This window comes from Camellia sinensis, chromosome 12, assembly GCF_055761805.1.
Source record: "Camellia sinensis isolate YWXY chromosome 12, ASM5576180v1, whole genome shotgun sequence".
Classification (NCBI taxonomy): Eukaryota; Viridiplantae; Streptophyta; class Magnoliopsida; order Ericales; family Theaceae; genus Camellia; species Camellia sinensis.
In genome coordinates, this window is record NC_138972.1 from 104,110,678 (window position 1) to 104,182,766 (window position 72,089).

General features: G+C 39.1%; 1 protein-coding gene across 1 annotated transcript; it reads left to right on the plus strand.

Annotated features, from left to right (window-relative positions):
- The first annotated feature begins 40,583 nt into the window (after positions 1-40,583).
- Positions 40,584-49,423, plus strand: LOC145803785 (uncharacterized). Its single transcript, XM_082897131.1, has 5 exons — positions 40,584-40,783; positions 40,936-41,172; positions 41,282-41,549; positions 43,424-43,517; positions 49,275-49,423. Exons 1-5 carry the CDS (start codon positions 40,584-40,586, stop codon positions 49,421-49,423), a joined length of 948 nt encoding a protein of 315 aa, XP_082753257.1.
- The last annotated feature ends 22,666 nt before the right edge of the window (positions 49,424-72,089 follow it).

Below are 72,089 nucleotides of genomic sequence, written 5' to 3' on the forward strand. Positions count from 1 at the left end.
AGCCTTTAATGAATGAAATCATGCTTGTCGGCGTGAGTACTGAGAAAGATCCTGGCTTGATCCAGATTGGTTCCACACTATCTTCGGCGCGAGCAATTTGTCGCTTTCTTAAAAAAACTTTCAAAAACAAATGTTTTACGCGGCCCTGTGAAGACCTGTGTGGGATCGCTCTTGAAATTGTGTAGCCTAGGATCGCTCTCGGCCTCAAGATTCGACCTATTTGTCTTGAACCCCGAACTCATTCGGAACATTCAAAGGTCAACTGTGAGAGGAGGCCCGTGTGGCCAGTTTTGAAGCAGCCCTCGAACAAGAGGCACCAAAGCCGAATCAAAAAGATTAGATCTCACCAGAAGAAGCCCGCGGAGCAACCATGATGGATTCTTCTACGAATCATTGCAACAGCCGTTCCCCTAGATACACAGAGGCTTCAACTTCAAAAACCATTTGGCATGGACTTGTTACACTTTTACCCTTTGAGAGGCTTGCTGGGCCGAAAACCCGGAAGGGCGGCCCAGGCAAAGGTTAGAGCAAGAGAAAAATACAAAAAATGCAAAAAAAAAGAGAACAAATAATAATGCAAAAGAAAAGAAAAAAGAAAGAAAAAAAGAAAATGCAAAAAAAAAAGAAGAGAAAAAGAAATAAAAAAAAAAAAGAAAATGAAAAGAAGCTCGCAAGGTCGAAAACCCGCATCGGGCACCTTGGCAAAAGTTAGAGCCTAAAAAGTGAAGGTTAAAATACCCGACTGTACCTTAACCGGAACTACGTAAGGCTTGATTCCCATGTTTGGGATACGTAGGCAACTTCATCTTGAAGTCCAGCCCCCAACGCTTTCATAGCGTTTCGGTCCATACAATGGTTTCGATTTCACCCCAAAGTCCAGTCGCCAATGCTTCCAAAGTGACTGTGTCCATATATTTGTTATGACCGTCTTCGTCATCTCCGTGTCCAAGAGTTCGACCACCACAAATGAAGACTTTTTGCGGACTGCTGCGGCATCATCCAAACAAGGGGCAACTTTCCATTGCCACGAGTCGTCGCGAGTCACCATTTAAACCAGGGGCAACTTTCTGTTGCCATCTACCCTTTCCAAGCCATGGGCAATTTTCCATTGCCTCCGATTCGAGGTTGCGCATCTCAAAGAGTAAGTTCCATGCTCGTTGAGCATTGACTGTTTGCAAAATAGTTTTTGAAAATTTTTACTGAGGTTGACTATTTTCTCGAAAACTATTCCATTTTCCAAAACTGGACCATTTTCTTGGACCCAAAAAGGAAAATTTTCAGTGCTTATAGTCTGACTTGCATGGTTTTCAAATCAAAAATCGAACAAGTACGTTAATCCGACTCTCATCTTGATCAAAACTGTTTTAGTAGAAAACCAAAACAAAAAATGGTCAAAATAATGAACTAGGGGTACAGTTGAGTCAGGCGTTCTGTCTTTCCCCCGTCGTCAACATACTTGCCAGGAGGGCACTCGACCCACCAGAAGAAATAGCTATGAGCTAACGGCGTTGGGCATGAACCCGCAACTTCCTATTCGTTCATTAATCACCTTGGGGAGGGACGAAAAATGAGAGAACAAAGAATAGAGAGGTGTAAGTTGAGAGAAAAGTAAGAAAAAGGGTTTTGAGAGAAAAAACCGAGCTTGAGTGCCAGAGTGATGTGAGAATCACAAATGAGAAAAGGGTGGGAAACAATACCCAGAGAAACTGGCTCCTCGTGATCTGTGGTCCCCCGTCCCCGTTAATGCGTCTGTATGTCGTGTCTTTTGTTTTGTTTACCTCAACCTTTGTTTTGAGTCTTTTCCGAGTGTTACTCGATGTGTTTAGGTCGTGTACCCTTTTGTTTGAGTCCTTCTCGCTGTGTTCAGTTGTAGGCTCGATACCCCGGTTTGAAAATCCGTTTTATTTCAAAAATCGTTTATGCCCAGAGTGCTGTGCCATTCTCTACATCTGTGCGAAGTAAAAGAACAAAAAAACTGGGCATCTAAGTGTGCTTCAACTTCAACTGGTCCCGTCTTTGTAGTCCACCTTGTCAGATTGGGTTGTTTGTTCAGGATTTGTTGTGTGCAAAATGAACCAAATGCTGTGTTACGGGCTGTATACTGATTAATCCCCAGTAGAGTAAGGGCTGTGTGTCCAGAAACAGGCAGTGGGTTGCTTGGGTTATTTTTGCTGTTGGCTGTTTAGTTATCTGATTATTACAGTGCATGTGTTCAATTTTCGGACAACCAATCAATTTCATTTACATTGAGGTGTAATATGGTGTGATGCAATGCAAAGCATGAAATGTAAAGATATACGGATGTAAACACTTTTTCAGATAAAAAGCCTGTTTCATTTCATCATCTTTTCAAGTACACAAGTTTTGGAAACAAAAATCTGTTGCGGCAGTACAAAGTATCCTAACTACCAACAGAAGGGAAAAAGTACAAGAAAGAAGAAAAACAACAAAAATCTATATCCATGTCAAGCGGCTCCGAGGGCTATCGATCTGTCCTAGTCCTCTTCCTGGACGAAGGTCCAGGAGCATCATCAGCATCGTCATCAGAGCCCAAGCTAGTGCCGCCTCCGGTCTCCTCCGACGACGACTCCGCCTCCGACTCTGCCTCCACCTCCGACTCCTCCTCATCATCATCATCAGGGACTGGAGCCCGTGAACTACTCCCGACATGAGTGCGCCCCACCTTGGTGCGAGGGAATACTCTTCCCTCCTCATCTCTCCCTCGGGCGGGGACGGAAGGTCCAACTGGAGCACCTCCTACAACAGGAATCTGGAAGGGAGGCTGAAAAAGTACATAAAAGGCAAATGCATTAGTATACTGTGGACAGTTTATCAGTGCAGAATGCAGTGTATGAGTACAGTGTGTGTATACTGTGGACAGTTTATCAGTGCAGAATGCAGTGTATGAGTACGGTGTGTGAATACCGTGGACAGTTTATCAGTGCAGAATGTAGTGTATGAGTACCGTGTGTGAATACTGTGGACAGTTTATCAGTGCAGAATGCAGTGTATGAGTACAGTGTGTGAATGCCGTGAGCAGTTTATCAGTGCAAAATACGGTGTATAAGTACAGTGTGTGAATGCCGTGAGCAGTTTATCAGTGCAGAGTACAGTGCAGAATGCAGTGTATGCAGTGTATCAGACGTTGTGAGATCAGTGTGTCAGGTGTTGTGTCGTGCATCAGATTGCGTGAATCAGCTTGTGAGTGATTTGAGGCCGTGATCAGAAGAACATACCGGAATACTATAGAGGGCCAAGAGGTCGAAGGTCCGCTGTAGCATCCCCATCATGGAGGCATTCAACTCCACGGACTGCCGGGTGTACTCGGAGGACGCCTGCAAGAGTACAAGATGTATCAGTATTCCATGGAATATCAAATAAACTGAAATGAAATGCCAATGCAAGATGCAAAATGAAGTAATACATACCGGAGGCAAGTCGGGGATGCCGGCTAACTCATGACCAGTCGGGGGAGGAGCAAAGGGAATCTAGTAGGTCGCTCCATCCTACCCTCTGTATGTCAGTAAAGTGGGCAGAGCAGGCCAACCGGTCCGCCGTCCTCCCTGGACTCCGCCCCTGCCACGAACTCGAGCCCTTCTCGGAGCTCCTGCTCCAGCTCCCACTCCTGCCCTAGCTGCTGGTGCCACGGGCCTGGCTCCCTCAGCTCGACGGCCGCCACTCAGAGACCAGATAATGTACGTCTGCACGTACTCTTTGTAGTCGCCGACGCCTCTGAAGCGGGTCGCCTCCCAGCCGATAGTATAATCAGCCATCTGCTCGGTAGTGAGTCTCTTGGTCTCCCTCATGTTCTCAGGAGGGTGAACCGGGACTATCTGCTCCGGTAACCCTAGGGTCTGGCGTAGGAAACGCTCACCCAGGTACCAAGCCCGACAGACCGGGCCCTCCAGTAGGATCCGAAAACGCGAGGTCTCCTTAGCACCGGCAAATCGGTCCCGAATCGTCGCCGGCAACGGAGCCCAAGGCCGCCAAGTGATCTGAAAGTGACATACAGTTTGTTATCCGTCGTTATTGAAATATGCAGTGAAAAGCAAAGCTTAGATAAATTCTGAAATAAAAATACCTCAGCAGGGGTGATAGTGTCGAAGTAACGGCGAAAGAAGCTAAATGTCTCTCGTGGCCTCCGCACGCATCTCACGTCGAAGCGTCGCGAGAACGGGACGACGAGGGGGGTCTCCGTGTCTGGTACAGGTGCAAGCCTGGAAAAGTAGGCATAGACCCACAACTGTAGAGAAAACATCAATATGATTATCAGATAAGAGCGGAATGCAAGATAAAACAGGAATAACAGGGCCACATGTTGTGCAGTGTGTTGCGCAGACAGTGTATTGTATACAGTGTACAATGTAAGCAGTGTACAGTCAGTGTAAAGCAAAGTGTATGCGTGTGCCGTGTGTGCAGTATACAGTTAGTGAAAAGCAGACTACAGTGTGTACAATACAGAAAACAGTACAGAGTACAGAAGATAGAAAAGCAGAAATAAAAAGCGGGGAAGAAACGTACCTCCCAAGCACGCCAGTAGCCTCCGAGCAACTGTCCACTGCCACGGGAAGCCGAGCTCATATACCCGTAGAGTGTGGCCAGAGCGGCGCCACCCCAATCATAGTGCAAGATCTGCCTGACATCCACCAGTGCACTAAGCAGGCAGAGGGGCACGGTGTTCACTCGGTCGGCGAAAATGGTCGTCCCCAGCAGGAACATGGGAAAGCCGCACGCATATCTCTCCATGGCCTCCTGGGTCATCTGCGCCTCCTGCACCAACGCGGCCTGGACCCTGAACTGTACCTCGAACCAGGAGTAACGAACAAAGCCTGGACGGGCGAGAGGTGGCACTCGCCAAGCAGATGGATCTGAGAGGCAGTCCACTAGACCATATCAGTGTCGAAGGGGATCGAATCACCCCCTACCCCGATGCCGGTGAGCATCGAGAAATCATAGGGAGTCATCGTCATGTCTCCCGTCGCAGATAGATGGAACGAGTCGGGGGTGTCCCACCACCTCTCCACTAGAGCGGCGAGCAAGGGCCTGCAGGTCGTGAGTCTGGATAATCCCCGGCAGAAAGCGCCGAAGCCCGCCTGGTCCACAATGTGGCGAACCGCGTCGGGAAGCTCAGCATACCAGTCCCGAGCGGCAATGTTCCCATACCCGCGGACGGTATGGGAATCCCCCTATAATCAAAAATAATTACGAGGCAATATTCAAAACGCAGTTTTAAGAAGCATACAGGTACACAACATGTGTGAAAGTTTTTTAGAATCAAACAGACATCGGGTGCCGGTGTGCTTATAGTGAACTACAACGTGTGACGTGTCAGCGTGTTGGCGTGGTTCAGTACAAATATAGCACGTGTGCAAGCTTTTCAGATTCAAACAGATATCGGGTATCGGTGTGATTGCAATAAACTACAGTGTGTGCACATGTCAGCCTCAAACAGATATCAGTTGCCAGTATGGTTGTGATCAACTACAGTGCACAGTGTGTCAGTGTATCTGAGTCAAGCAGTTAAAGAATGTGATCAGCTAATGCAGTTTTTATATTCTACATTGCGAAAAATAAAACAGAGAGAGGAATGTTACCTCGGAAGCGCCGAAGGATAAGTGAGATGTAGGCTCACGCAGGAGGAGCTCTGGTGGCATCGCTCTGTCGAAACTCCGAAACTGGCGAAGTCCGTCAGGAGGTAGCACATGAATCGCCGGCCGGTAGGTCGCCGGGTCGAACGGGCGGATGCTCAACGGGAGGAGCTCAACCCCGGGATCCATTTCCTGATCCGGGGGAGTCCCGCCCTGTGGAATATCGTCGGCCATGTCAAAAATGGTGAGAAAATAGCCAGAAAAGGGAAAACCGGGCGAAAATGTGGAAAGTCAACCGAAAAGTCAACCCGAGAGGGTAAAAAGTGGCCCGAGAAGCCGAGAAGTGGAAAAGGCATGCAAGTCGAGAGAAACTCGAGGAGAATAAACCCCAAAAGGTGGAAATGGCAAAGGAAGCACCGAAATGAAGAAATATTCGGATGAAAATGTTCGAAACGCGAAGATATACGTGAATCGAACGACGAAACGGACGTGAAACGCAAAAAAACGGAGAAAAGAAGAGAGAAAAATGCTCTAGAGAGAGAGGGAATGGATTTTCGGCTAAGGAGGATGTGTAAAATAGGGTTTGGAACCCTATTTTAAAAGACCCGAGGTGAAAAGTCGAATCTGCCCCGATTCAGGCACTTTTGGCCGGTCGGCTACATTTTTGGCCGGTCGGCCAAATATTTGGCCGGTGAAATGTATTTGTAGCCGATGGACAGTCGGTGGCCTCTTCTTCTGGCCGGTGAGCCTCCTGCATCCTTGTTTGGGTCAGATCTGTAGTTTTGGGTCTTCATAGCTCAAAGAAGTACAAGAAAGTGCATCTCCAACACTCAACCAGCCTCCGTTGTGACCTCTGGTCGTGTCTTCTATGCGTGGCACTCGAATTCGTGCAAGGTGTATCCTTTTCGTATCCTTTTGGCTTTTACAAAACTCAAAAGTTACCCCATGCGTATCGCATATCAATCGCACTGTCTTGTGCGCTCGCGTTGTCTAAAACGCATCGCGTGGTTTTGCGCATCTCATTGCATTTTGCATGTTTGTTGAATTTCATTACTTGCATAAACCGCATGTTTTGCTTGCGTAGACCGCATGTTTGTTCAAAATTCATTACTTGCGTAGACCACTTGTTTTGCTTGCGTAGACTGCATGTTTGTCAAAATTCATTACCTGCGTAGACCGCATGTTTGTTCAAAATTCATTACTTGCGTAGACCGCATGTTTGTTCAAAATTCATTACTTGCGTAGACCGCATGTTTTGCTTGCGTAGACTGCATGTTTGTTCAATTTCATTACTTGCGTAGACCGCATGTTTTGCTTGCGTAGACCGCATTTTTGTTCAAAATTCATAACTTGCGTAGACCGCATGTTTTGCTTGCGTAGACCGCATGTTTGTTGAATTTCATTACTTGCGTAGACCGCATGTTTTGCTTGCGTAGACCGCAAGTTCGTTCAATTTCATTACTTGCGTAGACCGCATGTTTTGCTTGCGTAGACCGCATGTTCTACCTGCATAGACCGCATGCTCATGTTCAATTTCATTGCTTGCGTAGACCGCATGCTTATGATCAATTTCGTTGCCCGCGTAGACCGCGTGCTTCACTTACATATCTGTGCCTTCACAGCATTGTTATGCTTCCCACTTGCTTTGCGTTGTCACGTATTTCTAAGCACATTAATGTGCATGTTGTTAATCACATTGTACCTGTTAAGTTTGTTTTCTTTGCAGGCACGATATTGTATGTACGGTTCATTTAAAGTTGGTGCAACCAGACGAACCGGACAGGTATGATATACTCCGAGTAAACCATATCGAGAATTTTCCACGGTCTAGAAGACCTTAAATCCTTGGAAGGTGCAAGACCTTTGGTGCATTGGTGTGCACAGTTCGTTTGCATTGTCGTGCATCTCAAAAGCCGCGTGTTGTCGCGCATTCCATGCATTTCATGCATCATTTGCATTCCAAAAACAAAAACAAAACAAAATATATAATTGCATTGTCATGCATCATCATAAACAGTTGCAGTGTCATGCACCATTGCATATTCGTAGATATTGCATTGTAGCTGACATGCATTCACTGCATCACCTCCGCCTATGGCTTACGCCTTTCCATGATTGAGCTTGGTCTGGTATGTGCCCATACTTTTCACGTCGAAACATAGTTCAGTAGACCGTTCTATGTTAGGCACGGCTTGTATGTGTACATGCTTTTCCTAGGCAAGATTTGGTTTGGCCCGCATGCCATACCCATTGTATCCATTCCCATTCCATTGCATATTTGTAGACATTGCATTGTAGCTTGCATGCATTCATTGCATTACCTCCACCTATGGCTCGCGCCTTTCCACGATTGAGTTTGGTCCGATATGCGCCCATACTTCTCGTGTCGAAGCATAGTTCAGTGGTCCGTTCTATGTTAGACGCGGCTTGTACGTGTACATGCCCTTCCTAGGCAAGATTTGGTTTGGCCCGCAGGCCATATCCATTGTATCTTTCCCATCCCAGTGCACATTGCATTGTAGCTTGCATGCATTTATTGCATCACCCTCCGTCTGTGGCTTGCGCCTTTCCATGTTGAGCTTGGTCCGGTATGTGCCCATACTTCTCGTGTCGAAGCATAGTTCAGTGGACCGTTCTATGTTAGACGTGGCTTGTATGTGTACATGCCTTTCCTAGGCAAGATTTGGTTTGGCCCGTGTGCCATATCCATTGCCATTTCCCCAGCATTTTCATTATATATTACATTGTAGTGTAATTGTTGCATCCAGCATTAGGATCGTAGTCCTTTCCCCAGCGGGTCGTTTCCCTACTTATGTCATTCCCCCCCAATACTTGTTCTTGTGTCCGTCTACATTACTCATAGTTCAGTTGACCGTTCTATGGTAGACAGATTTGTTACCTCCATCAATCTATTTGACATAGGTGTGGTTTCGAACCGCTCATGATTGGATCATGATTCAATTGTTTTGCATATAGTTTGCATTGTTTCAATTACATTACATTTTCATTTGCATTGTTTATACATTGTTTTGTATATATTGCATATCATTTTGCATCCATTTTTGCATTGTCATGCATGTTCCTAACAACATCGTACCTGTTGAGTTGTTTTCTTTGCAGGTACGATATTGTATGTACGGTTCATTTGAGGCTGGTGCAACCAGACGAGCCGCACAGGTATTGTATCCTCCGAGTGAGACGTATCGAGAATTGCATAATTCTCTTACATCCTTTCTGCATTGTAGTGTAGTTTGGTGTATGCTAGCTTAAAACTGTCGCATGTGTGCTTCATTACAGCTTTCTTTGCATGATCATAAGTTATGTCCGGCTCCGTGCATTGTCTTGCATTTCGCCCCTGCCTTCGGGCGCATACCTTGTTTGTCTTGCATGTTTGTCTAAGTCTTCGGCCTTGTCAAAAATTGGGTCGTCTCTAGGCTTTGACATTCACTCTCGTCATTGTTATGACTTTCGAGTTCTGTCAAAGAGGGGCAACTCTAGACACCCCATTTTTGACCGTCCTCAAGACTTGGACGTCACCGTTTGAACACCCGGTGATCATCCATGTTTGTGTTCGTTTGGAGTTCCCGGAGGTCTCGGCTACGCGCCTTGCCTCAGGATCTCCGAACTCTACTATTTAGTGTCTAGTTTTGCACCAAACACTTATGTTTTGCCTTGGAGGGGCAGGGAATACCTTGTGAGGCATCCCCACGCATCACTGACCATGGCCAGAGGCCACCGACTGGTGTTTTGTTGCCATCGGCAATGTATATTGTCGGTCGGCATTCTTTGTTGCCGGTCGGTAGTCAATTTTGTCAAAATGGCAATTTTGAGCAGCCGACTACTGTTCATCTGCTTTTGCAGATATTTTAATACAGCTGTCTTGCACTTGGCTCCCCTCCATACACGTGTATGGAGGGATCTCTCTCTTTAGAAGCTTGTCTTGTAAGCTTTACAAGACAATAAGCTCTATAAAGAGAGGTCTTCTCTCTTATGGCAAGGGGTTAGACATTTTAGAGAGAAAAACATTGTTAGAAGCTCTGGTTCTAGGGTTAGAGCTTATACATGTTCTATCTCTATATCTCTCTCTCTTTTGAGTGTTCTAGGTGTATTTGTTCATAGTATTGCACACAAACACCTACCATTACACCTTCCTTTGGCTATTGAGGTTCTAAGGGATTGTTTTCAGAGTTTTGGAGCTGTTTTGAGCTCAAGGAAGGGGCTGGTCCACCATTTGTGAAGAAGGTCAACAAGGGTAACAATCTTACCCCTTTATTCTCCATTTTTGCATTGTATTTTTGCCTATCTTAGAACTGTTTTTGAGCTTAGTGTATAATATAAAAAAGTTCTGTTTTGGGGCCCTCTAAATAGTTTGTTTAGAGTGTTTTGTGGTTTGGAGGTGTTTGCCCCCTCCTAAGCCTTGTAAGGCTCCATCTTGTGCCATTTGGTGTAAACTTCGGGACTTTGGTGTTTGGGCCTCCTCACCACTGAAATCTTGAGGGATTTCAGTGGTAAGGATGGTGCCTTGAAGTCCCAAGAAGGAGGGGGCCACCCCCTCTCCTTGTTGTCCTTGAAAAGGACCATTTTGGCCTCTTGAAGGAGTACCTAGCTTAGGCTCTTGTTGACCATGCCGTAGTTGTTTTTTTTTTTATGCTTATTATGTCATAATATGCCTCTGTTTTTAGCTGGTTTTGGTACACCATGCATGCTTAGCATACCTACCTTGTAATGCCATGTTTAGGCCTTAACATGCCTTAGGTTGTAAACCATTGTTCAAGCATGTTTTAGGCTTAGCTTTGTGAAGCTTTTGTGTTTATTTTGCCATGTTTGAGGTCTGTCCTTAGTCATTTTGGTCGGTCACGACATGTTTAGTATAGCCCCTTTGCATTTTGGCTTGTTGGTCTTAAGTATGTGAGTGTATAGCATGCATTACTCGCTTTATTTCAGTGGTTTGGCACCATTTCTAGCATCATTTTAGTCCCTTTAGCATGCTTGTATGCTTGCCTTGGATGCCTCCTTGATGCCTTATGAGCTTATGTTGTATGCTCCTTGAAAGTGCATTTGTGTATGCTTTTGAATTCAAGCCATTTAGATGACGTCTAAGTGGTCTTTTTGGCTTTGTTTTATGTGCTAAAACTCTGTTTTTGGTCATTAAATTCATGTCATGTTTGGTCTTGTTAAGTGTGGTCAAATACTTCATTAGCTTGCCTTGAATGCTTGGGCCATTTGTTGCATGTTTAGCCTACTTTGTTTGCTTGGTTTGGCACCATGTTCTTGCATGATTTTCAGAGCTTAATACATGCCCCATGTCCATGATTATTCCCTTTTAAGTGTGCTTAAAAGGTGCCCTTTGATGCTTAAGTGTTTAGGTCTTAACGTGTGCATGTGTGTATGTGTGTTTGGTCCCATCTTCTTAAGCTTTGGCCACTGTTTTGGACCTAACTTAGAGCTGTCCAATTAGTGTAAGTCCATCCCTCGCATGCCATCCAAGTGTTGTTACATTCTCCCATGTTTGCATGCTTTGGTTGCATGTGTTGCATGCTTGAAATCACTCGCATTTGGCATGTATCCCCTTGGTCAAGTTGCTAACATGTCGCATGGTTAGATTGCATCTTGCATGCTTTAGTAGTTTGCATAGTTATGGCATGCTTGTTTGCTTGTTTGCTTAGTTTGTGTACCTAGTGTACATCACTTGCTCGTATGCTTATGTTGCATGCTAGCTCACATCATTAGGATTGCATTGCATGGGCATGCATGCTCTACCTCTTGACCAAGTCATGATGGAGGTAGAAGCCCCTTGGTTTGATTGTGTGCATCGCATTTCATTTGATATGAAAATGCATAACTTGGTCTCCTGGCCCATCACGCATTGAAATGCGCGATTGATGGTCCAAGAACCAAGGATCGTGGCCCTTTGAGTCATAAACATGATAAGGGGTGTGATTGGTGCATACATTGCTTGAATTGCATTGCCATGCTCTGCCTTGCCCTCTGTTGCTATCAATTGCAAATTCTGCAGGAACTTTCTGCCGACCGGCAGTGTTTAGTGCCGACCGACAATCCTTCCTGGGCCGATAGCTTCATCAACAGCCGATGATTACACACCACAGCCAGTGATGATTCTACTCAGCCGGTGGTGTCTCCCAATGTCCAGGGAAACAATTCTGAGACTTTGGCAGTCTTCCAAGAGGCAGTGCAGGGAAAATAGAGGCAGCTTATGCATGGCAGTGCACTTCCAAGCAAGACCTGAGCACGCGCGCATCGAACCCTCTTCCCGAGGCCCCTTTTATTGCTTTTCTTATGCTTAGTTAATTTGTTAATTAATTAGGTGATTTGTAATAATTAATTAGCTTGCAAGTTAGTTAATTCGTATTATTCTTTTGGTCGTTGTATTATTCTTTTGGTCCCTCCGAGCGAGGGCGAATTTGTAATAAGTGTGGGTGAGTGTGTGCATGTCTTCCAACCCCCACTTCTTTCTCCCTTTTACTTACCTGCTTTGATGGTTAGTAATAGGTCATGTTTAATTTAGCATACCGTATGCTATGCATGCGTGCATCATTCATCAGTATTGTATGCACCGGGCTCGGCGCATCATGCTAACTGCATTAGTATTTCAAATCTAACTTGAATACATGCTACTTGTGTATTTTCACACGTCATTCATAGAATAGCCGAGCCCACTCTAGTGACATTCCATATGCATTGCATTAGACATTTAAACATGGACTTGGATCATGCATTGATTGCTAACCAATTTATTGTTTTGGCACGGAGTATGATGTAAGTATTTATGCTTTAGCATACCACATACGTGTGAGTGTTACCATAACAGCATGATTACCATGAGGCTAGCTGCTTATGTGACATAAACTGCTTGAATGCCTGTGGATGAAGGTCGGATTGCCTGAGTTGGAATGGCTCATTGAAATCCGTATTTTAGCCTACTTGCGAGTAGCAAATTCCAAAACATTTCTTCAAAACAAACGGATATGCAATGCTTATTCCCAAATTAGGCAATCTAGTCTATACTTGTTCGCTGTGCGCATAACATAGTAATTCTAGGCTAATAACCGGAATAAGAACATGTAACGTTTTCAAAATCGGATATCATGGTTAGTAGAGGCCGATCTTTGGATCGGGCGAGAGGGGGTGCTCATAGCTGACCTTCCCCAATCGTACCCAAGTTCCCGAGCCGAGGCAACTTTGGTGATGACGGACACGTGGCCTTTGGCACCGAGTCAGGATTTCCTAAATTTCCCAAAATAAAATATTTAGGCGGCGACTCTGTATCTGGCAAAGCAGTCCATGTTTGGCACTTCTTTTCAAAAATCTGTTTCTCAAAACGATCTGCCGGATTTGGACTCTTTGGTTCAGATTAAGAACCGCAAACAAAATTGAGTCCGAACTGTAGCAAGGGCCCCACGCGGGCGCGTGCTACAATATTATACTAAACTATAATAGGAAGGGGCTTCTTTTTTGGGTCTATTTTGAGGGGTCTTACGCCATGACTTAGTGGGCCTATGTCCAGAGCCAGCCCTGACGCCATCTTACGTCCGTATAGAGAATGAATGAACGATCTCTCCATTGTTTGTTGTCGAAACTTTAGAGTCTTGTGCTATATAACTTGGTGTTTTGTGAATGTCTTTATGACCCCAGAAACCGGGTGAGCATCCAATGGACTGCTCACTCGCACAACCGCATCTTCATGCCTTGCTTCAAAATCAATTTCTGGGACAATGCATTGCTTTTGAAGATCCTTATCTTCTTCTAAAGATCAGTGATGTATGTAATCGCATCACCGAGAAGAGAGGCCTTGTCCATCTTGGAGATGATAGGAACAACCGCTCTTACTTAAACTAAAAATGTTACAATAACTGCCACATAACATAAAAAAATATTATTATATTAGAATTTAAATTTATATTAAAACTCTAAGTTATATATTATATAATATTTTATGCCATGTAATTTTCAATTTGTCATTTTCTTTCTAATTTTTAAAAGAAATTAACTTTAAAAATGAAGTGACCAAACATAAAAGGGGCAGAGTGTAATTTAGCCGACAAAAATTTATGCATTAAACTGAAATTGGGACAAAACGGGTCGGGTTGATTTTGGTGATGCAACAGGGCTTGGATTGCACCATCTGCTTGGCCAATTGAATTCCTTTTCCTTTCCAAGCCTTTTGAGAGTCATCCTCGGAAATTGAATTCCTTCTTTTTTTAAGACTATCGCGTAATAACTTAACACGCATATAATACGACCAAATCTATAGACAATTCAAAGGCAAAAAAAAAAAAAAATTCAAACATTCAACAAGTTAATAGCATCTCCATCAAACACATCAAATTCTCCTCTTAGCTATTTGAGTAACAGCAATGTTAGGTATTATGAAAAGTATTTCATAAAAATGGTCATGAAAAATTTGTGACATTTAGATTACACTTACAATAAAATACCACACACTAATCAAGGTAATGTAAAGACCACAAATTTTTAATAATCATTTTCATGATCCGTAACATTTCTCTTTGAGTAATGTTAGAGGTCATAAAAAATAAAAATAAAAATATCTTGAAGAATGAAAAAAATTTCACATTTGAATTACACATACAATAAAACACCACACACTAATCAAATGATAGAAAATCTTCATGATGCATTTCATGATATTTTTGTTATGATCCCTAATATTATTCTAGCTATTTTACCAAAAAAAAATTCATTAAACAAATATTCCATCAAGCTAGCATTTTCAGTTGCCAAATCTGTTGAGCTTCAAATCCTCTTCATGAGTAGCTAGCCATGAGGCCTCAACAAATATATTTAAATAATAAAATATTAGACAAGCATTACACAACAATTTTTTTGAAATTTAATTTTGTTCACATATTTGATAAGTGTATAAACTAATCAATTTTTTTATTACTTAAATTAATGGGGTATTTTAAATGATCATGTGTATGAACAAAATAGTTTTTCTCGTACAAAATTGTAAGCATACTAAAAAACAAAGAATGAATTGAAAAAGAAATTCAGATTAAAGTGGATAAAAAATAGAGACGAAGTGATATAATTTATATTAGAAAGATATGACCGTTAAAAAAAAACACATTGGAAAAGTGTTTGTTTAAAAATATCTGATCGAAAGTTGAACTATTGAAAAGTGTTAGTTTAAAAAAATATGATTGTTAGGAAAAAAAATTTAAAGAAATAATAAAATAAAAATATTTAAATAGAATAGAAAAAGAATAGAAAATTTGTTGGAGGATGTATTTAAAAAAGTGATTAGCTAAAATAAAAAGTAAATTTTAAGTTAAAATTTGACTAAAACTTTGACTATTTTGATAAAGATGCTCTAATAGGATACATATACCGTGAAGTCAATGATACATATACCGTTTTCCGCTAATTCAGCCCCCGAATCTCCTATGGATAATTACATTTCTCTTGAAGACGACAACAGTCCAACTGTTGCTAATAATCCAATCAGTGAGGGTAGTCTGGAAGAGGTAAAAGGCCTATAGGTAGGAAATTTGCAAAAGAATTGCTTCGGAAAAGTGAAGCTATTCAAGTTGAAGTCAAAAAAATATAACAATTTGTTGGAGACATTTAACCAACACCTTACTTAGAAGGAAATGAAAAAGCTAAAAGAGAAGAAAAAAATGATTCAAGCATTACAGGAGATGAAAGAACTAGAGATTAAAAAGAAAGAACATTTGCAGGAGATGAGAGAACTTGAGATTAAAAAGGAAGAACGTTTGATAATGACTATGGACATTTCTCATTTAGATCCTTAGACGAAAGTATATGACATAATGTGCACAAATGAGATTTTCGCCAAGTGGTCGGCACATGCCAACAACCGAAATTACTATTTTTCCTTGCCTCCTGATGACTAATTACGAGAGAATGCATTTTTTAATTTTGTATTGTCATTTATTTTTCAATGTAATTTTGAGTATTTTATATTTAAATTTACGGGTGAATTATATTTATATTTTTTTTTGGAAATTTTTCAGTTTTTTTTCAATTTTTATATTTGTCTAGTCGGGTATCATGTAAATATATGATTTTATTTATTTATTTGTTTTTTTTTTATAAACAGTTGAAAAAAGGTCCAAAAAAAAAATCACTAAAAAACCTATAACCAAACAATACCTACAAACTTAGAGGGAAAATTGGTTGAGATTTGTTAAAATAGCATGTGACCATTGGAGTACAATTATATAATTTGGCAAAATAACACTATTAATTGCCAAATTATAGCAATGACAATACTATTTTGACAAACTCCATTGGAGATGCTCTTAAGTGTGTAGACTCTAGAGTTTCTTCTTGATAGATTGGATTGGTATTACTGTGCGTTCATGGGCTCCCTTGATCTATGGGTAGACTCTCATAGAGCGTTAATGTTGGTAGACTTGCACGGTAGTTCACAATCGAGGGGAAAATTGTTGGAACATATATCAAGATACAGACGGAAAAAAAATACATGTAATGTGTACATGTGATAGATCTTTCAAAAGTATTTTCATCACAAATATGATATGTGCATATTACATGCACATATTTTCATTTGTTTTGTTAACAAAATGGAGATATAGGGGTTAAATTGAAAACTTTTAGAAGAGAAAGGGGATATATTGTTTCAATTTTTAGTTTGAGGAGATAAAGCAAAAAATGATTATAGTTTTTTTTTTTTTTTTTTTTTGGGGGGGGGGGTAAAGTGTAATTTTCCTAAATTAAAAAACATCTACTTAAAAAAAAAAAGAAGTTATTTTATCAGTTAAATAAAAAAAATTCATGTTTAGTGAATTGTTTCAATTTTTCATAAATAATTGGAGAACAATTAAAAAAAAAAAAAAAACTAAACACCAGATGATTTTAAAAAATTACTTGGAAACAATAATAAATGTTTATTGTGACAAAAATTGGGTAAATTATACTTTACTCCTTTTATATTTGGTCACTTTCTCACTTTAACTATTCAAATTTATTTATTTTTCACTTTGACCCTTCATATTTTAATTTTTTTTCACTTTACTCCTAAAGATAACTTCTGCTAAAAATTAAATAGAAAATGCCATAATAACTGTCATATAACATAAAAAAAATATTATTATATTAGAGTTTAAATTTATATTAAAGGTGTAAGTCATATATTATAAAATATTTTTATATCATGTAACTTTCAATGTGTCATTTTCTATCTAATTTTTAACAGAAATTAACTTTAAGAATGAAGTGGCCAAACATAAAAGGATGAAGTGTAATTTACCTGACAAAAATTTATGCATTAAACTAAAATTGGACCAAAACGGGTCTGGTTGATTTTGGTGATGCAGCAGGGCTTGTTTGTTGGATTGCATCATCTGCTTGGTGAATTGAATTCCTTTCTTTTCCAAGACTTTTTGAGAGTCGTATCTGCGGAAATTGAATTCCTTCTTTTTTTTAAGACTATCGCGTAATAACTTAACACGCATAATACGACCAAATCTATAGACAATTCAAAGGCTAAAAAACAAAATTCAAACATTCAACAAGTTAATAGCATCTCCATCAAACACATCATCCTCTTAGCTCTCTGAGTAATGTTAAGAATCATAAAAAAAATATTATGAAGATAATCATGAAAAATTTTTTATCTTTGGATTATATATATAATAAAACATCACACATTAATCAAATGATAAAAAATCTTCATGATACATTTCATCTTATTTTTTTCATTATCCTTAATATTATTCTAGTTATTTTACCAAAAAAAATCATTAAACAAATATTCCATCAAACTAGCCTTTGCAGTTGCCAAATCTATTGAGCTTCAAATCCTCTCTACAAGTAGCTAGCCATCAGGCCTCAACAAATATATTTAAATAATAAAATATTAGACAAGCATTACACAACAATTTTTTTGAAATTTAATTTTGTTCACATATTTGATAAGTGTATAGACCACAATTTTTTTATTACTTAAATTAATGGGGTATTTTAAATGATCATGTGTATGACCAAAATAGCTTTTTTCGTACAAAATTGTAAACATATTGAAAAACAAAGAATGAATTGAAAAAGAAAATTAGATTGAAGTGGATAAAAAATAGAGACGAAGTGATATAATTTATACTAGAAAGATATGACTGTTAAAAAAAAAAAAACACATTGGAAAAGTGTTTATTTAAAAATATCTGATCGAAACTTGAACTATTGAAAAGTGTTAGTTGAAAAAAATATGATTGTTAGGGGGGAAAAAAAAGAAGAAATAATAAAATAAAAATATTTAAATAGATTAGAAAATTTGTTGGAGGATGTATTTAAAAAAGTGATTAGGTAAAATAAAAGTGAATTTTAAGTTAAAATTTGACTAAAGCTTTGACTATTTTGATAAAGATGCTCTAATGGGGCATGAAATGAAACCATGTTAAAACTAAAAAATTCATGCAACAAATAGCATTTGTATATGTAAAACTCGTTATATCAAAAAAAAATTTAATTAATCAGTACAATAAATGAAGGTTTTAGGGCCAAAATTTAGGAACAAGGTCACTTTTTAAAGATAAAATATTTCCATTGGTAAAAGTGTCATTTTTGTATTTCTAGAGATGAAATTGAACATTTAGTGATAAATTACTATATTTTTGGATCATTTTTTTTTTTTTGGTCTCAAAAAGTAAATTTTTATTGGTGCCAAATTGTTCTGTCCCTAAAAATATATTTTGTAGTAATATTTTCAAAAATTTTTCTTTAGAAGACTTTCTTTTTGAGATTTTGGGATGACCTTTTAAAGATGACCCTCTTAACAACATAAATTGGACCCCAAATATTTTGGCAGGTAAAATTTTCACTTTGCAAACAAGAAAATTTAGTCTTCTAAGATATTATATGTTGTAGTGAATTAATGTTAGTATATATAAAAAGATTTATTGAAATATGTAAATGAAAAAAATTTATGGTATACATTCCCCAAAAGGGCACACCATAAGAAATGTGAGGCCATTTTGTGGTATTGACTATGCTATTTTGTGATAAAAGTTACAATTGGGTGAATTCATAGGGCACATTTCTAAAGTACAGGTTATGAATAATTGTGATTATGTTATGAATGATATGTTTTAAATGCAACAAATCATTTGTGGTGATAAATGTTACAATTATTTTAGTGAGAAAAGTCATTTAATCTTTGCTGCCAAAAGTTATGGTCATATTATGATAAAATAGAATGTATACTGTAGCAGTTCTAATGTAAAAAATATATAAAATGTGCATTAAATTTTTATTTTTTTTGACATAATTTGTTATTTAACCAACTTTTAAAGGACAGTGATCACCAAGACATTTAGGCCCCATTTGGGGTGTTAGTTTTTTGACTAAAATAATTAAAAAAATCCAAATATTTAATCACATCACCCTATGGTTTTACACGTCTTTACATAAAAAATAATAAAAAAATCACCTAAAATAATCACTCCACTTAGACCATTGAATAATTTCTCCACTTCCCAAACATTCTTTTAATGTTAATGTTTTTTTTTTTTTTTTTTTTTTTTTTTTTTTAACAGCAGAAAATAGAAACTTTGTTGATGATAATGAAAGGTACAAGATGTACACACAAAACATCAAAATATCAATAAAGAAAGAATGATGCACAAACCATCACAATAGACTAGATCATCCCAACTATGTTAATACCAAAAAAACCCATCGTATCATATGCTAAGCACCCCCAAGGGAGAGCAACACCCAAAAAAGACAACAAAGGGAAATCAACCAATCCTGTTGAAGACAAAGCAAATCTGGGGGGAACATAATGTTAATGTTAGTTAATAAAGAAAAAGTAAAATCAATGGGTAAGAGGCATAGAGATATCAAGTGAAATTACTTTTATTTTATTTTATTTTTTCACATGCCCATTTGCATGCTATCGTTGTGTTGGTAAAGGTTGACAAAAATGAAAGCTTTGGGATGAAAATAAGGACTTAGTTACTTCATTTACGACCCATTCAATTTCTAACCCAACTCTCCACAAGTCAATAGTCAAAATCTCTAAGACTCCAACATCAAACGTAAAACATGAAAAATCTTCAAGTCATATATACCACTTGATGGCATAATGTTGCATATAAATATCCTGCCTATGCTGCATATAGTTTTACCAACTCATTGCTTGCCTAAAACAATAAGATGATGAGACCCCTAAACATTGTATTATTAGCCATTCTTGCATTGGTTTTTCTTCTAAGCATGATCAAACCTCATGAAGCTAGTAGAGTCTAAAATGAAAAGGAAGAAAATCTTCTATTACCGTCTCTGAGGGTTCCTATCCCCCCTTGGGGACCAAATACCCCCACCTACATCCCAACACCTAGCATCAAAGCTAGTACCATCAACCAAAAAAGCTTTGCAAGTCATGTTATGCCTTCTCCAGAAGCAGAAGACTGGATAAAAAAGGAAAATAGTTTCCTACACTCTATGAAGAGGAGTCCGGTCCCTTCTAAGGGACCAAATCCCCCTACCTACATCCCACCACCTAGTATCAAAGCTAGTACCATCAGCAAGAAAATTTTTGCAGGTCATGTTATGCCTCCTCCTGAGGCAGAAAAGTGGACAAAAAAAGAAAATAGTTTGCTACGCTCTATGAAGAGGAGTGCAGTCCCTTCTAAGGGACCATATCACCCCACCTACATCCCAACACCAAACATCAAAGCTAGTACCATCAGCCAAAATTTTTTTGTAGGTCATGTTATGCGTCCTCCTGAAGTTGAAAAGTGGATAAAAAAAGAAAATAATTTACTGCGCTCTATGAAGAGGAGTCTGGTTCCTCCTTTCGGACCCAATCCCCCCACCTACATTCCAACACCTAGCATCAAAGCTAGTACCATCAGCCAAAAAAGTTTTGCAAGGTCATGGTAAGCCTCGTCCTGCATACCCACAACTCATGTGTTCCCTTAGGTGTGGCCACAAATTAATTTTAAATATTATTAATTGATCAGAACTCATTGACAATATCACAATATCTTTACCTTTGTGACTAAAAATAAGTCAAACAAAAATAAGACTGGTGCAAATCAAATTGTAATATTTTTTCCAATTGTTTATTTGTTGTTGTGTTGGGTATATCATATGTACTACTGGAGCTATAGAATACAAACAAGACAAAAGAATGCTTTTTGGTTTTTATTTTTTATAGTGATTTGATCATAGTAGAAGAATAAAAAAAGCTATTTTTTGCTTCTTACTATAGCCCTGTTTGGTAGAGTTGTGGGAAAGTGCTTATACCTTATGCCTAAACAGTTTATACCTTATAACTTTCAGCTTAAGCTGATTTCCAGTTTATTCTTAAAGCATCTCCTGCCTCACTCAAAGAATAAGCTGATTTCTAACTTCCACAAAGCTATAAGCTATAAGCTAAACCAAACACATCAAAATAGCTTAAATTAAGCTGAAAGCTGAAATAAGTTGTAAATAATTTCTGCCAAATAGGCACTATATGCTATTGTTGTTGTTGCTGCTGAAGATCTTTTGTGTAGGTAATTTTCTCCGAAAGCACTTATTATTGAAGTAAAAAGTTAAATATTGTAAAGAATTTAACTTAGAATGATGAAGTGTGGTTGAAATTCAATTGATATATTATAAGATTTATACATAAAATGAATTTGAATTATACATTGATATTTTTAAATAAAAATTCTAACCATACGGTGTTGCTCTTACTAAAATAAAAGTGACAACTTGTAAATAAAATTGTCATTTAAGGTATTTTTGAAATTGTAAGCACTAAAAAATGGTGTACTACTATAACATATAAGAGTATCAGAGACTACTTTTTTTCTCTCCCTGGATGAAAATTTTGTTATAAAAAATATTAAGAGTCGTCTCAAAAAAAAAAAAAAAAAAAACTAATCATGTATTTTGAAAATGTTGTTAATAAATGCATTATTAGAAAGAAAAACAAAAACAAAAACAAAAACAAAAACAAGAAAAAAAAATTCATGCCAAAAATATTTATTTTTGAGATAAAAAATTTGGTCAAAAAAGAAAAAAAAAATTACTTTTTGAGATAAAAAAGTTTGGTACCCAAAAAAAAAAAAAAAAAAAAAAAATTGCACGTCAATGCAAGTTTCTAAAAGAACTTACAAATTAATGGAAAAGTTTATCCATTTTAATAATTAAAATTATAATATTTTTCATGAATTTGTAAATATTTGGTAGAAATGCCACTGAATTGTAATTTCTCATTAAAAAAATGAGGAAATTACACTACTAGTCTGTATACTTTGACTCTTGTTTCATTTTGATTCCTGTAATTTTAATTGAATCGATTTTGACAATGAATCTTCTATTTTGTCTCAAATTGGTCAAATTGTTAGCATTTTTTATGGCATGTGTCATGCTTGTAAGAGCAAAATTATAAACTTGATCAATTTAGTGACTTAATCTCAACCAATTCCGTAAAACATTTCTGTCAAAAACCCTAATGACATAATCAATTGAACCAAATTGATGTAAAATTTAAAATTAAGGGTCAATATTAAACCAATTGAAACTATAAAGATTAAAATGACACAAATAAAATATAAGGACTATCGATGTAATTCACTCAAAAAAAAAAAAAACAAAAACAAAAAGTAATTCATCACTAAATGTTTAGTTTTTTTTTTTTTTTTTGGAACTAAATGTCTTCTTTGGTCACTAAAACTATAACAATAACATTTTTAAAAAATAAAATATTTTTTTTTAAAAAATTAATTTTATTTTAAAATTTTTATTACTAAAAATGTAACTAGTCTGCTTGTCTACTTGACTCTGTTTGTACAATGCGTGCCAAATGACCACCGAGGTACTATATGGCATCTCCTATATTAGCATTTTTTTTTATTTATCTTTTTATCTTTTTTAGATCACATTACCTTTTTATTTTTTGTATATATTTTCATAAAAAAATTAAAAAGTATACTTATTTAAATCATCTTAAACACCCTCCTGAAAGGTTTAGCAAATTCTGGTGTAAAACTATGGTATTTACGGGCCAAATTGTTTCAATTAAAACAATAGAAATTAAAGTAAAATTTGAATCAAAATATAAGAGTAGAAAATATAAGGGACAATTACAAGAAAGCCATAAGATTTGATTCTTATAACAAAATAAACCTTGAATTTCTAATTTTTTGATTTGTTTTTAATATAAACCAATTGCCTATTTTCAGCAACTCCTCTTCTTTGTTGATAGGGATGGCAATTTGAACCTGACTTGATGGAGACTCGACCCCCCGACTTCAATTAGAACGGTTTTTTCCCAAAAAATACGAACGACGGGCCGACGAAGGTATTCGAAAATGAATCCCTGACAATTTTTGGGTCAGGGATGGTGATACATTTCCCAACCCTGGCCCCGGCTCCGTTCCAGTCCTCATCCTCGTTTTTCCTGATGTGAAATTACTATTATACCCCTATATATATATATGTAAACTAAACCTTAAAACATAGCTCACACTCACACACAAGATTGACGGCCTCTACCTCCCATTTATCTCTCGGTTTCTCTCTCTCTCTCTCTCGGTTTCTCTCGCTCTCTCTCTCTCTCTCTCTCTCTCTCTCTCTCTCTCTCTAAAAGCCTCTCATCACCATCGATCTCCCTTCCTCCGCTGTCCTCTTCTCCCTCCTCCCATCACTGTCGATCTCCCTCATTCTCCGCTATCTTCAGCGAGAAAGAGTTGTGGTTAGGGTTTTCGATCTCGGCGAAAGTGACCTTAGATCAAGCAGACTGACCGATGCCTTTTCGAAGCAATTGCTGAGTTGAATTTCCATCTTCGGAAGCCAGGCTTTGTGCTTGGGGCTACGACAAATTGTTATGCGACTTCGGACTTCAAACTACTAGATTCCTCTTTCATATGTCAATGGAAATGTTTGACATTAGTGATTGATTTAGTATTTCTCTATGTTTTCTATTTGTTTTCCTATTTCTCTGTGGTGTCTTAATCTATTGCTTCAATTAATTTGCAAGTTGGTAATTGTTCAAGCAAATTTGGCCCAATGTGTACTGTCGGGGATTTTTTAGAGTCAGGAAAACCCGATCCCCGTTAGGGGGTGGAGGCAGGGGGGTGATTGGTTCCCCCCCGGGGATCAGGGACGAGGACGGGGAGTGCAATCCCCCGCCCCGACCTGTTGTCATTCCTATTTGTTGCTGCAAATTTTACAAGGTACAAGTGTAATATGTACAGGTTATAAGTGCAAATTGTATGGAGTACTCCAAATCTTTTATTATTTTTTGTTTTTAGTGAATATTATGATTTGTTAAAAAAAAATAGTTTACTTTTACAAGGCATTTAGAATGTAAATAAATAAATAAATAAATTGAGGATTTGAGCATTGTAACAAAATAAATATTGAATTTTTAAGTTGGTCAATTTAAATTCTAAACTTTTATTTTTTTTTAGTCAAACGATTTGCCTATTTTTTTAAAAAGTAAAATCCATGAAAAAAATAGATATTTTTAGTCATTAAAATAATAAAAGAATGATATTTTAGACATTTTATATATACACATTGAGTTTAATGACTTAAATATCTTTTTCTTTTCTTTTTTTTTTTTTATCGATTTTACCTTAAAACAAATAGACAAATTGTTTAGACTGAAAACAAATCAAAGATTTAAGATTTTTAAATTAACAAAATTGAAAACTCAAGTTTATTTTGTTATAAGGCTCTAATCATGAGATTTTTTTAATAATAATTGTCTCAAAAATTTCTAAAAACAAAAATATAGTACATAAATTTCAAAAACAATTTTGACAAAGAAGTTGGTTAAAAACTGATTTTTTAATTTTTTTTGACTTTTTGAAAAAAACGTGTAAAAAAGCAAAAAGATAATGTGATTTGTTTGGTGTAGCTTTTCTTAAGTTAAAAGTTGATAATCAGAAAGCAAAAGTTAAAAGCATCACTTCCCCAACTTTTAAATAATCAATTTTTTTAGCTTATTTAAGTTATTTCTGCCTAATAAGTTATAAGCAGAAGTTACACTAAATAGTTTGGCACAGACTTCCAAATTAAAATAAGCTATAATTACCCTATAAAAGTTGTACCAAACATCTTCTTAAAATAGATTAAAAGTTGACTTTTAACTTTTAGCCATCTTTCCAAAAGAGCGTAAATAAACAAATTATTTAGCCTTCATTTGGCATCCCAATCTTCGACTAAAATAACCACAAAATGACAAAATAGGCTAAAAAGCTAATAAAACAAAATGTCACATCCAAACCATAATTATTTCATTTTTTCTTTTACAAAAGTCAAAAAAAATTAAAAAGTCCATCCAAACGAGGCTTTTTAGCGCAGGCTCAAATAGTCAAAAACGTCAAAAGGCCAACTTATATACCAAACGAACCCTAGTGGGCCATGACAAGTCAACAACCAGCAGTTAATTCAAATCCGTGCCAAACGGCAACCTCACAGAAATGGATGGATGTTAAACTTGCTAAAAGAAACTTCTCCATCTATTTGATGAGTGAGCGCCAAAATTTATAATTCAGAACTGTTAAATCTGACTAAACAAATTTGAAGAAAATGATACTAATATTGTTAGGTTTTATTTATTGGCAATCCCGTTTGACAAAACTCCTTTCAGTTGTATTTATTTTCGCACATTTATTTCAGTGAGGTTATGAGTGTTTAGATGCGAATCCAACCCGAATTGAGCCTTTCAGAGAAGTTTGTGATGCAAATATTTTCAAGATTGCCACTTCGCTGATTATTACGGGGGTCGAGTTGCCTGGTCAGCTCGCGGCCCGAAGCAAAATGCAAAAATGCATTCAAAGTTGCCTGTCCGATCATGTTATATTTTTCCAGTTTTTCTAGTTTTGGCCTTCCCGCTCGAGCGGGAAAAGGGACGCTCGAGCGTGGATTGGAAGCTCTCAGCATCTCTGCAGTCGCCTGAAAAAGTACTGGATGGTGTGATTCGCCGCTCGAGCGGCAAAACCGACGCTCGAGCGTGGAGCTTGTATGAAATCACAGAATTTGAAGTCTCCGCTCGAGCGGGTAAAAGGGCGCTCGAGCGGACCGCGCGATCCCAGATTTCCAGATTTGTTAAAGGAGTTGGTTTTCTTCTGAAACTAGGATTGCTTTGGTTTTCTATAAATAGTTGGATTTCTCCCAACACTAGAGGAACTTCTCCAGATCTTATTTTTGGATCTTAAGGTTTATATCTGGAGAGATTTTGCTAGTTTTCTTTGATGTTTGATTGAGTATTCAACTCATGGTTTAAAGAGAGTACATCAAAGGTTGTGTTTTGTTCTACAAAAGAGAGAGTTGTTCTTCGGTGGATTCTGAAGAATTCGAGGCTGAAGCTTTGGTGGATTCCGGGGTGGCTCATCGTAAAGACAATTTCGAGGTGAAGATGGGGTTGGAAGAGGCACATAGAGGTTGGTTCAATTAGGCGTTGTGGATTCGCTAGGTAATTGAGAGTATACCTGTGTAATTCCTTTAAATCTTCTTAGTGGATTGTTCTTGTGGCTGTTGCCCGTGGTTTTTTTATCACAGTTGGAGGTGTCCAATTGTGGTTTTTTCCACGTTAAATCGTTGTGTCTCTTTGTCTTGATTGTTTGATTGTTTGATTGGGATTGTTATATTCTGCTTTAAATTGATACATAATCACAAATCAACATCTAGGGGATTTCTAGATTTTTCAAATATAAAACCTAACAAATAGAAAGACTTGTTTAAAGATCATTTTCTCTGGTTTGGGATAAATATATTCTCTCTTCTCCCTCCCTTAGCTTCTACAATTGGCCATAAGCAGAGGCGGAGCCAAAGAAGGCCTTGGGGGATCACGTGCCCCCATCAATTTTGAACGTTTTTTGTTTTTGTTTTGTGGTGTTATAGAAAATGTATTCTTTTTTTTCTTAACATGTTCTTTGGCTAAGGATTTATTGTATTGTTCACAATAAGTAGTTATTTGATACTTTGGGAGCACTATGTGATATTGTTTATGTAATAGCCTAAACCAATAATGTAGTGGGAAATCGTATGGATTGATATATTTAACTCATTATTTTCAAACAGTTGACAAACTATATAGTGTGATTTGTGATTTCTCATGCTTTGAGCAACACATAGGCAACGCTATATGATACTCTACGATTATTTAATAATTTTCATTCAAAACACATTATTTATAAGTAATATCATCTCTTTAATGTTTTCTGTCAAATAAAAATTAAATAAATTTTATAATAATTTGTGCTATAAATAATGTATTTTTATTTTCTAAAATTAGAAATTTTGATACATAATTTCTTTTACTAAAATTACAAATTTACATCACCATCCTGCACTGAGCGATTATACACTATTATAGAATTTGAATTTGTTCCTATTAATAATAATTTTTAATTTCTTATGCTTAAATTTAGCTCATAAAAGTATTATTATCTTAACGTTGATCATGATTTTTTTTCAAATAAAAAATTATAATTAATAAGTACCTTCTTTAACTTAATTTTCTGACTCCGCCGTTAATAAGCACCGCCGTTGGAAGCCAACTTCTCAGCCTATTGTGCAAGCAGCACACGTAGAGAAAGATGCAGGCAGTCATGATCGGCTCCACCATCATTGGTAGAAGACACATCTGGAGACTCTGCTCTGCGTCTATGTTCTTTTTTTCCAGTGGCGGAATTAAGAAATTAAATCAGAATGGACACTAATTGATTACAACTTTATTTTTTTTTCCATAACCAACAATAAGAAGATAATAATAATTTTTGAATTAATAATATAAATTATTACAAAAGTATTTCATATAAAATTTTACAATTAACTTTGAGTAAAATCGAAAAACAAGTATTGCATGTAACTAGTGTATCATCGACAATGTAAAAAAATTACATATTTACATCTTAAAATAAATTATATAATGGTAAGATAAATCAAATTTTTACAAATTTTGAGTAAAAATTTCATGTAATAATAACATCACGTCATTATTGACATATAATATTACCAACCAATAGTACAACAACATATGAAGGGTGAACTCCACATGCAATTATAACTAACAGTCTAGTAATTTTTTTTATATATAGTGAGATCAATTATATTTGCTTATCAATGATGATAGATATTACTTTTATATTGAGTTTTTTTCACAAAATTTTCATACATAAAAATATAATTTGTTGTAATCACTTCATTTTCAATAAAACAATCACTATTGTTTTCATAAATTTAAAAATGTCCTTAATATTTTATTCTAAATATTATTTTTGTTTAAAATTTTATATATACACATATGTGGAAGGCAAAAAAAAAAGGGAAAAATCCAAGAGGGGCGTGTGACCCCCCTAGGCAACCATGTGGCTCCGCCACTGCTTTTCCCTTGCCACCACATCTCTCATAAGGAAAAGTTAACTTTTTGTTTTTTTTTTAAATGTGTTGGAAAATAAAAAGATGATATAACTCAAATAAGTCAATAAATCAATAAGTTAACTTTTTTCCAAATGGCCAAAACATCTACAATCTTTGCCAGAATGAATGACCATAGTCGACCGTCGGAGAAAATATTTGAAAAACACCAATTCGTATTTGGAGGAAACATAGCCTGCACCACCGCGATTTTACCTTCTTTTTACTTTGGTTTTGGCCACAAATAAAAAGCACTAATTTTTTTTTTTTCAAAATCTTTGTTGCACAATGTACATCAAATGTTTATAGCAATTCCTGAGTGAGTATAGTTTTATTTTTATTTTTATTTTTTTTGATTAGTTTGACAAACACAATTTCTCATAATTGTTATTCTTTTTGGTAAACCATTTTTTCCCGGTGTTGTAATTCATTGAGCTCTTGAGAAGCATGGCATGGGTGTGCAACAATTCTACCTTCGATGAGTTCTTAGATGATGAGATTTTTGGTAGAATTTATAGTGAGGTGGCAGTAGCGGAAAGCACTTCTCTTGGGCTGATTTATTGAAATTGTTTTAGTCGTGGAAATTGTTAATTACTGGACTAGTAGTGATATCATTCCAATAAAAATGAAGCACAAATCTAAATGCTATCCAAGAAAGAAAATGTCAACAAAATTTTATAGGAAAGGGCCTGGATGTTTCCTCATTATTAACATAAATCACATATTTGGAACTTGAATTTGCTGGGGAAAATAAGAAAAAAATAAAATAAAATGAGACTAAAAAGAAAATCCATTCACAATTTTTCATAAAATGAATGTCTGATTCATTATCACAACTAAAATTTTGCTTTAGGAGTTACATTTGCCAAATAAAAAACCAACTACAGTTTTATCTTCGAGTTAAATAACAATCCATTTTGAAGCCAATTCTTTATCAAAAGGAGCTTATACCAAGAATGTCGCATTCAAAAGCTTAGAGGATATTTCAGATGATTCACCAATAGAGTTTTATTACATTTAGAAAACTACAACATATGAACAATGGCAAGGGTTACAACAGGTTACAAGGGACACAAATTTTTAAATCATATATAGAGACAAACACAACTTTGCCGTACATTTGGAGGGGCAAAAAATTTTTTTGACGGCAATTATGGTTGAGATCCACATTTGTTTCCATACCATACCCCACTTAATGGTGTTTGGGGAATTGCATTTTTGACTTTTTTTTCTTTTAGTTTATTTTTGTCTTTAATGGATTTTAAAAAAAATTCAAAAAGCTTTAGATTTTTAGTTTCTGCTCGATAAAATGAATTAGAAAATTATAAATTTTTTAAAAAAACTCAAAAAAAATCTAGAAAAAATAAAAATAAATAATCTTTTTTAACTTATTTTCATCTTTAATATAATTTTTTTTCTGGAATTTTTCACAAAAAAAAAAATACATTTTTTAGACTCGTCTCAATAAGACAAATCGGAAAAATATAAAATTTTTATGTAAGTTTAAAAATAAAAAAAAAAAGATGAAAAAAATTTGAAAAAAAAGGCAATTTTTTTTTCCCCGGCCAAAATGGGCCTTCAGAACTCTTGCACATGCTACAACAAATGAATTCATCAAACATTTAGGCCAAGTTTGGGAACATCCCAAAAAGTTAAAAAGTCAAAAAGTTACTCAAAAAGTTAAAAAGTTATCACTATTCACCAAAAGTCAACAATTACGGCTGCACAACTCCCAATTCTAATTTTCTCCTACAAATCAATTTTTATAATTTTTTATTATACATTTTTCCATAAAAAGTCAAAAAGTTAACCCAAACATTCATATTTTCAACCTCAAATTTTTAGTCTAAAAAGATAAAAAGTGCACTTATTTAATCTTCCTAAACTTGGCCTTAGTGCAAGAATTTTGACAAACATAGTGCCGCCCCAACTCGGCCTGCATCTTTCTCTACGTGTGCTGCTTGCACGAATTAATAGGTTGAGAAGTTGGCTTTCAACGGCAATGCTCATTTCCGATTGTGGGTTGTCTTTAGAAGTTGGTAAAAAAAAATAAATTTGATTTTTTTAGTTTTTTTTTTAAAAAAAAAAATGTAAAAAAAATAAAAAGTTGATGTGACTTAAAATAAATTAAAAGTTAATTTTTGACTTTTAACTAAGTTTTCAAATTAGGCTTGTAGAAACTGAGGGAGCTGAGAGAATTTATTTATCCCAAACCAGAGAGAATGATCTTCAAACAAGTCTTTTTTTTCGGATTTTATATTTACTAGTATCATTTTCTTCAAATTTTGTTTAGTTAAATTTAAAAGTTTTGAATTTTAAATTTTGACGCTCATTCATCAAAAAGATGGAGAAGTTTAAGGTATTTATGTTGTGTTTGATTATGAGATTTGAGAAAAGATTTAGAAAAAAAAAATATATAAAATTATGTAAATTATAAATATATTTTATTCAAATTTTATTTATTTTTTTCTTATTCTTTTTTAATTTTTCTTCTCAAATCTTCTACCTAAATGCAATTTTAACGTACATCCATTTACGTGAAGTTGCGTTTTGAAATAAATTTGACTGTTGGTTGCTGACTTATCCTGGCCCACTGGCATCTGAATTAGCTGTCACATTTTAATTAGTGTGAGGCACCACCACCTGTCACATGTAATGTGATGCACACAACTAATCAATAATTTTTCTTTAGGCAAACAAATAATTCTCTGCCTTGGGCGATGGGACGAGAGAATGTTTAGGTTGAAGAATTCTTTAATGCATTGGATGTTTTCCAGTTTCTGACTCGAGAATTGAAAGTCGCATCTCGGGAATTCCATTCTTCAATTTAAAATTTATTATTAATTTTAATGCATTTAAATTATTTATTTTATAAAAATTCTCATGTATATTTATAAAAAAAAAATGTCAGTTTGATAATTATAATTTTTTTTATTATATTTATCTTTAAAACAATAAATGATTTATTTTAAAAAATATATAGTTGTTATCTATTTTTTAAAATAAATGTAATAAAATAAAAATATTATAATTATTAAATTAATTTAATTTTTTTGTCATATGTAAATAATCTTAAAAAATGACCTCAGATTCATAACTAGTAATGGGCTTCACTAGCCTCCAATTTTTTTAGATTCAAACCAACTTAAAAAACCTCAAGTTTTGATGGACTAGATTGCGACCAAAGCTTCAAACATTCAAAACCCCCCAAAAATTGAAAATAAAATGAGAAAATCAACCGAGAAGACTAGCTTGGGAAGTAGGTTGACTTTTTGACTATTTTAAAATTTTTGACTGGGTTTGGGTTGTCTTTTTGACTTTTGTGAGAGAAAAAATAAAATAATTATAATTTAAATATAACATTTTAATTTATTGACTTTTTAACCTATTTTATCTTTTTGTGATTAAAAAAGCCACCAAACTCATTTTAATCCATTAGTAAGTGCAGTCCGACTTATCATGTTACATAATTTTCAACTTCAATTTAAATAGTGTATAAAAAAATTAAATTTTTTCCCCTCACAAGTTAAATTTCATGTAGTTTTCTTTTGTTGCCATGGTAGGGGGGCGGGGGGAGAGGGTGACATCCAATCCCCCTATTCTTTCTCTTTCCTTTCGGTCTACGTGGGTGATTTGTTTTTTTCTCAGATCGGATCTTTTGGCCTTCAAGTCTGTTTGGTGTTAGTTTTTCAATTTCCTAAGAATACAAAAAACTTGTTTGGAGAACGGTTTTAAAAATTGTTTAAATTTTTTTTTAATAATACCTACATTTTAGAAAACATTAAAAGGTTGTTTTTGAATTTTTAGAAACTGCTTTCAAACAAAAATTAAAATTATTCCACTTTATATATATATATATATATATATATATATATATTTAATTTTGTTTTTAAAAACATGAGCGAACACGAAAATACTAAAAATGATACCAAATAGGCCCTTCACAGGCTCTAATTTAGGTAGAGGGATAGCAATTGACACTGCTTTCATATTTTTTCGCTTGCCCAACTTGCATGCTACTGTGATTTTCATGGATTACATGTTCATGTAGGGTTGGTAAATAAATGAAAGTCTTTCATATGCAAATTTTTAATCGCTTATCAAACCTTACTAGTCAACGGTCAAAAAACCCCATCAAATGGACAATAGAAAAATAAAATAAAATAATAATAATAATAAAACAAACTTGATAGCTTGATGCATATAAATAGTGCCCCTCCCTGCATTAATTATGTGTAGTTTTGTTTACTCTTTGCATGCATGCACAACAAGATGAGACCTCTAAGCATTGTTTTAGTCATTCTAGCAGTGCTAGCTCTTCTTTCGAGCATCAAACCACATGAAGCTAGTAGAGTCCTACACGAAGAAGAAAAAATGTGGATGAAAAAAGAAAATCTTCACTTACAGTCTCTGCCAAAAGTTCCCGTACGTACTCCTGGACGAAATCCTAGCAACCTACCCGGGCCGCCTCCCAGTAGCACTAAGGCCAGTACTATCAGCTAGAAAGGCTATGCAAGTCATGCTATGCCTCCTCCACCACCACCTCTTGTGTAATCACAACTGATGGTTCCATTTGGTGAGGCCAAAAAATAATCAGAAATAAAACCTTCTCTCAGTAAATAATAATTTTATTTTAAAAGTTGGAAACACCAAATTGTAGTAGTGAGTAAAATAAGACATGTTCAATTCATATTGTAATAATTTTAAACTCATTATTTATATATGTTGTTATAGGCGTGTATTATATATTTATTTGTTCTCTGCAATAAAGTAAGCTTAAGAGAACGATTAGTTTATGTGTTTTGATAATCCTTATAATGGAAGAATAAAAGAGCCAAGTGATTTCTACATCTTTAATTCTTGTCATGTTGTTATTGTTATTGTAGCTCCTTTGTGTACGGGGGTTTTGCAAAAGCACACTACTGATTAAAATAGAGCAAGGCAAGAACAAACAACATATATTATTCTTACAAAAAAAAGTTATACAAAGTAATAAATTTTATAAATTTGTCTTACTAATTGATGTGGCAAGCAATGATGAAACTTTAAAATTTGAAATAGGATGTTGCACTGTAATAATATAATGTGTCTCCTCAACAAGTAAGAATTTATTAAATTTGTTAGTTGTTTGCATTAATCTATCCTTAATTTCTTGTTAGATGGCTTGTTCTTTATATATTGTTGTGAATTACCAAAAAAAAAAAAAAAAAAAAAAAGAGAAAAAAAAGAAAAGAAAAGAAAATTATGTGTCAATCATCTATGATAGATTTAAATACTTACAAGTCACATACACCTTTTTAATGCTCCAATAAGTCTCAAAATGTTTATTTTGCTTCAAAATTTTTAGAGATATTAATAGGTGAAAAAAGAAATAGGATTTATAAATAAATAAGTTTGGCCATTAAGATCGGTACGTAAGTCTCTCAAATAACAATACTTATATGCATTCATGCATTTTCATTTTCAAAAGAAACGTCTCACCAACCAAAACTTTGATGTAAAAAAGGAGATTGCACAAGTTAATGGATCAAGATTTTTTTTTTCCCCAATGCATGAGAGATAAATTATTATATACATAATGAGAATTGCACCAAATTATGCATTCAAATATAAAAAAGATCAACAAATAATTACAAATATATAAATGATACCAGTAAACTTCAAAAAATAGAAGGTACAAGAATTCACATGAAGAGTAATTTTACACCAGAGAAGTCACATGGAGAGTAATCCACATCTCCATATCCCACATCAATGACGTTGGTGATTCCTCCAACAAGCTCACCAGAGAAGTTGCTGCCTTTGGCCTCCTGGAACCACCGCTTTACGCAGTCTGACACCATCGTTGACAGCGGTGTTGTATGGTGGTTCTCCCTATCACTGTTGCTGCTTCCACTACCATTCTTCTTCTTCTTCCAACCTCAATTTGCTGACAATTTTGGTGAGTTTAGTGTTTTTGGGACTCAACTACTATTGTAGATTTAGCTGTTGCTGCTTTGATCTGTATATATATATATATATATATATATATATATTTGTTCTTGGTGGGTTTGGAAGATAATTTGATGAATATTTGATTTCATGATCCAAATTTTGAGGATTTATATAGGGTTTTTAGTGAAGGGAGATGAATTTTTCGATCAAATTCTAAAAGAGAGAGGTTTGGTACAAGAAGAAAGAGGAGAGAGAATGAGAGAGTGAGTGTTATATATAGGTGTGAGTGAGGGACCTTGGGCTACAAAAAAAATTATTGTGGACCTCTTGCATTATTAAAAGTTAGAGAGGGATGGTAGACCAATTTTTCCTTATTTTTATGTCGGTAGTATGTTTGTATATTTATGCACAATTATCTAGTGAATTTTGTGGGAAGCACCATCACTTTCTTTAGTTTGTGTTTTCAAATAGAATTTTGAATTTTTAAGTTATCAGCTCGAGAATTGTTATATGAATCATAGCCAAAAGGAGAGAGAATGGGCGAGGTAGGAGGATGGCAATCGGTGATGCATGGGCGAAGAAAGCAGGTAAGGAGGTGTGAAGAGATTGACAAAAAGGCTAATTCTATCTACATAGTTTTTGTTGATAACATTCCATGGTCCATGACTCTAAAGGGACTTTATTCTCTATTTGGAAAGTTTGGGGTTGTAAATGATGTGTTCATTCCAAACAAGATAAGGAAAGCTACAAAGACAAGATTTGCCTTTGTCAAATACGATTGTCATGTTGTAGCATCTATGGAAATCCAAAAAGCTAATTGTTTGTGGTGTGATGATAAGGCTCTGAAGGTAAAGAAAGCAGAGTTTGGGAAAGATCCAAAGCAAAAACCCAACGGTACAACCCAAGCAGTTATCAATGGAGGAAGGGGAAAAAATGATGTACGAAACATTAAGGCGCCCATGGGGAAGCCAGGGCCAAGGAGTACAGGATTCAAGTCCTATGCTAATGTTGTAAACAATGGATCATGCAAAGATTATAAGGAGCACACCATCGTCGTTAATGATTTAGGGAATGGGTGGCTGTTTGATAGCCTCATTGTGAAGTTAAAGAGTTATCACACTTTTTCAATTTTTCGGAAAGCAGTTCTTGAAAAAGGGACAAAAGGAGTTATAGTAAGGAAATTGGGGGCCGGGGGGGGGGGGGAGGAGAAGGTCGGCTGTAGTTTCTTGTAGTTCACCAGAACACTTAAAGGAGAACCAAGTTTTACTCAAAGAATGCTTGTAATAATGGTGTGAATTTGTCTCAGAATGGAATAAGGGTGCCCAAGTAGAGCAAGAAATGAGAGTATGGCTTTGTTGTTATGGTGTGCCGTTTAACCTATGGAGTACTAATACGTTCACAATGATAGGCAAACTTTGGGGGGAGGTAATTAAGCTTGACGAAGAAACATCTAAACAACTTTCCTTTCAGTGTAGACAAGTCAAAGTTGTTACAAAGTATATGGATTCCATTAATACAGTTATTCAGGTATGTTGCAAGAATAGACTTTATCCTGTCAGAGTTTGTGAGGAGCATGTCATGGTTTCTAAAGTGGTTAATGTGGCGTGTATGTGTACCATGCATGATTGCTCCAGCTCAAACAAATTGGAAAAGCAGGGAGGCAGCCATGGTAGCAGCTTGGAGAATGAGACAGTTGGAGTGGACGGGGTAGACGGAGTGGAGATGAATGATGTGGTACCTGTTGATGATGTGGCAAGATTACCAAGGAATGAGGTGGCAATGGCTCGGGTTAATGCTGAGGAAAATGAAAAAAAATGGTTCAAATTTCTCTTTTGTGGGGGAAACTGTTAGTCATTGCTTGGGAAACATAAGGGTGCCAGAGGCATGCAAAACTCAGATAGTTGAGGAGACACCATTCAATAACCAGAGGAGTAATGATGTTTGAGAAAGCGCAAGGGTGGAGAAGGTCACCACGTCTGGGTTTATGAAAAGCTTGAGTGAGAAGAGGTGCGAAGAGCCTGAAATAAACATAGAAATTCTGTTGGGTAGGGCCCAACCAGCTGAAGGACTATCTAAGCCCAAGTCTGTTCCAGCAGTATTGGACCATAATCATAGTATTATTAAGGGCAATCAGGCCCAATTGGGGCCTACTTTCTTATCGCCTAAATCTCAGCCTACAGCTAAACAAGGGTTATTTGTAGAGGAATCAAGCAGGGCCAAACCCCAAATAGCAAGCCTTTTAGGTCTAAGAAAATGTTTGTTCCAGAAAAAAGAAGTAGGAAACGAAGGTATGTTCAAAACAAAGAAAAGGAATTAAAGGGTAGAGGGTTGGCAATCATGAACAATTGGCATAAAAGACCAGTGTTTAGAGTGGCAGCATCAGCTCTGTCTCATTCAAGCTCGAGTGGGCAGAGTTCAGCCAGAATGATAAGCATATTAGCGGAGGCTAGAGAAACTATAAAACTGGGTAAAGATCTGGGCATCGATTTTGATAACAACGATGAAGAAGCTTTGAGAAGGCTTGTTGAGCTTGAAGAAGATGATGCTTTGAAAGTAGCATAGGGGAACGTTGTTGTTCGTGATTGAACAACATTATATGGTGGTCTTGGTGTTCTTCTCAAATTTTAATGATGTGATTGGCGTGGAATGTAAGGGGCATAGGGAGGCCGGAGAAAAAGAGGTTGATAAGAAATATGCTCAAAGAAATAAGAATTGATGTTGTGTTTTTGCAAGAAACAAAGAAATCGGTGATGTCATCCGACATAATTAAGTCTCTATGGCCAGGTGATGATATGGAGTACATGTTGTAGACACCCCATTTTTGACCGTCCTCAAAACTTGGTTGTGCTTGCAGGTACATCCAGCAACAAGTTTGGTTGTTCGCCGAGCACTCGAACTTCGCAGCGGAACGTCATAGGTTTGAGCTTTCCAAACCCTGTTTCATTTCTGCTCCATTCTTGGACCATGCTTTGGTCCCTCCCTAGTCCTTGTTTTAGTGCATTGCCGTCCATGATCAAGGGCTGTCGGCCACAGATAGGCCCTGTCGGCCATCAATGAGGCACTGTCAGCCACCACTGATGGTCGGTTGGCCACCATGTTTCAACAGATATTATTTTAGATCTTTTGAGCCATGCTACATACACGTGTATGGAGGGATGAAGCCAAGTTTCAGACTTGTCAAGCAAGCTTTCACTTGCATTGCTTATATAAGGGGAGGCCCTTCTCCTTCTCCTGGGGTTGAGAAAAAATTGAGAGACAAAATATCTCTCTTTCTCTAGAATTCTCACACTCTCTCTATATATTATGCTCAATAGTGCCTTAAAGTGTGTTTTCTTCACATTTTTGCAAAGGAACACCTAGTCAAACACCACTACCTTGGAGCTGAGGTTCTTGAAGGTTTGTTTGGAACTCAAAATGCTGGTTTTAGCTCAGAGGAAGACCTACCTTGCTACTGTTCTTCAGGGGTGAGTATATTCCCCTTTTAAGCTTATTTTTACATACCATCTTAGCCACCTTTGCATGTTGTTTTGGGCCTACTTGCCAACTACAAAAAGCTCTGATTTTAAGTGTTAAAAATGTTGGTTTGAGTCCTTATCGGGGTTGGGGGTGGTCTACCCTCTTTCTTTGCTTATTTGTTAAGCTTTTAAGCCATCCTTTGAAGCTTTTGTAATAGCCTTTGCATGGCCTTTCTACCACTGAAACTCAAAGGAATTTCAGTGGTGGAAAGGTGGTTTTGAGGTCCAAAATAGGAAGGGGTGGTCCCCTCTCCTCTTGTCTTGCTTGCTTGCTTGTGTTGTTGGCCTATCAAATGAGCATGTGTTTCTACTCTTTTGTGACTTAGTTCAAGCATGTTTTCCACTTTGTTTCGACATGCCTTAACTCTTTTTTTGGGTGTTTGGGTCACCTCTTGCTTGCTTTTGGTACTTGTAGTACAATCATGCTTGTTGGCCTGGCATGCTTCACGCTTTAGTTCATCATTCTAGCATATGCGAGCTTTGCTCCAGCACATTTTTGCCACTGATTTAACATGCTTGAGGTCTGTTTTAAGTGGTCTTGGTCATATGTGCTTAGCTTTGTATAGCTATAGTGTAGTTGGGCTTCATTAGCTTTGTGTTTGAGGTCTCTAGCATGCTTTGAATGTGATGATTGCATGCCTTGGCCTCATTTCTCACATAATTTTAGAGCATATAGCCTTGTTATACTCTCATGTTTATCACTCTTTAATTGTGTTTGAGAGTTGAGCATTATGCCTTATTTGTGAGCCAATGCATGAACATCATTCTCTTGCCTTTCATGTTATCATTTCAGATCATATTGGCCACTGTTTTGGCATGCATGAGGTCTGTTTGGGGTTGGTTTAGTCCATTGAGTATTGTATTGCATGGTCCTAGTGTTGTATCCTTCACTAGTTTTAATGCTTGAGTCTCTTAACATGTTATGCATGCGTTGTTTGCATGTTAGAGTCTTGCATCTCGTGCCACGATGAGCATGTTGTTTGCATTGCATCATGTTCAGCCAGACGTTATGTTGAACACAAGGTGGATTGGCCTAGTTCATACTCAAAGTGATGAAAGTGAGCTAATCCCCTTTGTCTCCATTGCCTTTGATCACTCATGATAAGGTCGTGGTCTTAGTGTTTTGTTTGTTGTGCATTCATTGAATTTGTGCAAGTTAGATCTTTGGCCATCATGCATTGTGATGCTTGATTGATGGTCTTGGATCCGATGATGCCTCTCCCTTGATGTTTTGAGGCGATATGGAGTGGCATAGTAAGTACATACCCTTGGGAGACCCTCCATTTTCCTATAGTTTGTGCTTTGTTGCAAAATGGTGGTGCAGCACACCAATGGCCGGCAGTGCCTTGCAGATGGCCAGCACTGCTTCATCATTGGCCGGCAGTGAACATCATTGGCCGGCAGGCGGCCGACAGAGGCTTCTCATGGTCGGCAGGCCACTGGTGGATTCCCCAGGGTTGGTTTGGCAAGATGGAGCAAAAATTTCATAAAGACACCCTGCAAACAGAGCCTCTCAAGAGCAACCGGAAGGCATTTCGAGATAGCAACCGACAGCATGCATCCTTCATTGTTCAAGGTAGAGCTGAGGCAGCCTAGTTTACATATCTTACATGATTAGTTGATTTGTTAATTAATTAAAGTGTTGTAATAATTAGTAAGTAGTTCGCTAGTTATTCGATTGGTTTGTAATAATTAATCTAGTTAGCTTAATTAGATTAGTTGGTTAGCTTAGCTTAGATTAGCTTAGCTAATTCATTCGGGCCCTCCGTCGAGATGGAACAATGTTGTAATAAGGGTGCGTGTGTGTGTGCATGTCTTCCAATCCCCATTTCTTTCTCCCTTTTACTTATCAGCTTTTGATGGTTAGTTTAGGGCATATTTCGATTAGCATACCTTATGCTTGCATGTTTGCATTCATTCATTTGTCTTGCATGCACTGGGCTCGGCGCATCATTTAAACTATATTATATTTCAATTCCTATTTGAATACATGTATCAAGTGTTGTATTCATATGCCATGATTAGATAGTCGAGCCTATTTAGTTGCATTTTGCATGTGTTGCATTAGGCATCTTGTATAGTTAGGATCATGCATTGATTTCTAACTAGCTTTTGTTTTGGCTCGGAGTACACTGTAAGTGTTTATGCTTTAGCATCCTTGCATAAGTGTGAGTGTTGCCATGATAGCATGCTTGCCATGAGGCTATGTGCTTATTTGATTAACTGCATAAATAGCTGTGGATGAAGGCTTTATCACTTGAATTGGAACAATTCATCAAAATGTGAGTTTTAAGCCCACTTGGAGTGGCAAATCATCATGTTTTAAGCCTACTTGAGAGTGGTAAATCCGCGTTTTAGCCTACTTGCGAGTAGTATCTTCAAACCATTTTCGAAAAACAAACATGAGATGTTTTGTTCCAAATCAAGCGATTTAGTCTATACTAGTATGCTATGCGCATCATAGTAAGTTAGATTAACAATTGGAATAAGAATGCATGTGTTTATAAAAACAACATATCATGTTTAGTAGAGGTCGATCCTTTGATCGGACGAGCGGGGGTGCTCATTTCATGGCCTTCCCCCCTCGTACCCAAGTTCCCGAACCGAGGCAACTTTGGTGATGACGGACACGTGGCCTTAGGCACAAGTCAGGGTTTCCTAAATTTCCCAAAACAAAATATTTAGGTGGCGACTTTGAAATCTGGCAAAATAGTCAATGTTTGGCGCTTTTTGATTAAAATCAATTTTCCAAAATGATTTTCCGGATTTGGACTCTTTAGTGATTTATCAGTCTTACATTGCACTTTGTGAGATTAGATTCAGAATCGTGACAGGAGTCCAAACTGTAGTAGCCAGAACCCAATTCGCGCCCTCTCCGAAAAGGGAGGCACGTGGAGGGAGTTTCGGGGCGGTCTACACATGTCGGTAGATGCTGAAGGTTTGTTTGGAGGACTCTTGTGTATTTGGAAGTCTAGTGTATTTTCACTTTCACAATGTTGCAGCACAAGGAATTTCATTCTTTTATCAAGTACAATTCATCCTAACTTTTAATGTGTTTTGATTAATATGTATGGTCCTAATGATGCTGGTAGAAGAAATCATCTTTGGAATGTACTGGTAAATTTGGAGTCAAATTTAAGGAGCCTTGGCGTATATGGAGGATTTTAATGAGATTAGAAAGTTGGGTGAAATGAAGGGTTGTTCACGGAGGGATAACAGCATGAGGGCTTTCAATGACTTCATAGAAGGTCTAGAATTAACCGATTTGCCAATTCAAGGTAAGCAATTTACATGGAGTAATTCAAGTGACAGAGGTCGATGGAGTAGGATTGACAGAATTTTGCTCTCAACACAGTAGTTGGAAAAATACAATTTTAAACTTTGGGGTCTTCCAAGAGGGGTTTCTGATCATAGTCCTCTCTTATTGATGGAGGATGTTAGAGATTGGGGGCCAAGGCCGTTTCAGTTTATTGATGCATGGACATTACACCCTCAGTTTATTTCAGTTATGAAGAACTTTGGTTAGACTCAGAGGTCTCAGGTTGGGCGGGGTATGTCTTTCAAATGAAGCTCAGGAAGCTCAGATTGAATTTAAAGAAGTGGAACACTGAGGTATTTGGGAATGTTACTCACTCCACCAAAGAGGCAGAGGAGGAACTACACAAGCTTGACTTATTGGCTGAGCTTAGGGATTTGTCTGAAGGAGAAGTTCAAAGAAGAAGAGAGATTAGACAAGAAGTGTGGTCACTAAACAAAAAATATGAATGGATGTGGCTCCAAAAATCTAGAATGAATTGGAGTTTGAAAGGGGACAAAAACATGAGATTTTTTTCATATTGTGGCTTCCAGTAGGCAAAACAAAAACCTATTAAATTTGAAATCAGTTGGGGGGGTCCTATTTAAAGATCCACAGAGGGTGAAGCATGATATTTTCAAACATTTCAAGGTTCTATTCTCACAAGATTGGAGGCATAGGCCCAAACTGAATGGGCCTTTTACTTCTATTACCAGTGATTGTCTTGTTGAAAATCCTGAAGCAAGATTTACTAAACGGGAAGTATGGGATACTGTCAAGAACTGTGATGGTAATAAAGCTCTGGGACCTGACGGGTTTAATTTGGTGTGCTTTCAAAAGTGTTGAAAGGTCCTTAAGGCTGATATCCTTCAATTTTTTAATGAGTTTCATAAAAATGGGAAGTTAGTAGTCAGTATTAACAGCTCTTTTATCACTCTTATCCCTAAAGTTGATGGACCAGCCCAAATTTCTTATTATAGATCAATTAGCCTAATTGGGTCTTTATATAAAATTCTAGCCAAAGTTCATACTAATAGATTGAAACAGGTGGTCCATATAGTGATTAGGGAGGCACAATCTGCTTTTCTAGGGGGGAGGAATATTTTGGATGGGGTATTAATAGCAAATGAAGTGGTTGATTGGTGGAAGAAAAGTAGAAAAAAGGGCTTGATTCTAAAACTTGACTTTGAAAAAGCTTTTGATTCTATCAGTTGGCAGTGTTTGTTTTCTATGATGAACAAATTTGGGTTTGGGGACAAATAGTGGAATTGGATTAAGGATTGCCTAACCTCAGCCAGAATTTCAGTCCTTGTCAATGGGTCTCCAACCCCTGAATATATTCCAGAAAATGGTTTTAGGCAGGGGGATCCAATGCCTCTTTCCTATTTAATCTTGTAGCTGAAGGTTTAAATATGTTGTTGCAAAGGGCAAGATCAAGAGGCCTAATAACAGGGGCTGTGATAGGTCATGGTGAAGTTAAAACAACTGTAACACATCTTCAATTCACTGATGATACGATAATTTTTTGTGAAGCAGATGGGAGAGGAGGTGGTAATAGTTAAAAGGATTTTGAGATGCTTTCAATTAGTTTTAGGCCTAAAGATAAACTTCCATAAGAGTCTTGTGTGTGGTGTGGAGCGCTTGAGCAAGTGGTGGAGAAGTGTGCATCTTGACTGAATTGCAAAAAACAAAAGCTACCTATTATTTATCTTAGGTTGCCTTTAGGTGCCAATCCCAGACTAAAAAAAACTTGGCGACCTGTCATTGATAAGATGAGGGCTCGATTAGCATCTTGGAAGAAGAAGTTGCTGTCTTTTGGAGGCCGGCTTGCCCTTATTAAATCTGGTCTTTCTAGCCTTCCTGTGTACTACTTATCTTTATTTAAGCTACCGCAATCAGTAGCAAAGGAAAGTGAGAGTATTTAAGCAGCCTTTGTTTGGAGAGGGTCTGATTTAAAGAGAATGATTCATCTTGTCAAATGGGATGAGGTTACCAAACACAAGGATCAAGGTGGGCTAGGCATCAGAGGTGTCAAAGATATGAATGACTGTTTGTTAGCTAAATGGTGGTGGTGTTTTGGTTTTGAAGATAGTACTTTGTGGAAAAGAGTTTTGTGTAGTAGGTATTTGACTATGTGTGGGCGTTGGCTTCCTTGGTCAAGCTATAGTGGCTGCTACTCATCATTATGGGGTGGGATTTTGAATCTTGGGCAGTCAAACCCTTTTTTACTGGCCTTTTTCCTGGAAAATTGATAGGTAGTTGTGGGGAATGGGTGTAGAATTCATTTTTGGGATGACCATTGGCTGGGGAATCATTGTATCAAGAGTGATTTTCCTAGGCTCTATAGCCTATCATCTGAGAAAGATCTATCTTTGAGCATGATGATTGAAAGGCGAAGGAACTTAGGCTGTTGGAACCTCAATTTTAGAAGGCATTTATTTACTTAAGAGTTTGAGGAACTGTTGAGATTATATACTGCTTTCAATCAAGTGGAGTTGCTGACTTCAAGTAGGGAGGATCATTTGAAATGGTTGGCATGTCCATCAGGTAAGTTTAGTGTCTTTTCCCTTTATAACCTGTTAATGCCCAAAATTCTATGCTGGTTCCTAAGCTGCTGTGGAATAATGTGGCTCCACCAAAAGTCTAAATCGCATTGGTGTGGTAAACCAGAATATTTCTGTCAATTGTGTGTTCTGTAGTCAAGTTGTAGAGACAGTCAACCATGTTCTTCTTTGGTGTCCAGTTGTCTGGAAGGTGTGGGCGTGCCTGATGAATTGGTAGGGGATGCACTGGGTGATTCCTGATAATGTTAATGGGCTTCTTCAGTGGTAAAGGGGATATAAATGGAGAAAGTTCGAAAATAAAATTTGGAAGGCAATCCCAATGGCAGCTATGTGATCACTATGGAAAACTAGAAATGATGTGGTCTTTAATGGGAAAATGTTCCAGCTGAATGAACTCTGTGAATTGACTAAATTGAGAATTGCTCTAGGGGTTAAATCTTAGTCTAAGGAGCCTCCGTATTCAGTTCAGGATATTATTATTAGTGTGTAACAGATTAGAACTATTAGTTGCTAACAATATATTAGTATGATGGGGGTGTGGATGTTTTGCAAGGGTCGAGGGAAGTTGTCTGTTGGTGTTTTGATCTGGTTTAGGAGTTTTGCAGCTGTCTGTCTACCTGAGTATGCAGGGTAATTTTGGCTGTTGCTGGGGTGATGTTTGGGCATTTGTTTGGTTGAGTCTGTTTTATTTGGGTGTATTGCAAATGTTGGATTGTTTTGTTTTGCTTTGTATCTTATTTAGTAGTTGGGGATTTATTTTTTGTGGTTTTTTCCTAGCTTGGTTTGGTCTCTCTCCAAACCTTTGTGGTTGAGCTTGCAGATGATTGGGCTCTTTTCTTGGTGCCAACCTAGTTGGGATTGGGTTAGTTTGCTATGATACTTGTGCTCTTCCCTCCCTTTGTTAATGTAATTTCATATGAATTTATGTTCTTATTATCAATAAAGGTTTTTTTTTTGCTGATAAAATATATATATATATATATATATATATATATATATATTTGTGTCTTTAATGAATTTTTTTAATAGTTTAATTAAAATTTTAAAGCATTATTTTTGATGTACCTAGCCTAAATGCACTTACAAAATAATTATTTTTTAAATTTTTCCTCATTTATTGGATTACATCATCTGCTTGGCAAATGAATGTCTAATTGAAGTAGTGGTGGTTCTTTGGAATGGAACGGAAGAGATAATCAATTTATCAAATTGTTCATTCTTTTGTTTGGTTAAATAAAAATTACATTATTAAGAGTGTCGTTATTCACTATTGTAAATGAATTATCATTTCTTAGCAGAGTATAAGGAATAATCATTCTAATTTATTTTATCTCATGCCAATCAATCAACCAAATGAAAAATGAGAGACATAAGACTTGGGAGTCGTATCCGTGGAGATTGAATTCCTTTATTGTTTGCGTAAAAATATAACACGCATAAAGCAAAGACTCTGCGACCTGATCTACTGGCTCAACCCATTATCTTTCCGTTACAGCAATCAAAGCATAGTTATGCAAGTTAGGAGGCCATGAAACTTTGTTGAAATTATGCAATTTTGCAGTCAAAAGAATTTAAGGCAATTATAAGGGGGCAAAGAATTGATAATAATTGATTTTTTTAAGAGATAACGACATAATTAATAAAATTATTTGATGAGAGGAATATATTATCACTTTAATTTTCTTAAGGAGTGAGTGTGTGCGTTGTCGTATTTCCTCTTACTGTCACTTCACTTTTACTAAGTTTAGAAAGGGGTACCTTAAATGTTAGTGCTAGTAGCCTTGTTGTTTTTATTTTTATTTTTTTGGTGGGATAATTTGAAAATCTCAATTTCTTGGTGATTATTTTTATGTATTTGGTATACATGTTTTTAAAAATAGACAATTTATTTGTTATAATATGTATGTGATTTGATCATGTAATTACTTAAGTCTGATTAACTCATTTTTTTTTTTTACATCCATGCATATTCTTCTCAGCCTGTCAGACGAGATGAATGGTTCAAATAATTGAAATCGGTACAAATTTATCCCCCAATCACCTATAAAGTTGAGATTTTTAACTTTAGCAAATCTAAACTACTATTAACGTGGTGCTCCAAATCAATTATGTAGTCAAAATTTTTAAGAGAAATTTCATGTCATTGTACAAATGAAAAAGTAATTACAAATAAATGGTAAAGTTTATAAATATTAATAATTAAAATCATAAATGTTTTTTTATAATATATAATAATTTTCTCAAATTTCCACTAAATAGTAACTCCTCCAGTTTTTTAGGAATGACACACGCTGACTCGAAGGTTGACACACTTTGTGTGTATACCGCATAATTCTTCAAAACTATCTAATACTTCATTTTACATATAGATATTATGAGTCCCACTTATACAAGGTAAAATAAAATAAATAAAGGTAAAATCTATAGGAAAATTAGTCTAAGGTCCCTCTCCCATTTTTTGTGATGGAAGAGATCCACAATATTATTTTGTGATGCCTAAGGTCCCTTCACCTTACACCCATATATCACAAAGAAAAGTCACTCCTCTTCCTCTTTCGTACCCAACAATTTCTTCTTTCTTCTCTCCGATTCACTGACCTGACCTCTGTGATTTGCTGTTCATCGTTATATCAAATGCATAGAGACCAGAATTATAAGTATATTCAGTGTCTTCTTCATAGAGTAGCTTTGAAATGCAAGATCTGTAACACTACAAATCTGAGATTTCTCTCAGATTAACGAGAAAGAGGCTTGAAAACACTCGGTGATAATGATGATTTGCATGTTCAAGTCCGTATTTGATTAGCAGTGATCAAAACCAGAGTTTGGAACGAAGAGAGAGGGGGAGAGAGAGAGAGAGAGAGAGAGATAGATGCTTTCATGGCCGATCAGAGAGGTCTGACGATATGTTGCAGAGATTTAGAATGCTCCAACACCCAAATGACGCCATTTTGTGAAGCAGAGATCTTCGGTATCACAATTGTCCAAAGCAAGAGTTGAAGATCAGGTCTCTCTCTCTCTATCTCCCTCTCTTTTGTGTTTCTTCTTTCCCTCTATGATTTGAATTCCTTCAAGAGCTTAGCGAATAACTGTCTAGGACTTAAGGATCACAAGTTGTTTCCACAAGTTGAAGAGGTGTTTCAGGACAGAGCGACGCTGAGTGCGGCAGAGAACAGCAAAATCATGATAGCCAACAAGAACTCGTCGAGTAAGGCGTTGAGGTCGATGATCGGAGGGGCATATTCACCTTTCTTCTTAATCGATGTTACATAGCCTATGATTTTGAGTTTGTTTTGTGTGATTGGTTCTCTGAAATCACTGTGTGTGTGGAGTTGAGAGGTCTGTAATTAAAGATTTACTTCAATTTGTTGCGATTAAGATATGGAAATTGATTTGTGTTTTGTTTGATATTGTTTCACATATACATTTCAAGAGGTTTGTGGGAAGTCTAGGGAAGGCCATGGAATTTTCAAAATTTCTTTGGAGAGGTAATTTTGTGGGAAGTCTAGGGAAGGCTGGAGAAGGCCAGAGAAATTTCAAATTTCTCTGGAGGGAAGGCCAGAGAAGGGAAATTTCTATGGAGAGAAGGAAGGCCAGAGAAATTTTAGAGAAATTTCCAAAATTTCCCTGGAGAGTGGGATGTCTAAAGAAGGCTAGAGAAGGGAAATTTCTCTAGAGAAAAGGAAAGGCCAGGGAAGGCCAGAGAAATTTCAAATTTCTCTAGAGAATGGAAAGTCAAAGTCCATTATTATTGTTTTTTTTTTACTATCTAAGAAAATAAATTGAGAGTGCCTGGTTATTTTGTTGGGATAGTTTTTTTTTGTAAATCTGGTCCTTAGAAAGATGCATATGATACTAAGACTCTCCTCTAAATCTCTGTGAAAAGTGTCTGAATTTTTTTTTTTTTCCTGTCACATAGATATCATAGTATTTATATTCATATTCTCTGTTCAATCATTTCAAGACTTTGATTTCTGTTGTTTTTTCCTCAAAGTGAACGATACTGCTTAAGCAGGTTTGTGAATTTCTCTGGGTTAGAAGGGAATTTTCTCTGAGTTTTTGTGAATTTCTCTAGGTTGAAGTGAATTTCTTTGGATTGGGAGAATTTCTCTAGGTTGAAGTGAGTCTAGAGAAATTCAGGTAAGATTTTCTCTATGAAGTCGAATTTTCTCTAGATCAATTTGAGGGACCTTAGACATTATTAAAATATTGAATGTCTTTTATACTATAAAGTCTTAATATCAGGGACCCTAAAAAAAAAACCCCAAAATCTATTTGTAATATATAACAACCCTTTTGATCTAATTTAGGTAAGGAGAGATGTCAAGTGAAATTGATTTCATTTATTTTATTTTCACGTGCCCATTTTTGCATGCAAGTGCCCCATGTTCATGGAATTTCATGCTAATAAAGGTTGATAAAAAGAAAGCTTTCACATGAAAATTAAGACAAAGCTACTTTATTTATGACCCATTCAATTTCTAATCCAACCCCCCTACTAGTCAATTGTCAAAATCTCTTCCATCATATGAAGAACAAGAAAAATTCAAGTCATCGTACCACTTGATACCATAATGTTGCATATAAATAGCCCACCATCCTGCATGTATACTGCATAGTTTTCTCTTTGCTTGCTTGAAACAACAAGATGGTGAGACCTCTAAACATTGTCTTATTATCCATTTTTGTAGTGGCTTTTCTTCTAAGTTTCATCAAATCACATGAGGCTTGTAGAGTCTTAGATGAAGAAGAAGAAGAAAAAGTGTGGATGAAAAACGAAAATCTTTTGTTACAGTCTTTGAGGGGTTTTGTCCATTCTTTTGGACCAAATCCCCCTACATACATCCCAGCAAGTAGCACAAAAGTCAATACCATCAGCCAAAAAAACTTTGTAGGTCATTCTATGCCTTCTCCTATAGAAGAAGAGCGGATGAAAAATGAAAATCTTTTGTTCCAATCTCTAAGGGGTCCGGTCCCTCCTTTAGGACCAAATCGCAACACCTACATCCCCACGAGTAACAGCAAAGTTAATACCATCAGTCAGAAGGCTTTGTAGGTCATGCCATTCCTTCTCTAGCATACCCACAACTCATGGTTCCGATCGGTGTGGCCAAAAGTTAATTCTAACCCACCAATGCCATTAACAATATCAGAACACATTTATCTTAAAAGTTGAAAAAAACCAAGTGTGACTAGTGACTAAAACTAATAAGCCACACCCAAAATAAATAAATAAATAAATGAAAATGACTTGAATAAGACTCCAAATTTTAATATTCTCTCCATTCTTTGTTTGTTGTTGGTGGTATTATATATCTACTGCTACTGCTATAGAATACGGACATAACAAGAGAATGCTCTTGGTTTGTATTTTGATAGTGATTGATTATAGAAGAATAATAAAAAGAGTTAATTGATATCTAAGGTTTTTCTTTTTTTATTTATTTATTTATTTATTTTTTATTTTTATGTGTTGCATACTTGTGTTATCAATATCTTATGATATGTTATCATCAATAGGTAATTTATATTAAATATCTTACGATACATATATAATACATGATGTAATATACGATAGATGATATATGGTATGATACATATTGATGATGTGATTGATCCAAGGGAGGGCGAGTCGGGCAGATCCACGCTTCCTACACCTTTCACCGGTCACTGAGCTCGCCGGTGTGCCTGCAAAAATGTCCAATGGAGAACGGGAGTCCCCCAGCGGACCCTACAACAATCAAGTTAGAAGAGAGGAGATTGACAATGAAGAGAGAGAGAGAGAGAGAGAGAGAGAGAGAGAGAGAGAATAAGAATAGAGAACTTAACCTTTGATGTGTCTTAGAAGCCTCCTTATATCCTTTATCCATCATTTCCTTGTCCACTCCTATCTGTCGTGTTGGCCGAAAGTCTATACTCTAGCTTGCATTGTTCACGGTGAGGCTGCCTATTCTGATGTGAAGGGTTATCGCATTTAATGATGTAGGAGCCTCATTAATAGTTGATGTGTGGCGCAATAACTCTGTAGGATCTTTGTCTGCTTACATGCCTGGTTCCCTTCTTGACCAGTGTTTAGATGTCATTGGTTCTTGGTTCAACGTTGGGTTCTCAATAGTGTTGGACTTTAGTGTTTGAACCGTGAATTGGGCTCTAAGTGGTGGACCAAAAGCTTTTGTGGCCCCACCGATGTTAGTAGTCCCTCATTCCCAAGTGTAGCTTTAGCCCAACGAAGGGAATGAGAAGAAAGATGGAGGGTGAATGGAGTCGAGCGAGAGGACCGACCGAGAGGAGAGCCAACCACGGAGACCGACTGAGAGGAGAGCCGACAGGAAAGGGAGATCGAGCGTAGAAATCGACTGAGAGGAGGGCTGACCGTGAAGGGGGATTGAGCGAGAAGACCGACCGATAGGAGAGCTGAACGCAAAGGGAGGACCGAGCAAGAGGTGGTGGTGGTGCGCGGGGCTCGAGGAGCGATGAGGCACGTGATGATATGAAGTGGAATAGACGGGGAAGGAGAAAATGATGGGGAATCGTGGTTGTACACGTGGTATTATCTAAATCAATGGTGATGGAGGTGATGCGTTGGTAGGAAGCGAAAGGTTAGGACTAGAATAGGATGTGGAAAAGGTGGGGGTTGTAACTTTTGAAATTTTCAAACTGGCGAAATTTAACCTTGATCCTTGGCAAATAGGCAAATCGTGGGCATTATCCGTTTTACATATCTCACTATGAGAAACCAACATATCCCAGACCTGACCTCATTCGTTTCATGTGACACTCCTCTTCAGCAGTTTACGAACTTTCTCGCGCCTGCATCCGAAGCAATATACAGAAATGTAACAGAGATGGCTCGAGATGAAGCACCAACCATAAGGTTGCGTTGGGTGAAGACGATGCGATGGTGTTGGCGGAACAATATAGGATGGAGATGCGAAAGGAAAGAGGAGCGAAACAAGCAGTGCGACCTCGTCTGTCCACAATGATCATGGCCCCGAGGCCGATTAGCCAAGTGGGACCTGCCCACTGGCACACCAAGGCTGACAAATCGACGTTTACAGCAGAAGAGTTGGAGGAGGTGCATAAGAAGTACTAGATTCCTGCGGAGATAGAGTTGAAGTTGCCGATGTCCAAGGAGAGGGCATCAGATGCTTGTTTGATGGCATTCACGTTGTACGAGGAGGCGTTATAAGGGGGTTTGAGGTTCCTGCTCCCACAAATAGTGGTAGACATGCTAAACCAGTTGGAGGTGGTGCTAGGTCAACTTATGCCCCACACGTGGAAAATATTACTGGCTTGGGCAATCGCATGGCCACAAGCGATCGGAGGGGCGGCGATGACGGTGGAGGAGTTCTTTTCTTGCTACAAGGCCTCTGGTCAACAAGAAACATGGGTGACCTTGCAGGCGGTGGTAGGTAGAGGATTAGTGGCAGGTTTTCCATCATCAGTGAAGGGGTGGAGACCAAGGTGGTTTTACGTATCAGCAAATGGCGGGAGGGAGGTGCACATAAAGTGGAATATTCTCATCAAGTCGGTGGAGCCAAGGCTGGAAGTAGAGGCAGAGGATAGGGTTAAATGGGTAAAGGAGTCGAGGGAGTAGGAGGGAGCGAAGTGGGATGACCTTGTCCAGTCTTCAAGCTTGTTTGCCTTAAGCCTGAGGCCACAGCCGACCGAAGGGGACCCTGCGCCAAAAGAGTTGGAGGCGAGAAGGACGATATAGGAGGCAGAGGATAAAAAGACATTCGCTAAGGCCGACAAGTATAAAGAGCCGCAGTTAGGCCGGGTGCCTAAGTTGGTTATGAAGGAACGAGTCCGACCACGTCCTAAGCCTCTGGGCGATAAAGATATGACCAATTTTGCGCTGCTGCCGTCCCCAGCGGATTTGCTACAGGAGAGGAGAAAAAAGGAGGTGGAGGCGGTATTGATGAAGAAGAAGAAGAAAATGAGGGTGGTTGTGGAAGAGAGTGAGGGGGGGCAAGTTTTGAAGAAGGTGAAGGAGGGGATGACAGGGGTAACCCCAGAAGTGGAGGTGGGGGAGACAAGGATGGGGGTAGGGGAGGCCATGGGCCCAAGTGCCCAGGTGGTGAGTAGCCCAGCTGAGCCAAAGCAGTTGGCAGGAGGCGAAAGATTGGGAGAGCAATTGCCCAACATTGGGCCTGTGCTAGAAATGTCCCCAAGTCCTGGGGAAGGAAAAAGAGGGGGGGGGGAGTGAGCAGATCAGAGATGAGCGCCATGTTGAAGACCGCCATGTATCATGTTCGCGTGGTGGACGATTGATCGGCAGAAGAAGGAGGCGAAGCCAAGGTCGCCGCAGATCGTCTCTTGGGGGTAGTGGAGGAGGCGGCTGTGCGGTTGATGGCGCGATTTACAGAGGCTGACCTCCTGAGGGGGTTTTGATCCGCACAGATGGAGGCGACAACCTTGGCGGCGGCCCTGCTGAATAAGACGGTGCGTGCGAAGGTGGAGGCAGGGCCGCTAAAGGCCCAGCTGGAAGGGGTGAAAGCACAGTTACAAAACCTAAGGGTCGAGACGACGAGCTAGAGCAAAGTTGCGCGGAGTGCCTGTGCAAAGGGCCTGGATTATGTGCAAAGGGCTAAGAAGATGGAAGTACTAGCGGTGGTACAGAGCTTCTTGGCAGAACATGCTGCCTTCGAGCTCGCCATGACCAAATCAGAGCGGAAGTGGTGCACCACAAGGTGGTATCGCTAGAGTTTGAGTTGGTGGGCGAGCAAAGGAAGGTAGGCAATGTCCAACAAGCCTGCACCACTGCCCAAGGAAAGGTTGGAAGAGATCCTCGCCAACAATGAAGATCTACGCGACCAGGCGCTTAAAGACAAGAAAAAAGAAAATGGGCGCATTGTGGAGTTAGAAAGGACGTTAGAAGAAGAGAAAGCCAAAATGGCCTCTGAGAAGGCGGCATACCTGGACTTATGTGTGGCGGCGGTGGAGCAATTTAAGGGGTCTGCCGAATTCCAGATGGCCATTGACGTGACGGTCGCTAGGAGCTTGGCTAAAGTAGGTGAAGGGGGTGCTTGGACATCGGGAATGGCCGTTAAAGGTAGGAGCGAAGAAGAAGTGATCCAAAGTTTTCAGCGGTCAGACTTCTACAAGCACGATATAAGCCAATACTGGGACAGCGACTGGATGAGCTTCAAGTATTAGGCGCAAGAGTTGTTTCCAGATGTGGACTTTAGTCTGGTGAAAGTAGAAAAGGACGACGTTGCCCAAACTTCCCTGGATAGAGGAGTGGAAGAGGAAGATCTTGTGTCCGGCGAAGGGAATTAAGGGTTGGGTGTTCTTCCTGCTTGGGTAATGAAGTAAATGTAATTTCTGTAATGAAGTGTATAATGGTGCAAGTTGTTAATAAAAGTACCAGTTCTGTTATTGTTGTTGTTATTGTTTTTTTTTTTTTTTTGAATGGTAAAATTTATTAATAAAGTGTATATATGGTAAAATTGGACAAGTAATCTAACTTGTATAAATGGTAAAAATGGATAAGTAAGCTAACTTGTATGAATGGTAAAAATGGACAAGTAAGCTAACTTGTATGAATGGTAAAAATGGATAAGTAAAGTAACTTGTATGATTGGTAAAGATGACCTGGGATAAGAATGAACTGAGATTTAACTGAGTCTTGCTGAGACTAGTTTTGACTCTGTCTGGCTGTGCTCTTCATACTTAGTCTAACTAAGATTTGGAAGGCTCAGTTGGGCTGAGGCTTGGCTTAACTTAGCCTGGTTGAGCTTTTCATGCACAGTCTGGCTGAGACTTGGAGGCCTCAGTCGGGCTGAGGCTTTGGTAAACTTAGTCTGGCTGAGCTCTTCATGCTTAGTCTGGTTGAGGCTTGGAGGGCTTAGTCAGACTAAGGCTTTGGTTAACTCAGTCTGGATGAGCTCTTCATGCTCAGGCTGGTTGAGACTTGGAGGGCTCAGTTAGGCTGAGGCTTTGGTTAACTCAGTCTGGCTGAGCTCTTCATGCTCAGTCTGACTGACGCTTGAAGGGCTTAGTCGGGTTGAGGCTTTGGTTAGCTCAATCTGGCTGAGACTTAGAGGGCTCAGTCAAGCTGAGGCTTAGTCTAAAACTTGTCATTAAAACGCAACACAAATAATGGAGATGTGAAATTGTTGTCATTAAGGCACAGTCTGTCGATCACAAATTTACACCGTGTATGGAAAGGGCAAAAATGAACAAGTTTGCAGATCGGCAAAAGAGAACATACAACAATTGAATGATACAAAAATAGGAGACGTCATTTTACTAGAAATAACGCTTCAAGTGGGGAGGTCTCTGCCTTCCATATCTTGGAGACGGTAAGTACCCGGGCGGGGTCTGCCCTTGACAACATAAGGTCCTTCCCATTTGGCTACTAGCTTGCCCTCGATCGGATTTTTAGTGGCAAGGGTTGCTTCGCATAAGACTAGGTCATCCACTGTGAACTCTCGAGGTCGGACTTTGCGATTATAATGTGTTCCCATTTTCTACTGATATGATGCCCATCTGACAACAGTTGCCTCTCGGAGCTCTTCAATTAGGTCCAGGTCAACTCGACGCAATTCTTCATTTATTTTTGGATTCGGGTGTAAAACTTGAGGGGTCGACAAGCCGATTTCCACTGGGATGACTACCTCGACACCGTATGTTAGGCGAAAGGGGGTCTCCCCAATAGAGGTTCGAGCGGTCATCCGATAAGCTCAGAATACATTCGGTAATTCCTCATTCCAGAGTCCTTTAGTGGCTTCTAACTTAGTCTTGATGATCTTCAGAAGGGAGCGATTGGTGACTTCGACTTGCCCATTAGCTTGGGGATGGCCTGGGGAAGAAAAACATGGTCTAATGTTGAGCTCTTCATAGAATTTCTTGAACTTGGCATTGTCGAATTGTTTGTATTGTCCGAAACGATGGCTTGGGGGATTTCAAATCGGCACACGATCGACTGCCAGATGAACTTGGTAGTGTTTCACTCAGTGATTGTAGCAAGGGGTTCTGCTTACGTCCATTTGGTGAAGTAGTCAATGGCAACCATAGCGAACTTGGTTTGGCCCCTACTAGTGGGCAAAGGACCGACAAAGTCGATGCCCCACTTAGCGAAGGGGTAGGGATTGCTGAGTGCAATTAGTTCTGTTGGTGGAGCATGAGGGATGTTGGAAAAGTGCTAGCATTTATCACACTTAAGCACAAATTCGCTGGCATCTTGATTGAGAGTAGGCCAGAAGTAGCCAGTGCAGAGGATTTTATGGGCCAGAGATCTTCCACCCGAATGATTACCAGAAATGCCCAGGTGGACTTCTCTCATCACATAAGTCGCTTGAGCAGAACTAAGACACCTGAGGTATGGGCGTGAGAATCCTCATTTGTACAGTAGGCCGCTGATGAGGATGTAATTAGATGATCGGGCTCTGACTTTGGCAGCCTGCTGTTTATCGTCTGGAAACTCCCCTCATGTAAAAAATGGAAGAATGTCTTGAGCCCATGGGATAGGTTCGTTTTGGAGGAAGTGAACCTCCTGTGGGTTTGGCGAAGTAACCGGATAGGTCAGGTATTCAATGTGGATGCCATGGCTGAAGTCTGACTGGTCGGCCGAGGCTAATTGAGCCATTTCGTCCGCCTTGGAGTTTTCTGACCTAGGGATGTGTTTGATCTGGAAAGTATTGAAGAGGTGGACAAGAGGATGGGCAATGTCCCTGTATGCTCGCATCGTCTCTTCCTTTGCATCGAACTCCCTAGTAATCAGTCAGACAATCAATTGGGAATCACTGAATACTTGGATATGGCTTACACCAATGTCTCTGGCTAGTTGAAGACTTGCTATCAAGGCCTCATATTCGGCCTCATTATTGCTTGCATCGAATAGGAAACGGAGGGCACACTTAAAGTACTCACCCTCTAGGGTAGTGAGGATTAGACCGGCTCCACTACCCTCTTTGCGGGATGAACCATAACCACTAAGGGTCCAAGAGTGGGGGTCTTCTGCATCAGTGGTGAAGTGCGCTAGCGGATGAGGCACGTTCGGGTGAGATTGGTGAATTCCAAGATAAAATCGGCGACAGCCTGACCTTTGATCGTTGTTTGAGGTTGGTAAGAGATTTCAAATTGACTTAGCTCGACGGACCATTACATAAGTCTGCCTGATGATTTTGGTTATTGCATGACCTTTTTTAGGAGTTGGTCAGTGAGAACCACTATGGAGTGAGCTTGGAAATAAGGTCGAAGACATCTGGAGGCTATGACAAAAGCGAGGGCCATTTTTTCCAGCAGAGGGTAGTTTTGTTCTGCCCCCCTGAGAGCACGGCTAATGTAGTAAACTGGATGTTGTACTGAGCCGTCTTCCCTAATGAGGGCAGCACTGACCGCAGTGTTCGACACAACTAAGTAGAGAAAGCGGGTTTTGCCTGGCAGTGCCTGAGAGATGAGGGGAGGGTTGGCCATGCACTACTTCAGTTGTTGAAAAGCCTCCTCAGATTCGGTGCTCTATTCGAATGCCTGTCGGAGGACTTTAAAAAATGAAAGACACTTGTCGGTTGCCCAGGAAATAAAGCAGTTGAGGGCGGCATTTCTGCCCGTGAGCCGTTGAACCTCCTTGATTGTTCTGGGAGACCGCATTTCTATCAAGGCCTTGATCTTTTTGGGGTTAGCCTCAATGCCCTGTTGGCTAACCATAAAGCCCAAGAACTTCCCAGATCCTACACCAAAGGCACACTTCTCCAGATTCAGCTTCATTTGATATTTGCGTAAGGTTTCGAAGGTCTCTCATAGGTCTGCCAAGTGATCGGAGGAGAGTTTACTCTTGACTAGCATGTCATCGACGTAGACTTCCATGTTCCGACCTATCTGGTGTTGAAAGACGACATTAACTAGGCATTGGTAAATGGCTCCAGCATTTTTCAAGCCGAATGGCATAACACGATAGTGATAAGTTCCTTTGTCCATGATGAATGAGGTGTGTTCCTGGTCGGTCGGTGCATCAGCATTTTATTGTAGCTGGAGAAGGCATCCATGAAGCTAAGCATCTGATGTCCAGCAGTTATATCAACCAGCAGATCTATCCGGCGGAGGGGATAATTATCTTTGGGGCAAGCCCAATTGAGGTCGGAATAGTCAACGCAGAGTCACCCTTTACCTTTATTTTTGCGAACCAAGACTACGTTAGACAACCACCTGGGGTAGTCCACATTTTTGATGAACCGCGCCTTCAGTAGTTTGTCTACCTCAGATGCGATGAGGGTACTGCGTTTCGGGTGAAAAATATGCTACCTTTGTCGAAATGGTCAAAATTGGGCTCAATACTGAGATGATGAGTGATGAAAGAGGGATCGATACCTGGCATGTCTGAATAGGTCCAGGCAAAGACATCGTTGTGCTCAGCTAAGAGAGCTGTGAGATCGACCTTGGCCTGAGAGGATAATTGGCTGCCAATCCTTGCTATTTTGGCTGAGTTGGTAGGATCAATAGGCACTTCAACAAGTTCCTCCACTGGTTCCCCTCTGATTAACTCTTTCTCGTCTCTGACGTCGAGACCTTTGATGATCATAGCCTCATTCATCTTAACCTCCTTTAGTGAGGCGACGTATCATTCTCTGGCCATCGTCTACTCGCCCCTCACAGTGCTGACTCCAAGGTTGGTCGGGAATTTCATAGCTAGATGGTATATGGAGGCGACATCTTGAAAAGCGTTAAGAGCTGTGCGTCCGAGGATTATGTTATAAGCTGAAGGATAGTCGACGACGAGAAAAGTGAGTAACTTGGCGGTCTGCCGTGGATATTCTTTGATGTTGATCGGAAGATCGATGGAGCCTATGGAGGTCACCCGATCGCCAGTGAAGCCGGCTAACGAGGTTTGGAGAGGGGACAACTTTTCTTCTTTGACCTTGAGTTGGCGATAGGCGTTCAGGAAGATGATGTCTGAAGAGCTGCCATTGTCAACAAGCACCCGTCTGACTTTGTAATTGGATAGGAGAGTGGAGATAACGAGGGGGTTGTCATAGAGGTAACTAATGCCTATGCCGTCGACCTTTTTAAAGGTGATGGGTTCAGACCATTGCTTGGGGTGTTTGAAGGGGCGATCCAATGTCGTGACTTCTTTGTTGGAGCCTTGTCTGATTTTTCTGAGCTCAGCTCGCTGGGCTGAACAAGATGGCCCTCTGCATGCGAGCCCGCCGGCAATGACTCTGATCTCTCCGACCAGGGGGACGAGATTGCCTTGTGCCCGGGGTTATGGTGGGGGCCGATCATTGTCTCGCTTACGTTGTGCGGGTTGTCGGGGGGGTATGTCGGCAGTGGTCCCCCGGTGGGTCGGTCCTTGGTCGTTGCTGGGGATGGTCTTCCATGAACCGACTGAGGCACCCCTTGCGTATCAAATCCTCTACCTGGTCTTTAAGGTAAACACATTCCGCAGTGTTGTGGCCGTGGTCCTAATGGAAACGATAGTACTTGGATTGATCTTGCCAGTTTGAGGGAGACCGTGATGGTTGGGGCCCTTTCAGGTTGTAATCTCATTAGATCTGGTTCAAGACTTATTCCAAGGGGGCATTGAGGGGGGTGTATTTCTCGAACCGACCGGGCGGTCAGGTAGGGGCCGGTCGGTCAGTCGGCTCGAGCGAGTTGGTCAGTATATTGAGGTAGTTGTTGTGTATATTGGGAGGATCTGGTTTCGAATTTCTTTCTTTTATCCTTAGGGGTTGGCTTTTTAGGTGTAGTATCTTGGCGGGCTGCCAAAGAGTCTTCGGCATTCATATATTTTTTGGGCTTTGGAAAGGAGGGTGGCCATGGTGGTCGGAGGGTTTTTAGAAAGCAAGAAAAGGAAATCGGATGGCTGTAAACCGGCCATGAAGGCGGTGAGGGTAACCTTGTCGTCGTTTTCAGCCACCTGTAGGGCCTCGATGTTAAAACGGGTGACAAAGTTACATAGTGACTCCCCTTCCGTCTATCGGATATTAAGTAGTTGAGTTGCCAGACGCTGTTGGCACTGAGCACCACTGAAATGGCTCAGGAAGGAATCACTTAGGTGTTGGAAAGTAGAGACAGAATACGGCAGTAGCTGACTAAACCATAGTCGAGCCGACCCCTTAAGCGTCACGAGGAAAGCCCGATACATGATCTCGTCAAGAAAAGCATGGAGGATCATGAGGGTCCTGTAGATCTCCAAATGGTCAACCGGATCTGTTGTACTGTCGAAGGAGTCGATCGAGGGAATTTTGAACTTGGGGGGTAGGGGTTTGTCCCTGATGGAGGCGACAAACGGGGAGTTGGCTATTGTAGAGGGTTTATTCTGTATGTTTTGCATGACTCCTTGAAGCTAGAGTTTCATGGTTCGGAGTTTCGCATCCCAAATAGGAACATTGTCCCTTTCAGAGTGTAGTGGGGGCTGAACACTACTAGCCTCTCCTTCAGGGGCAGGTGCTTGAATTGATGGATGTAAACCCTGAGGTGGTGGGTTCATGTCTTGAGGTGGGGCTTGCTGACCCTCTAAGTTGGAGAGGTGAGCTTGTTGGAAAGGATGGCTCAGGGTCCGTTCTCAATTGGGAGAGATATCTTACGGTGGTGGAGGAGGTATTGGGAGGTTTCGCTGGAGAAAACATTGATCAAGGCCTGGTTTTCCTCGACCAAGCGGTTGATGCTATTGGTGAGCTCTGTGAAGTACTGAGGTGGGTTGTTTGGGTTGGGAGGGTCGGCTTGGAGATCGACAACATTGTGTTGAGAAGCCATGGATCTCGTTGTAACCATCCACCTCGATGACAGGTGGGGAGAAATTATCGGGAACGGGTCTCCGCAAAGAATGAGCACAACTATTACTTGAAGTGGCGTTCCCACAGACGGTGCCAACTGATGATGTAACTGATCCAAGGAAGGGCGAGTTGGGCAGATCCACGCTTCCTACACCTTTCACCGATCACTGAGCTGCTTGCAAAAATGTCGAACGGGGAACGGGAGTCCCCCAGCAGACCCTCTGACGATCAAGTTAGAAGAGAGGAGATTGACGGTGTGGAGAGAGGGAGAGAATAAGAATAGAAAACTTAACCTTTGATGTGTCTTGGAAGCCTCCTTATATCCTTTGTCCATCATTTCCTTGTCCACTCCGACCTGCCATGTTGGCCGAAAGTCTATACTCTAGCTTGCATTGTTCACGGTGAGCCTGCCCATTCCGATGTGAAGGGGTTATCGCATTTAATGCTGTAGGAGCCTCATTAAAGGCTAATGTGTGGTGCAATAACTCTGCAGGATCTTTGTCTACTTACGTGGCTGGTTCCCTTCTTGACAAGTGTTTAGTTTCCATTGGTTCTTGGTTCAACGTTGGGTTCTCAATGGTGTTGGACTTTAGTGTTTGAACCGTGAATTGGGCTCTAAGTGGTGGGCCAAAAGCTTTTGCAGGCCCTGTGGACTTGACTTTTTCGCACCCCCTTTTGGAGAGCTCAAATTGGTCCTACAGTTCAGACTCCTGTCACGGTTCTGAATCTAATCTCACAAAGTGCAATGTGAAATTGATAAATACCAAAGAGTCCAATCTGGCAAATCATTTTGGAAAATTGATTTTAAATCAAATAATGCTAAAATTGGACTGCTTTGCCAAATTATAGAGTCGCCACCGAAATATTTTGTTTTTGGAAAATTTATAAAACCCTGACTCGTGCCAAAGGCCATGTGTCCGTCATCACCAAAGTTACCTCAGCTCGAGAACTTAGGTACGAGAGGGAAAGGTCTTGAAATGAGCACCCATGTTCGCCCAATCAAAGGATCGGCCTCTACTAATCATGATATGTTATTTTATAAACCTCATGTGTTCTTATTCCGGTTATTAGCTAACTTTACTATGTGACGCACACAAGCAAGTATAGACTAGTCGCAAGAATTGGAACATGTCAAGTCATGTTTATTTTTGTGAAAATGGTTTGAATTTGCCACCCTCAAGTGGGCTAAAACGCAGATTTGCCATCGAACATGATGGGCTTAAAAGATGATTTGCCACTTCGCAAAGCGGGCTTAAAACTCACATTAGTTGAACTGTTCCAATTCAAATAACAAAACCTTCATCCACAGGCATTCATGCAATTAGCAAGTAAGCACATAGCCTTATGGAAAGCATGTGAAATATGGTAATATGGCGATCACACTCATGCAAGCATGCTAAAGCATAAAACTTATTGAGTACTTCAAGCCAAAACATAAGTTAGTTAGAAAGAATGCATGATCCTAACTATGTTAAGTGTCTAATGCAACACATGCAATAATGTGATTAATAGGCTCAACTACTAATATGGCATATGATACAATTTGATAACATGCTTTGAAACACGTATTCAAATAAGTATTGAATTTGCAATGCAGTTTGAATAATGCGCTGAGCCTCGGTGCATGCAAGACAAATGAATGGATGCAAGCATGCAAGCATAAGGTATGCTAATTGAAAATGTCCCTAATCTAACCATCAAAAGTTGTTAAACAAAAGGGAAAAAGACGTGGGGTTGGAAGACATGCACACACGCATACACACTTATTACAACATTATACCCTCGCGAAGGAGGGTCCGAATGAATAAGCTAACTAGCTACGCTAATTAAGCTAACTATTACAAACCAAAACTAATTAACTAACTTATTCTAAGCTAATTATTACAACACAATTGAAATAAATTAACTAACTATTCTAAGCTAGCTAAAATATAACAAAACCAATTAAACTAATTAATTACAACAATTGTATAACTTATTCTCAAGCTAACAAAAACGATTAAATGGCCTCGAGGGCGAGGGATGCATGCATGCTCGGTTGCTCCATCCGAAAATGCCCTTGCCTTGCCATTGGATGCCCCTGTTTGCACCCGTTTGCTCCCTGAAAACTGTACCAACTTCCAGATTACCTCTCCTCCAACACGGGAACACATTTGTGCAAAAATTCACTGGTGGCCGGTTGGCCACTCCCTTTTCTGGACTTCAGCCTTTGCTGCAACAGAGAGCAAACAAAGGCAAAACAATGCATTTTCAAGAAATGTGTGCACTACTACCCTCCTTATCATCTCTCAAGCTCAAAGGAGTGTAGTTCTTGGCTCTCAAGCCACCAACCATGCATCTTCAATGCATGATGGCTAAAGAACCAAGCGTGTACAAGGTCAATGAATGCACAAACAAGACCAAAATAACCGCCACCCTATCATGCATGATCAAGGTTGACAGTGACCAAGAAAAATGGCACGTTTCATCACTTTGAGTATGAAACGACCCATTTTTTTCTTTGTGTTCGGATTAACGTCTGATCTGAACTCATGCAATGCAACACAAAGATGCTTAATCTTGCCTCTTTTACTTTGTTCATTTTGTTTACTCATTTTAGATTACCAATCCATTCCTTAATTGATTAGTCCAAAAGGTGAGTGTCCTCTACTTGAGAGTAGGCTTAAACCACAAGCACCTTGAGCATGAAAGAGGCCTCATGCTTTTGGTAATGAACTCTCGAAGGAATTAAACCATTAGGCATGAGGGTCAAAATCCCACACTCAAGCCAACAAGGGATTCAAAGCCACTTTCGAAACAAATGAAAGAGTGAAGCATGGAGGAAGATTGTAAAGATTTAAAGTGCTAAAATTATATGTAAAACAACACTAAAGCATGCAAGCAACTCATGCAAGTGGTATACAAGGCCTTACATCACCAAACTAGTGAAGCCATTACACTATAGGCATGCAATACAAAGCTCAAAAAGTGCAAACACCTCAAAACAGTTCTAAAACAACCTAAAAGAAGTCTTAAAACATGTTTAAAGTAAGCCAAAAATAGCTAGAATAAGAGGCCAAAACATAGCACAAACTAGACTATCAAGCACCATTGCACTACAAGCAAATGGAGCAAGCCTCAAGTGACCAAACCAGCACTAGACAGAGCTAAAACATGTCAAATCAATAGCAAAAACATGCTGAAATTAAGTTAACACAAGCTAGAAAATCAAGCTAACAAGTGATGCTAACTAGGCATGCAAGTGAGACACAAGGAGAGAAGGCTAACCCCTCCCATTTTGGACTTTAAAACATGCTTTCCACTACTAAAATAACTCTGAATTTCAGTGGTTTAAAAGCCCAAAAAGTTTGATTCTAATATACTAAAAGATGGTGCAAAAAGCTTTACATTTAGGCAACAAGAAGGGTAGACAACCCCTTAGCACAAAATGGCTTCAAACCGACATGTTAAGGCTAAAAAATCAGAGCTTTTTGTAGTTGAAAACTAGGCCCAAAACAGTATAAAAAGATGGCCAAGCAAGTGATTAAAACTAAGCCTACAAGGTGAGTAATATGCCTCTTGAAGCTCAGCATAAAACAGACACTTTCTAGGCTCAAACAACCTTTTAACAGCTCAAATTAGGCTCCAAGGGACCTCAGCTCCAAAGAGGTCCAAGTTGGTTAAGACTTGATGTGCAAATGTGTAGAGAATTCTAACTATAAAGTACAAAACAAGAAGAGAGAGAGAGAGAGAGAATTCTAGAGAGAGAGAGAGAGAGAAATTTGATCTAAAATGTCTAACCCCTCCAAATGGGGGAAAGACCCCCCTATATATAGAAAATCAAGCTTAGAGCTTGTATTCATCCCTTCATACACGTGTATGGAGATGGCCTTCAGTGAGCAACGGCTGGCACAGCTGGCAAATAAATATCTGAAAAAAAGGGACAAATGGCCGTCAGCGACTTTAAGTGGCCGTCCGTCACTCTAAGTAGCCTACTGGCCACTTCAACTAGCCGACTGACCACTTCAAGTGGTCGACAAGAGGAAAAATTGGTCGACAAGGCCAAAAAGTGGCCGACAAGTCCCCTCCCCTTTCCAGGCAAGAGGCAACAAGGTTTGGCCCAAAAACAAGCACAAAACAAAGTGGGTTTAGAGGCTCAAAGACAAGGCATTCCGCTGAGAACTTCGGGCGCTCAAAACAAGCACAATCATCGAGTGCACAAACGATGACGTCCAAGTCTTGAGGTCGGTCAAAAATGGGGTGTCTACAGTTGCCCCTCTTTGACAGAACTTGGAAGTCATGAAATGACGGGAGTGAATGTCAAAACCCAAAGACAACCCATTTTCGACAAGGTCGAAGACTTAGACAAACAAGCAAACAAAACAAAGAACGGTTGTGCCTGTAGGCTGCCTATGTATCCCTTTACGTGGAATCAAACCAGCATAGTTCTGAGGCAAGATGCAAATGATATGCACGATGCAGAACATAACTTATGATCATGTAATGAGAAAGTTACAAAACAACTAGATACAAATGTTATGCAAAGAAACGTTACAGCAAACTCATACATAAGAAAGTAAACATGAACCAAACCACATTTCATGCAGAAAGGATGTAAGAAAATTATACAAGCTTAACTGCGCCTCACACAGGAAAGGCAAAGAACAAAACAACCCTCGGGCGCACCTGGGGCGTGAAACAAGATCCTAACGCGTGGCACATGCGAGGAGTGAGATGGTGTGAACCTAGGGACACACCCTAAGGTTTTGAACCACAGAGAACAGTGATAACAAGTGAAACACATCCAACTATTATGCAGCCAAAACAAAGAGCGGTATAAGCATTGGAATCCGTCCAGATGCTTTTAACCAAAACTTTCTAACGCGTCACGCGCGAGAGGGAAAAGAGAGCGGTGCAAACACCAGAGGGTGGTATAAACATCGGAACACGTCCCAATGTTTCTAACCAAAACAAGGTGGTATAAGCATCGGGACACGTTCCAAATACTTCTAACCGGGAGGGTGGTATAAACATTGGAAGCACGCCCCAATGTTTCTAACCAAAGTAAGAGAGTGGTATAAGCATCGGAACACGTTTCAAACGGTTCTAACCAGGGGGATGGTATAAACATCGGGGACACGCCCCAATGTTTCTAACCAAAGAGGTGGTATAAGCGTCAGAACACATTCCAAAAACTTCTAACTAGGGGGGGTATAAACATCGGGCACACGTCCCAATGTTTCTAACCAAAGAGGTGGTATAAGCGTTGGTACACGTTTCAAACACTTCTAACCAGGGAGAGGTATAAACATCGGGCACTGTCACGCCCCAACCCGCCCCTAAAAGTTTGGGCGTGATCATTTTAGACACGGACATTAAATTCAATATATATAACATAAGGGGCCTGAACGGAAGCATTAAATAACACAGAATAATATCCATTGAGTCAATATTAACATGCCAGGATTAAGCACTTGATGACAGATAATGCATCATATAATAAACACACACACAGCTATATATAAATAAACAAATATAAAGACCTATCCCCGAGCCTGGGGATGCAACAAGACTAAGTTAAGAGAAGTTAATTATGCTTTACAACATTAGACGAAAGATAAGTGCATCAAGCCAAAAGCTCTGCAAAGACTCCATAAAAATGAATGAGCTTCGTCTAAGGGTTTGGTTGTGGTGTAATAGCAAAAGACAAGTGATCCAGGTGGGACTAGGACTGACCTCCAGACTAAGCACCTACAGAATAGACATAACACAGAGTGAGCGAAGCTCAATAAATAATAATACTTAAACAAAGCGTTAAATAAACCTGAATTATAACATATATAGGTGCATAGAGCATATTCAGTGAATATTTTCAGAACGGCCTCAGGTCCAGATTTCATATAGAACGGCTTCAAGCCCAGAGATATACAGAACGACCCTAGGCCTAATAGATTTTACAGATTGGCCATAGGCCAAATAGATTCCACAGATTGGCCATAGGCCCAGATATCATCAGAGCAGACTAGTCCAGAGTTGTACAAATGTACACAGATTTTCCATTCATTTGTAAATGTTAACGTAATCAATCTTGCGAATAATAGAGCATTAATAATAATAATTATTAACGATAAGTAAATGTACAACTACGGTACTATTACTCACAGTGCTGTGGTGGAGCGATGGTTCCTCCCGGAGTGTGTCCTACACACATAGATAATTCACACATTAGGTCCTTTTTCTTTTGAATCATTTTCCGAGTCATTACGCTTCAAATGAATTTAAAACCATTCTAAGATTATCAAAAAATTATTTTAATAATATCAGAGGATCAAGCACGCAAAATGAAGCAAGAAAATTTTTTCGGTCTGGGCCGCACGTGCGGCAGTCCCCTCTGCAAGTGCGGAGTGGGCCACACGTGCGGTACTCCTTCCCCGCACAAGCGGCAGAAAGCAGAATGCAATCCCATTTTTTTTCCTCTTTTCCGCACGTGCAGCCATGACCTCCGCACGTGCAGCCGTGGCCCCAATTTTGGGCAGTCTGAATTTTAAGCACAACCCAACTTTGGTAAGCATGTATAAGGCTCAAAATAGAGTAGTTTATTGCAAAAATAAGGATCAACAATACATAAATATAGATCACAAGTTCATCAAGCTTTCAATACTCTCAAATCCATATACACAATCCACTCTCTGCAAAGTTCCAAATTATTTTAGGTTAAATTATATGCATATGCATATATATAAATATAGCCATTTAATCACATAACCTAGCACATAGATGGGTCTCCACATGAAATAACAAGGAAGCAAGATGAAAGTTCTTCATTTAACTTAAATTAGACCCCAAGACAACCATACGGTAAGTACAACCTTCCAATTAAACCATTATCACACACAAAGCTTCAAACATAAACCCTAGTTCTCACACATGAAGGACATGCTTACTCAAATCCAAGAAAGAGCTTATATAAGGTGAAGTTTACATACCTTGGTTCAAAGCTCTACCAATCCTTCCAATTTCTCCAATTTTCCTCCCTAGGTGAACCTCTCATTTTCTTCTCTAACTCTCCTCTTTCTACTCTCTCTCTCAGGAGATATTTTGAGGAAGAATTACCAAGTCTAATGTTTAAGGAGCATTGACATTTATATATAAGATGAATAAGATGAAAATCAAACAGTTTAATCATTCATAATCAAATTTTTACAAAAAATGCTTATTATTACTTAAAAATTATGCTGATCACATATATAAAGTCAATTTCAGATAATTAAGCTTCTAAGGCTTCCAATTTCTGATCTAAATATCTCAATTGTAACAGATTTTCCTCCCATTAGATAGATACAAATCTATATACATAAGATTCACTTAAGCAAACTTCATTTCACAAGAAATTTCACAATAAGCAAATAAATGCACAGAATAGGGGACTGAAGGTATACCAGAAAACATGTACGAGGGTCGGGTTATTACAGGCACACACCCTAATGTTTCTAACCAAAGAAAGGTATAAGCATCGTAAAACGTTCCAAACGCTTCTAACCGGAAGGGTGGTATAAACACCGGGCACATGCCCCAATGTTTCTAACGAAAGCAAGGAAGTGATACAAACATCGGGCGTACCCGAGTGTTTCTAACTAACAAGGGGTTCAAAGGACATGGATGATCTTACCTTGAGTTCCTCTGAATGAACTGTACATAGAATATCGTCTGGTTGTGCCAACTTTGAATGAACCGTACATACAATATCATGCCTGAATAAGAAAGAAACTTGACAGGTACAATACAATAAGAATACATGTTCTATGCAAAACGAATAACCATGACACAATGTTAGAGGCATGTTTCATGCACAACATGCAACAAACAAAAGAGAAGCATATTCTATGCAGCGCAAACGAGAGCATATTCTATACAACACCAAAATGCATATTCAATGCAACAAGTATGAACATTTTCTATGCGAATATAAGGGCATGTACAATGCAATACAACGCGACATGCATATTCTATGCAAAAAAAAGAACATGTGTAATGCAATGCAATGCAACATACACATTCTATGCACAATAATAACGATGCATATTCAATGCAACATTAATAGCATGTTCGATGCAAAATATCGAATAAAGAAACGCACGTTCTATGTAATGATAAAAAGAACGTGCCTTAATAGAGCTGATTCAGTTACAACCTCCAATTTACCTCTCGGAGGAGTTACAATATATTTCAAAAGGATACACTTCATTCATGCTGGCTGACGATGAGTCATGCATCGAAGACATGGTTCGAAGCTTCCGCAGAGACACTTTGAGCTGAAAAGTGAACTTTTCTTGCACTTTCTCAAAAGCCAAGGACACAATACAGCATAAAAATGCACAAAGAGCACATTAGGAGCCTGTCGGCCACTTTTAGATAGTGTCGGCCAGTTGAGGAGTTTGTCGGCCACTTAAGGTGGTCGGTCGGCCACAAAAAGTGGCCGGTCGGCAAGTTGTGGCAAATCCGAGCCATTTTGGTCTTTTTGCATGGAGATCTTTAAATATACCTTTCCAAGTCACATTCCCTCACACCTACAGTGCCGAAAATACCTCCTCTACATCCCTAGACACTTTTTCCTCCTAGATCCATGCTTCACACGCGTTTTCCAACGCCCCAAGTGAAGTTGATTGGCTAAAACCCCTTGATTTCCTTCGTTTTGAACCAATTGAAATTTGTTTTCGGAGCTTTTTTCTCCATTTTTGCTACTTCAGGTTTGTTTCACTCAAGTTTGTCTTGAGTTTGATGCCTTTTCTCAGGCTTTGACTTTTTCTCTCATTTTCTCTCTCCGAGAGTTGACTTTTGTTGACTTCTGCCATTTTTCGCCTATTTTGCTCATTTTTGCCTACTTTCTCTTCTTCTTTCCAAATGGCAGACGACATTCCTCACGATGGAGAGAGAGCCTAAGTACATACCATTACCACCTAGAGTTCGACCTTTCGACCCGGAGAGGTACCGCCCCAAGGCGCATGCACTACCGCCCAGTACAATCCGTCATTTCAATGGATTTGCACGAGGCGCACCTACAGATCTCCTGCTGTGAGAGCTAAAGTCTCACTTGTCTCATGGTGCCTCTGAGGTATGCATTGTATTCTTACATTTTCCGTGATGTACTTTACATTTCCTGCATAGCTCGCATCTTTGCACTGTATTTCATCTGCTTATTCTGAACACATGTATACACTGTATTTCTTCTGCTCATTCTGAAGACAGGTGTAGACACCCCATTTTTGACCGTCCTCAAGACTTGGACGTCACCGCTTGAACACTCGGTGATCTTCCATGTTTGTGTTCGTCTTGAGTTCCCGGAGGTCTTGGATACGTGCCTTGCCTCAGGATCCCTCGACTCGACTGTTTTGTGTTTGGTTTTGCACCAAACACTTGTGTTTTGCCTTAAAGGGGCAGGGAATGGCTTGTGGGCCATCACTACACTTCATCGGCCATGGCTTGAGGCCACCGGCTGTGTTTTGTTGCCACCGGCCAAATGTTTGGCCGGCTGGCACTATAGATGGCCGGCCGGCTATCTTTTTTTGGTCAATTTCACTTTTGGCCGGCCGACTACTGTGTATCTACTTTTGCAGATATTTTCATGCAGCTGGCATGCACTTGGATGTGTATGGAGGGATTTCCCCCTTAGCTAGCTTGTCTTGTAAGTTTACAAGATTGAAGCTCTATAAGAGGAGGCCTCCTCTCCATCTTTTAAGGGTTAGACAACTTAGACAACATTTTCAGAGGGTTTTGAGTTTTAGGGTTAGGGTTCATACGTCATCCATCTCTATATCTCTCTCTCTCTCTCTTTGTTTTGTGAGTGTTTTTGCCTTAGTTTTGCACACAAACACCCACCATCACACCTTTTCTTGGAGCTGAGGCCCTTGAGGGTTGTTTTTGGAGTTGTGGAGCTGGTTTGAGCTTGAAGAACCAGCTGGTTCACCATTGGTGAAGAGGGTCTACAAGGGTAAGAAACTTGTCCCTTTATTCCCCATTTTTGCATTGCATTTTTGCCTACCTTGCATCTGTTTTTGAGCTTTGTGTATAACATATAAAAGTTCTGATTTTTAGTGCTCTAAATAGTTGGTTAAGGTTGATTTAAGCTTTGGGGTGGTTTGACCCCTCTCAAGCCTTGAAAGGCTCCATTTTGTGCCATTTTGGTTGAGCTCCAGGACCATTGTGTTTGGGCCTCCTCACCACTGAAAGCTTGAGGGATTTCAGAGGTGAGGATGGTGCCTTGAGGTCCTAAGAAGGAGAGGGTCACCCCCTCTCCTTGTTGTCCTTGAAAAGGGCCATTTTTGCCTCTTGAGGGAGCATCTAGTCTAAGTGTGTGTTGGCCATGCCTTAGCTGATTTTCATGCTTATTATGTCATAATATGCCTCTGTTTTTAGTTGATTTTGGTACACCATGCTTGCTTAGCATACATGCCTTGTAATGCCATGATTTTCCTCAATACATGCATAGCATTTAGACTACCATGCTCATGTGTTTGGGCTAAGCTTTGTGAAGCTTACATGCATATTTTGATGTGCTAAGGGACTATTTTAGGTCATTTGAGTCATTCATGTCTTGCTTTGTATAGCTACCATGCAATCCCTCTTAAATGCCTTAAGCTTTGGCCTCTCTAGCATGCCATCCTTGCTTTGTTTCAATGGTTTAGAATCACTTGGTATGTTATTTCAAACCTCATGATGTGCTTATATGCTTGCATTTTCCATCCCTTTCATGCTTTGAAGAGTTGATGGCTTATGCCCCATGTTTAGGCCCTTGTTGATGTATATTTGTGTGTGTGTTTTCATGCCTTTGTTGCATCATTTTGGCTACTGTTTTAGGCTTGTTTGAGGGCTGCCTAAATTAGTTTAAGCCCACCCCTTTGCATGTTGTTGTATGCCCACCTTGTATGTTGTTGCATATTTGTGTGTTGTTGCATGATTGGAGTTGCATGATTGAATGAAGTCACATGCTTGCTTGCATGCTCGAACACCCACATTGTGCCTTGCATACTTGTTAGTTGCATTGTCTCATGCCCTATGTCTTGCATGACCATTGTATGCCTTGTATGCTTTTTAGCATTGTCCATGTTGCATACTAGTCGACATGCTTAGGATTGCATTGCATTGGCATGCATGCTTCGCCTCTTGAATTTCTTGTGATAGAGGTTGAGTTCAATTTGCTTGATTATGTGCATTGCATTCCATATCGACATGCACACTTGATTCTTTGGGCCATCATGCATGGAAATGCGTGATTGGTGGCCCGAGAATCGAGGCCCATCCTCCTTTGAGTCATAAATATGATAAGGAGTGTGGTTGGTGCATACATTGCTTGAAATGCATTGCCATGCCAAGTTCTACCCTCTGCTGCTGTCAACTGCAGGTTTCAGCAGGAATATTTGGCCGGCCGGCAGTGTTTAGTGCCGACCGGCAAAGAATGTTTGGCCGAGAGCACAATATTTAGCCGATGAGAGTATTCCCATGGCCGGTAGTATATTCTTTTGGCCGGTAACATTCCACAACGCTCAAGGAGCAGTTTTGGGGACTTTCAGAATTTTTAGAGAAGCAGAACAGTCAAAGCAGAGGCAACTTGTGCATGGCAGTGACTTTCCGAGCGGAGCCGAGCGCGCATTGCATTGGGCCCTCTTCCCGAGGCTGTTTACTGCTTTCATTAGATTAGTTAATTTGTTAATTAATTAATTGGTTTGTAATATTTAATTAGCTTGTAGGTTAATTAACTTGTATTATTCTTTCGGTCCCTCCGAGTGAGGGCTAACTTGTAATAAGTGTGGGTGCGTGTGTGCATGTCTCCCAATCCCCCACTTCTTTCTCCCTTTTACTTACCTGCTTTTGATGGTTAGTATTAGGGCATATTTAAATTAGCATACCTTATGCTATGCATGCGTGCATCCATACATTTGTCTTACATGCACTGGGCTCGGCGCATCATACTAACTGCATTTGTATTTCAATTTCAAAGTTGAATACATGTTAGTTGTAGCATCATCACATGCCATCTTAGAATAGCCGAGCCTATTGTAGTTGCATCTTGTATGTGTTACATTAGCCATCTTAACATGAGATAGGATCATACATTGATTACTAACTAGCTTTTGTTTTGGCTGAGAGTACTAGGTAAGCATTTATGCTTTAGCATACCGCATGCGTGTGAGTGTTGCCATAATAGCATGATTACCATGACGCTAGCTGCTTATGTGATATAACTGCTTAAATGCCTGTGGGTGAAGGTTGGATTGTTTGAGTTGGGATAACTCGTTGAAATCCGTATTTTAGCCTACTTGTGAGTAGCAAATTCCAAACTCTTTTTCAAACAAACGGATATGCAATGCTTCGTTCCAATTTAGGCAATTTGGTCTATACTTGTTTGCTGTGCGCATGACATAGTAAATCTAGGCTAATAACCGGAACAAGAACACATAATGTTTTCAAAAACGGATATCACGGTTAGTAGAGGTCGATCTTTGGATCGGGCGAGAGGGGGTGCTCATAGCTAACCTTCTCCAATCGTACCCAAGCTCCCAAGCCGAGGCAACTTTGGTGATGACGGACACGTGGCCTTCGGCACCGAGTCAGGGTTTCCTAACTTCTCCCATAAAAAATATTTAGGTGGCGACTCTATATCTGGCAAAGCAGTCCATGTTTGGCACTTCTTTCAAAATCTGTTTTTCTCAAAACAATTTGCCGGATTTGGACTCTTTGGTTCAGATTAAGAACCGTGACAATTTGAGAGTCCGAACTGTAGTGAGCCCAAAACGAACAGAACGGGACTTGTCCTCCCGGGGCGTTCGGGGATGTCTACAACAGGTAGACATTGTATTTCCTCTGCTCATTCTGAACACAAGTAGACACCCGTTATACCCGAGGATATAGGTCCATCTCAGTGAGGGAGTGGTACATGGACCTCTCCGACGGTGTCCGCTAGATCATCGATGAGGCAGGGTTTGGTTTGTTCTACATGGGGCTGTCGCACCTCATGGAGAGCAGGACCCTCCTGGGTGCGCTGGTAGATAGATGGTGGGATACCACCAACTCTTTCCATTTCTCTACCGCCGGGGATATGACGATGA

Excerpts from the sequence above, each read along its gene's own strand:
- LOC145803785 (XM_082897131.1), top strand. The coding sequence starts at position 40,584 with ATGGAGGATTTTAATGAGATTAGAAAGTTGGGTGAAATGAAGGGTTGT. Across the intron at positions 41,173-41,281 it reads GAGATTAGACAAGAAGTGTG|GCAAAACAAAAACCTATTAA; the intron begins GTCACTAAACAA and ends GGCTTCCAGTAG. Across the intron at positions 43,518-49,274 it reads ATTGGTAGGGGATGCACTGG|GAGCCTCATTAATAGTTGAT; the intron begins GTGATTCCTGAT and ends TTAATGATGTAG.